The following is a 60,550-nucleotide window of genomic DNA, read 5'->3' as shown; positions in this document are numbered from 1 at the left end:
GATGAAAAAGCCTGGAAGGAGGAGAGAGGACTAGAAACGATTCGGTTGGCTGTTTTATGTGTGGATTAATTGTCGGAGTAGAGGAACTTGTGCTTTTCAGGTAAAATAACAACTCAATGTTTATATCCCAGGACAAATTAGCTAGCAACAGCAAGCTAGCGAAATAGGACAAATTAGCTAGCAAGTGCAAGTTGAATACTTTCTGAAGGCACTGTAGCATACCTTGCAATACAATCTGTGCAATAAGATAACCACTTTGATTTCTAAACCATTAGTTCTCAAATAGCAGCTGACCAAATCCACGTTGGGCATGCATAGTAGAGGTCGACCGATTATGATTTTTCAACACCGATACCGATTATTGGAGGACCCAAAAAAGCCGATACCGATTAATCGGACGATATTTAAAATGTTTATTTATTTGTAATTAGACAATTACAACAATACTGAATGAACACTTATTTTAACTTAATATAATACATCAATAAAATCAATTTAGCCTCAAATAAATAATGAAACATGCTCAATTTGGTTTAAATAATGCAAAAACAAAGTGTTGGAGAAGAAAGTAAAAGTGCAATATGTGCCATGTAAGAAAGCTAACGTTTAAGTTCCTTGCTCAGAACATGAGAACAAATTAAAGCTGGTGGTTCCTTTGAACATGAGTCTTCAATATTCCCAGGTAAGAAGTTTTAGGTTGTAGTTATTATAGGAATTATAGGACTATTTCTCTCTACCATTTGTATTTCATATACCTTTGACTATTGGATGTTCTTATAGGCACTTTAGTATTGCCAGTGTAACAGTATAGCTTCCATCCCTCTCCTCGCCGCTACCTGGGCTCGAACCAGGAACACATCGACAACAGCCACCCTCGAAGCAGCGTTACCCATGCAGAGAAAGGGGAACAAGTACTCCAAGTCTCAGAGCAAGTGACGTTTGAAACGCTATTAGCGCGCACCCCGCTAACTAGCTAGCCATTTCACATCGGTTACACCAGCCTAATCTCCGGAGTTGATAGGCTTGAAGTCATAAACAGCGCAATGCTTGAAGCATTGCGAAGAGCTGCTGGCAAAATGCACGAAAGTGCTGTTTGAATGAATGCTTACGAGCCTGATGTTGCCTATCATCGCTCAGTCAGACTGCTCTATCAAATCATAGACTTAATTATAACATAATAACACAGAAATACGAGCCTTATGTCATTAATATGGTCGAATCCGGAAACTATCATCTCAAACAAAACGTTTATTCTTTCAGTGAAATACGGAACCGTTCCGTATTTTATCTAACGGGTGGCATCCATAAGTCGAACTATTCCTGTTACATTGCACAACCTTCAATGTTATGTCATAATAATGTAAAATTCTGGCAAATTAGTTCGCAATAAGCCAGGCGGCCCAAACTGTTGCATATACCCTGACTTTGCGTGCAATGAACACAAGAGAAGTGACACAAGTTCACCTGGTTAATATTGCCTGCTAACCTGGATTTCTTTTAGCTAAATATGCAGGTTTAAAAATATATACTTCTGTGTATTGATTTTAAGATAGGCATTGATGTTTATGGTTAGGTACACGTTGGAGCAACAACAGTCATTTTTCGCGAATGCTCACTGCATCGATTATATGCAACGCAGGACACGCTAGATAAACTAGTAATATAATCAACCATGTGTAGTTATAACTAGTGATTATGATTGATTGTTTTTTATAAGATAAGTTTAATGCTAGCCAGCAACTTACCTTGGCTTCTTACTGCATTCGCGTAACAGGCGGGGTCCTCGTGAGGCAGGTGGTTAGAGCGTTGGACTAGTTACCCGTAAGGTTGCAAGATTGAATCCCTGAGCTGACAAGGTAAAAATCTGTCGTTCTGCCTATGAACAAGGCAGTTAACCCACCGTTCCTAGGCCGTCATTGAAAATAAGAATGTGTTCTTAACTGACTTGCCTAGTTAAATAAATGTGTAAAAAAAAAAAATGTTATGGAAACTAGATATCGGCCCTAATTAATCGGCCATTCCGATTAATCGGTCGACCTCTAATGCATAGTGTTCGATGCATTGGAATTTAAGGTATGGAGAATGATAAATAACTGGGGTTTCTGGGATAATGGTGTTTTGAGCCATGACCAGCCTGTCAAAGCACTTCATGGCTACAGATGTGAGTGCTACGGGTCGCTAGTCATTTAGGTAGGTTACCTTGGTGGTCTTGGGCACAGGGACTATGGTGGTCTGCTTGAAACATGTAGGTATTACGGACTCGGCCAGGGACAAGTTGAAAATGTCAGTGAAGACACTTGCCAGTTGCTCAGCGCATGCTCGCAGTAAGCGTCCTGGTAATCCGTCTGGCCCTGCGGCCTTGTGAATGTTGACCTGTTTAAAGGTCTTGCTCACATCGGCTACTGGCTTACAGTAACAAGATAACAACGTAGACCTATCTTTTCTAAATATGTTAACTTGAACCCGTTTGCAGTCCACATTGTTCTAAGTAATTGCATGGCTGCAATAGCATTCACACTGATATAGGATCTCGGCCTATTGTAAATTGCATTATGGCTGTGCATGGACATGCCAAACATTGTCAATAAGCAAGATTACATTAATTAATTATTGGTAAGGCCTAAAAAGAGAATGAATAATACAATTCATATTCTAAATAGGCTATGTCACACTTACAGGCACCATCCTTTCTCCCCGTGGGCATATAATGTTAAAAGAACACAAGACTATTTATGGTTTTACACACATCCAAACTTTTCACAGTAGCTGGGCAAAGATCCAATATATGCTGAACAAAAATGTAGCATGCAACAATTTCAAAGATTTTACTGAGTTGCAGTTCATATAAGGAAATAAATTGAAATAAATTCATTAAGCCATAATCTATGGATTCCACATGACTGTGCAAGATCGCAGTCATGTTTGGGCCTGGGAGGGCTTAGGCCCACCCACTTGAGAGCAAGGCCCAGCCAATCAGAATGAGTTTTTCCCCACAAAAGGGCTTTATTACAGACAGAAAACCCCCCCCCCCCTAAATAATCCTGCAGAAGCCAAATGTGGAGGTCCTGGGCTGGCGTGGGCTTCACGTGGTCTGCGGTTGTGAGGCCAGTTGGACGTACTGCCAAATTCTCTAAAACAACGTTGGAGGCGGCTTATGGTAGAGAAATTAACATTCAATTCTCTGGCAACAGCTCTGGTGGACGTTCCTGCAGTCTGGCCATCTACTCCGATTTCAGGGCACTCTCGTCTGATTGCGCCAGAGTGCAGAATAACTGCTGAATTTAGAAATGTGCAACACCCATTGAATATGACCGGTGTCAATAAACATTGTCAAAAAAGCATGTGATACAGTAGGCTGTATCTTTATCAATATGCCGTAATATATCAAACCATGATGCTTCTTTTAACTGCAGTCTGTATCATAAAACCATAACACTTATTTGTATTGCTGTGTGTAATTGTGTAACCTACTCATACGCTGTATGTTGCTAAACTTATTTGAATGTATTACTCTCTCTCTCCCTTCCCACTCTCTCCTCTAGGTAATAACATCATAGAGATTGGTGCTAACTGGATCCATGGTCCGTCGGAGGCTAACCCGGTGTTCTGTCTGTCCAGACAGTACAGCCTGCTGGACCCAGAGAGCCTGACTCCGGAGAACCAGGACCTGGCTATAGGAGGTCACCCACCATGGGTACCAAACTGGTTCTCCAGCTCCGGTAAAAAGTTGGGCTAGGCAGAGACTGATTTTAATGGATGAAAATGTAATATTACGTCACCCAGTCAGTTTTTGTCCGTCAAAAGTTCAAATGAGTTGAGCTAACATGAGTTGCATATGTACAAGCGACAGACCAAACTGTGGATGCGCTCTCCGTTCTTTTTTTTGTTGGTCTGTCAATGTAATGAGCCCCATAGAAAAACCATTGGGTCATACAAAGTCTTACTTAGCTAGTCAGCAGTTCGTTAACATTGAGTTCTGTTTCTACCAGGTCATAAGCTGACTCCAGAGCTGACGGGTCCTGCTGTAGAGCTGTTTGCTGAGGTGTTGGAGGAGGGAGGAGAGTTCAGCGAACAGGGAGGAGAACCGTACAGCAGTGTTGGGGAGTTCATTAAGACAGAGGTACGTCACGCAACATGCGCCCACACACATACACACACCGTATACCTATATCTGTCTGCCTGTTAAATGTGTGTGTGTGTGTGTGTGTGTGTGTGTGTGTGTGTGTGTGTGTAGGTGCGTCAGCGTGCAGCAGAGCGGTGGCAAGGTGACAGTCTGTCCTGTCAGTCTGTCCGTCTGTCTTTGATCAGTACTCTGCTGAAGGCGGAGTGTTGTGTGAATGGAACACACACTCTGGACACGCTGGGCCTGGGAGCCTTTGGACTGTACAAAACCTTGCCTGGATTGGACTGCACCTTCCCCCGGTCAGTTTGTGTGTGTGCCCGCAGGGATGGGGGAAAGTAGGGGTGCGGCTGGGGGTTAAATGGAATAGTAACTGAAATCTGGACAATGACTGTACTCCTATAACCTCTCACATGTAGCCTAATATAATATTAGTAAGCTACAAAATTTACTTTTGGTGTATTATTTTACTGCAAGAAGCGTTTCTTGCTGTAAAATGATACACCAAATTTTAATTTTGTCTCTGGAACAGGAGTGGGGAAATATGATGCATTTATTTCAGCATCTTGAGAGAATGCGAATGGACCGTTAAGCACGGTACAAATCTTTTTCAGAGAAATAAAGCTGCCTGTAGGCTATTTTAACCACATCAAAATATGCATCCAAGACCAACTGAAATATTATCCGAATCTTGTTGGATCGCTTTCACAGCTTTTCATAAAACCGGTCAAACTGATGTCAATTGGAAGTTTTACAGAAAATCTTTGCGGGTTATGGCAGTTTTTTCCCGGGTCTCTAAACGTTAAAAAAGAACTTTACAGATGTCAGCTAGATTATTGATACATTTCTTCTATTTGTGACTTTATTCTGGTGAGCAAGGCGTCATTAAGTATTCTAGGGCAACAAGTAATGACCGACGAGAAGCTGCATGCATCTAATTCTAAACAAGTTGAGTAACAAATCGCCTACCAAATGTCGTAAATTCCAAGCATAAAAATATTGAAATTAGGCTGTCAAAAAATCCTTCTGCTGTCTGCGTGTGTGTGCATTTGTGTGTCTGTGCGTGCACGTGTGTGTATAGGCATCGATTGCACTTCTCTCCGTTTACCGCGGTGCACGTGGCTTGACTAGACTGTTGTTCTGTCTCTTTCAGAGGTTATGAAGGGTTAATCACCAACTTGATGAACGAGCTTCCTACTGGGGTAGTCTCCTACCATCGACCAGTCAGCTGTGTCCACTGGCAGAGGGTGGTGAGGAAAGGAGGGAGAGAGTACCCTGTAGTGGTGGAGTGTGAAGATGGAGAGAGAATCCCAGCGGACCACGTCATCCTCACTGTCCCTCTTGGTAGGTCTCACACACACACACACACACACACACACACACACACACACACACACACACACACACACACACACACACACACACACACACACACACAGATGTCAAGTGACTACTGTTAAAATGTTCTCTTATATTACATTTTATGACATCTCTTCTAAGTTTCTAAACATTAACATTTTATAACCAGTAATAAACATTGTGACCTTACCTTCTCAAACAACTTGAAGTCTGAGTTTTCTGTGCTGCCAGGCTACCTAAAGAGGCACCATGTCATGTCACTCTTCTCATTTACTATTTTTTTAGAACAATAACTACACTGAATAAAAATATAAATGCAGCAATTTCAACGATTTTACTGAATTACAGTTCATATAAGGAAATCAGTGCAGATATGCATCTGTTGGTCACAGATACCTTTAAAAAAAGGTAGGGGCGTGGATCAGAAAACCAGTCAGTATCTGGTGTGACCACCATTTGCCTCATGCAGTACGTCACATCTCCTTCACATAGAGTTGATCAGGCTGTTGATTGTGGGATGTTGTCCCACTCCTCTTCAATGGTTGTGCGAAGTTGCTGGATATTGGCGGGATCACGCTGTCGTACACGTCGATCCAGAACATCCCGAACATGCTCAATGGGTGGCATGTCTGGTGAATATGCAGGCCATGGAAGAACTGGGACATTTTCAGTTTCCAGGAATTGTGTACAGATCCTTGCGACATGGGGCCGTGCATGAACATGCTAAAACATGAGGTGATGGAGGCGGATGAATGGCACGACAATGGGCCTCGGGATCTCGTCATGGTATCTGTGTGTTCAAATTGCCATCGATAAAATGCAATTGTGTTCGTTGTCCATAGCTTATGCCTGCCCATACCATAATCTCACCGCCACCATTGGGCACTCTGTTCACAACGTTGACATCAGCAAGCCGGTACAGTTGAAACCAGGATTAATCCGTGAAGAGCACACCTCTCCAGCGTGCCAGTGTCCATCGAAGGGGAGCAGTTGCCCACTGAATTCAGATACGACGCTGAACTGCAGTGAGGTCAAGACCATGGTGAGGACGACGAGCACGCAGATGAGCTTCCCTGAGACGGTTTCTGACATTTTGTATGGAAATTCTTTGGTTCCGCAAACCCCCAGTTTCATCAGCTGTCTGGGTGGCTGGTCTCAGACGATCCCGTAGGTGAAGAAGCCGGATGTGGAGGTCCTGGGCTAGCATGGTTACACGTGGTCTGTGGTTGTGAGGCCGGTTGGACATACTGGCAAGTTCTCTAAAATTACATTGGAGGCTGCTTATGGTAGAAAAATGAACATTTAAATTCTCTGGGAACAGCTCTGGTGCACATTCCTATAGTCAGCATGCCAATTACACGCTCCCTCAGAACTTGAGACATCTGTGGCATTGTGTTTGACAACTTCACATTTTAGTGGCCTTTTTATTGTCTGCAGCACAAGGTGCACCTGTGTAATAATCATTCTGTTTAATCAGCTTCTTGATTATCTTGGCAAAGGAGAAATGCTCACTAACAGGGATGTAAACAAATTTGTGCACAAAATTTGAGAGAAATTTGCATAATGTGCGATTGGAACATTTCTGGGATATTTTATTTCAGCTCATGAAACATGGGACCAAATACGTTTTACATGAAGTGTTTACATTTTTGTTCAGTGTACCTAATAATATCTACTATTATTTTATCAGGTTATCTGAAGAAGCATCATGGTACCCTACTCTCCCCTCCTCTACCCCTCCACAAGCTGCACTCTGTTCAGAGGATGGGCTTTGGAACCAACAACAAGATCTTTGTGGAGTTTGACCATCCCTGGTGGGACGACGACTGTGAGGTCATATACCTGGTCTGGGAAGACGAGGTATGAAACACATAGCATGTGGGGAAAAGAGTATTGGGCCCAAAACGGATCCTTGAGGAACACAATTATATATCTATCATTGCAAACACACAGACAGTAACAGTAGTTTTACTGTTGCCCTCTAGTCAGACTTGGTGGACCAGGTGTCAGATGTGGAGAGACTCTGGATCAAGAAACTGTTTGGTTTCACTGTCCTCAAACCCACTGAGAGGTAACTGAGACATACACACAAACCAAAAATCTCAAACTCAATGTCTTGAACTCCCCACGCCTCTTGCCTCTCACCCTCTTTCCCCCTCTACCCCTGTCTCTCCAGGTATGGCCATGTGTTGTGTGGCTGGATCGCTGGTCATGAGTCTGAGTTCATGGAGACTCTGCCAGAACAGGACGTCACACACTCCATAACACACCTGATACGCAGGTTCACAGGTAAACCTTCTAACATCTAACCCCTCCATCACATGCCTCATACGCAGGTTAATCCATTGTACTTTCATGTCTGTATTCTACACTTCAGTCAGTAGTGTGTTAATCTTTTGTTCCCTTTTTGTCTTCAGAGGCGAACTAGCTACTACTAGGTATTCCTGCTTCCCCACGGTGGAGTTGCTTGGGTAGCTCTCTTGTTTAGTATAGCGTTAAGTCGCTTGGTTATTCTAAACGGACCGTGCTTTGGTCAAAGAGGCTATTTAGCCTAGCTTAGACTGAAAAGACTCCTGGCTAACGTGAGCTAGCAGGCTTGACTTCCTGTGAATGAAGCTTTCCCCCAGCGTTATGGCAACCCCATTCCTATTTCCAATTCCTGGATTTGGAGGATGTCGAGGAAGCGGGTCTTGCGTGCACTTCCGATGAGGAAGCAGCCCCTTTAAACTTGGCTAGGCTAACCCCCGGTGCGAGGGGCCTTAACACAGGTCTGAGCGACCAATGCACCCCTCCCCCCTGGTGTCTCATTACTGGGATTCACTGATGATTCCTGCCTGTAGCTCACTAGTCCCTATGAGGTGTCTATTGGTACAGGTTATGGGCTCTGTAGGCGATTGGGTGTTGGTAACGGAGTCGAGGGAACAAGCAGGGTTGGATCCCGAAAGGAGCGGTCTTTCTCGAGCTCAACACTTTTCATTCCTGGGAATTCTATTTTATTATGAATCGCCCCTGGGTCAATCCACATCCAAAAAGCACAATAAAAAGGGGTTATGTCACCCACCATCTCAGATTGTTCAGAAATCGTTTATTATGTTAAAAACGGGTAAAATTAGCATTCCTGCAACATTATTACGTTGAAATAGAATTTGATCTCAGAAATTAAGCTAATTGATTGCACCCAAATTGGCAATTTTTTTATTTATAGGATTCATATATTTTAGTGTAGTACCTAACATCCGATTTGGATCAAACTTATTTGGACATGAAGAATCCAAAGAAATTGTGAAAAGCTACCCATGGACACGCCACGCCAATCACACCCCAACAACGAGTATATAGTAGCAGTGCTCAGTGTCTGACAAGTAGTATGGAGCTGCGGCTTGGAGTATTGTTTCTTCATCCTTGGATATGAAGTGTGAAAATGCTAATATAGGTTCCATTGACTTGCATTGGATTTGTGCCACAAACGCTAAAAAAAGTTTGCATTTGAAACATTGGCCAGGTAAACAAAACCAAAACGTGGGTTTCTGTCATACCTTGTCCATAGACTGCTTACAGGGTAAGGAAACTAATATGTAATTTGGGTGAACTATTCCTTTAACATTGAGGGTGGGGGTGATTCTTAAAAAATGTAAATCACCTAAAAGCAGGAACAGAACCATCTAGTCGTCAGGATGTACAGTGCATTCGGAAAGACCCTTTCACTTTTTCCGCATTTCGTTACGTTACTTATTCTAAAATTTATTAAATCATTTATTTTTTCTCATCAATCTACACACAAAATACCCCATAATGACAAAGCAAAAACAGGTTTTTAGAAATGTTTGCAAATGTATTTAAAATTAAAAACATATCTTATTTACATAAGTATTCAGAGCCTTTACTCAGTACTTTGTTGAAGCACTTTTGGCAGCGATTACAGCCTCAAGTCTTCTTGGGTGTGATGCTACAAGCATGGCATACCTGTATTTGGGGAGTTTCTCCCATTCTAATCTGCAGATCCTCTCAAGCTCTGTCAGGTTGGATGGGGACTGTTGCTGCACAGTTATTTTCCGGTCTCTTCAGAGATGTTCGATCGGGTTCAAGTCTGGGCTCTGGCTGGGCAACTCAAGGACATTCAGATATTTGTCATGAAGCCACTCCCGTGTTGTCTTGGCTGTGTGCTTGTCCTGTAGAAGGTGAACCTTTGCCCCAGTCTGCTCTCTGAAGCAGGTTTTCATCAAGGATCTCTCTGTACTTTTCTTCGTTCATCTTTCCCTCGATCCTGACTACTGAAAAACATCCCCACAGCAGGATGCTGCCACCACCATGCTTCACTGTAGAGATGGTGCCAGGTTTCGTCCAGACGTGACACTTGGTGTTCAGGCCAGATAATCTTATTTCTCATGGTCTGAGAGTCCTTTAGGTGGCTTTTGGCAAACCAAGCAGGCTGTCATGTGCATTTTACTGAGGAGTGGCTTCCGTTTGGCCACTCTACCATAAAGGCCTGATTGGCGGAGTCCTGCAGAGATGGTTGTCCTTCTGGAAGTTTCTGCCATCTCCACAGAGGAACTCTGGAGCTCTGTCAGAGTGAACATCGGGTTCTTGGTCACCCCCCTGACCAAGGCCCTTCTCCCCCGATTGCTCAGTTTGGCCTGGCTGCCAGCTCTAGGAAGACTCTTGGTGGGTTAGGGTTCTCTCCCGGAGCTCTAAGGACAATTCCTTCGACCTCATGGCTTGTATTTTTGCTCTGACATGCACTGTCAACTGTGGGACCTTATATAGACAGGTATGTGCCTTTCCAAGTCATGTCCAATCAATTGAATGTACCACAGGTGGACTCCAATCAAGTTGTAGAAACATCTCAAGGAAACAGGATGCACCTGAGCTCAATTTCAAGTCTCATAGCAAAGAGTATGAATACTATTTAATATATATATTTTTAATCTAAAAACCTGTTTTCATTTTGACATTATGTGCTATTGTGTGTAGATTGAGGAACATTTTGTCATTTAATCAATTTTACAATCAGGCTGTAACGTAACAAAATGTGGAAAAGTGAAGGGGTCTGAATACTTTCGTAAGCACTGTAGGATGGGACAAAAACTTTACTTTGTCATGACTCTCCTGATAGGATCCAAAGATCAGGTTACAATGGATCAGTTTCTACTGAGCCCTCTCACCCGCAGAGGGGAGGAGGAATTGGTGTGGGGGTTTTATGACACCTCACATCGATCTTAAATTGTGCAAACTTCAGTCATGGAGCAAAGTTTTCTTTTTCTTTCTTTTTTTTACAGCAGTGGCTTCTTCCATGGTGTCCTCCCATGAACACCATTCTTTAGTGTTTTATGTATCGTAGACTCGTCAACAGAGATGTTAGCATGTTCCAGAGATTTCTGGAAGTCTTTAGCTGACACTCTAGGACTCTTCTTAACCTCATTGAGCGTTCAGCTCTGTGCTCTTGCAGTCGTCTTTGCAGGACGGCCACTCCTAGGGAGAGTAGCAACAGTGCTGAACTTTCTCCATTTATAGACAATTTGTCTTACAGTGGACTGATGAACATCAAGGCTTTTAGAGATACTTTTGTAACCCTTTCCAGTTTTATGCAAGTCAACAGTTCTTAATCTTAGGTCTCCTGAGATCTCTTTTGTTTGAGGCATGGTTCACATCAGGCAATGCTTCTTGTGACTAGCAAACTCACCAAAAAAAAATGTATAGAGCGAGGCAGCTCAGCTCATCTCATTGATTGGACTCCAGGTTAGCTGACTCCTAACTTCTATTAGCTTTTGGAGAAGTCATTAGCGAAGGGGTTCACATACTTTTTCCAACCTACACTGTGAATGTTTAAATTATGTTTTCAATATAGACAAGAAAAATACAATTTGTTATTAGTTTTTAAGCACACTAAGTTTGTCTATTGTTGTGACTTAGATGAAGATCACATCAGATCAAATTTGATGACCAATTTATGCAGAAATCCTGGTAATTCCAAAGGGTTCACATACTTTTTCTTGTCACTGTAGCAGCAAGGGTTACCTAGCGGTGTACGTGCCCACTCTATCCAGGGGTCTGGCAGCGTCTTGGGCTTTACTTAAAGAATTGACTGTTGGATATTTGTGCGGTGGCAAGTTGGGCATCACCACACTTTTGTGAGGTTTGTCGCTTGGATGTCACTGCTCCAAGTGTAGCCCATAGCGTGCTGACAGGAGAGGGTCATTAGGCAGCGTGCAATACCCAGACTACTGCAACTTTCAGGGTGGAGGTCTGGGTGGTCTTCCATGGGCCATTTCACTTGGTATCCATTGGGCTGGTTAGGGGCAGTATTACATTTCCCCATAGTTGTGTTGTACCTAGAGTACCAACTGAAAGTGAATGTAACTATAACTACTTTTCCTTGGAGGAAAATGAGGTACAACGTCTGTTTGGCCCTGCGCCACCCGGTTCTGGGTTCAGTGAGGTGTGGTACTGAATTGAAGAAATATATCCGAGCCTCATAGTTATCACCAGTGGAAGGCAGGGCTTCCAGCGAGGCGTGGATTTCTTTGGCCTTGTCAGGAGTGACTTTAGTTCTTCAATATAAGTTGCGACTGTGTTACTCCACATAGTTGGATTGTACCTCGTCTCCCTCCTTCAGGGAACAGTAGTTATAGTCATAACGTTACGTTTCTGTGTGTTTGTGTCTGTGTGTGTAGGGAACCCAACCATCACCCCGCGGCGTGTCCTGAGGTCTCAGTGGTTCCATGACCCATGGACCTGTGGCTCCTACACCTACACCGCCACTGGAACCTCACTGCAGGATATACAGAACCTGGCTGAACCACTACCACAACAAGGGGAACAGGTATACACAGTTCATGTGGTGTATTCTGTCATCTTATGACCCACTTTCTCTCTCATATATTCTCTCTCTCAGCCTCTCCAGGTGTTGTTTGCTGGAGAAGCCACCCATCCTTCCTTCTTCTCCACTGTCCATGGAGCGCTGCTTACTGGCTGGAGGGAAGCTGGTAGACTCATATCTCACTACTCCGCGCCCAGCACATTCCAGCCAACCAAATCAAAGCTATAAGGACAAGAACTCACTCGTTGTAAAAGTGTTATATACTGAGCAAAAATATAAATGCAACATGCAACAAGATTTTACTGAGTTACAGTTCGTAGAAGGAAGTCAGTCAATTGAAATAGATAAATTAGGCCCTAATCTATTCATTTTACATGACTGGGCAGGGGCACAGCCACCCACTGAGGATCCAGGCCCAGCCAATTAGAATGAGTCCCCCACCTTTATAACGTACACAAATATTCCTCAGTTACCTTTTATTGTCCCCAGCACAAGGTTCACCTGTGTGATCATCTTGTTGTTTAATCAGCTTCTTTATATGCCACACCTGTCAGGTGGATGGATTATCTTGGCAAAGGAGAAATGCTCACTAACAGGGATGTAAACAAATTTGTGCACAAAATTTGAGAGAAATACGCTTTTTGTGTATGGAAGATTTCTGTGAATAGATATATATATAATTTTTTTTACATTTCGGCTCAAGAAACATAGAACCAACACTTTGCATGTTGCGTTTTATATTTTTGTTTAGTATAACTCTAGGTATACGTTACCCTTATGTTTAGTTCTAGGATCTGCTTACCCTTCACAAGTCCTAATATTAACCATTATTGGAGAAGCACAAAACAGAACTTAAAACAGTGTGTAGGGACAACTTGATCTTACACCAAAGGGCTCCATAACTTTGACTTTCCAACGTGGGTTAATGTTCCCAGAAACTATTGCTACTGAACTATTTGTTGAGTATTATGATCTTCACCAAAGATTTGTTTTAGGAGATTATTCACAATTTTGAAATTGTTTTGATTACTTAAATCAATTTGAAGCCATTCAGTCTCGTGGTGTCTGATTTTTCTGTTAACAATTGGTGTTTAAATCTAATGATTTTAGATTTCACAATGTTCGCCATTACTTTCGGTGTCTTAAATTATTTTTTGATGTAATGTTTAATATCACGCCTTAAATCTGTCCTCTTAAATATTCTGTTCATATCAATAAAAAACTGATGTATTGCACAAAAACTTTAATAGGAACTGTTTTGTTCTCTCTCTCTAATATATATATATATACACACAGTTGAAGTTGGAAGTTTACATACACTTAGGTTGGAGTCATTAACTTGTTTTTCAACCACTCCACACATTTCTTGTTAACAAACTAGTTTTCGCAAGTCTGTTGTGTCATGCACAAAGTAGATGTCCTAAGTCATTTTTAAAACAATTGTTTACAGACAGATTTTTCAAACAATTGTTTACAGACAGATTATTTGTCTTATAATTCACTGTATCACAATTCCAGGGGGTCAGAAGTTTATATACACTAAATTGACTGTGCCTTTAAACAGCTTGGAAAATTCCAGAAAATGTCATGGCTTTAGAAGCTTCTGATAGGCTAATTGACATCATTTGAGTCAATTGGAGGTGTACCTGTGGATGTATTTCAAGGCCTACCTTCAAACTCAGTGCCTCTTTGCTTGACATCATGGGAAAATCAAAAGAAATCATCCCCCAAAAATTGTAGACCTCCACAAGTCTGGTTCATCCTTGGGAGCAATTTCCAAACGCCTGAAGGTACCACGTTCATCTGTACAAACAATAGTACGCAAGTATAAACACCATGGGACCACACAGTAATGTGGAAAACTGGTGCGAAAAGTGCAAATCAATCCCAGAACAACAGCAAAGGACCTTGTGAAGATGCTGGAGGAAACGGGTACAAAAGATATCAATATCCACAGTCCTATATCGACATAACCTGAAAGGCCGCTCAGCAAGGAAGAAGCCACTGCTCCAAAACCGCCATTAAAAAGCCAGACTACGTTTTTCAACTGCACATATGGACAAAGATTGTACTTTTTGGAGAAATGTTCTCTGGTCTGATGAAACAAAAATAGAACTGTTTGGCCATAATGACCATCGTTATGTTTGGAGGAAAAAGGGGGACGCTTGTAAGCTGAAGAACACCATCCCGACCGTGAAGCACGGGGGTGGCAGCATCATGTTGAGGGGGTGCTTTGCTGCAGCAGGGACTGGTGCACTTCACAAAATAGATGGCATCATGAGGCAGGAAAATGATATGAATATATTGAAGAAACATCTCAAGACATCAGTCAGGAAGTTAAAGCTTGGTCGCAAATGGGTCTTCCAAATGGACAATGACCCCAAGCATACTTCCAAAGTTGTGGCAAAATGGCCTAAGGACAACACAGTCAAGGTATTGGAGTGGCCATCACAAAGCCCTGACTTCAATCCTATAGAAAATTTGTGGGCAGAACTGAACAAGTGTGTGCGAGCAAGGAGGCCTACAAACCTGACTCAGTTACATCAGCTCTGTCAGCAGGAATGGGCCAAAATTCACCCAACGTATTGTGAGAAGCTTGTGGAAGGCTACCCGAAACGTTTGACCCAAGTTAATCAATTTATAGGCAATGCTACAAAATACTAATTGAGTGTGTGAACTTCTGACCCACTGGGAATGTGATGAAAGAAATAAAAGCTGAAATAAATCATTCTCTCTACTATTATTCTGACATTTCACATTCTTAAAATAAAGTGGTGATCCTAACTGTGCTAAAACAGGGAATTTTTACTAGGATTAAATTTCAGGAATTGTGAAAAACTGAGTTTAAATGTATTTGGCTAAGGTGTATGTAAACTTCCGACTTCAACTGTATATATACAGTCAGTACCAGTCAAAAGTTTGGACACACCTACTCATTCAATGGTTTTACTATTTTCGACATTGTAGAGTAGTGAAAACATAAGCTACGAAATAACACATGTAGCAACCAAACAAGTGTTAAACAAATCAAAATATTTTATATTTGAGATTCTTCAAAGTAGCCACCCTTTGCCTTGATGACAGCTTGGCATTCTCTCAACCAGCTTCACCTGGAATGCTTTTCCAACAGTTCCCACATATGCTGAGCACTTGTTGGCTGTTTTTCCTTCACTCTGCGGTCCAACTTATCCCAAACCATCTCAATTGGGTTGAGGTCGGGTGATTGTGGAGGCCAGGTCCTCTGATGCAGCTCTCAATCACTCTCCTTGGTGAAATAGCCATTACACAGCCTGGAGGTGTGTTGAGTCATTGTCGTGTTGAAAAACAAATGATAGTCCCACTAAGCGCAAACCAGATGGGATGGCGAATCGCTGCAGAATGCTGTGGTAGCCATGCTGGTTAAGTGTGCCTTGAATTCTACATAAATCACAGACAGTGTCACCAGCAAAGCACCATCACACCTCCATGCTTCACGGTGAACCACACATACAGAGATCATCCGTTCACCTACTTTCCGTTCACTTACACGGCGGTTGGATCTAAAAATCTCAAATTTGGACTCATCAGATCAAAGGACAGATTTCCACTGGTCTAATCTCCATTGCTCGTGTTTCTTGGCCCAAGCAAGTATCTTCTTCCTATTGTTGTCCTTTAGTAGTGGTTTCTTAGCAGCAATTCGACCATGAAGACCTAATCCACATATTCTCCTCTGAACAATTGATGTTGAGATGTGTCTGTTACTTGAACTCTGAAGCATGTATTTAGGCTGCAATCTGAGGCTGGTAACTCTAATGAATTTATCCTCTGCAGCAAAGGTAACTCTGGGTCTTCCTTTCCTGTGGCGGTCCTCATGAGAGTCAGTTTCATCATAGAGGTTGATAGTTTTTGCGACTGCACTTGAAGAATGCTTGTTCTAAGTCCCAAGAAACAAAGAGATCTTCTGTTGAATCTGACAATTAATCTTGATGGTTGTACAGTCGTCTCAAATAAAACTGTGAAGGACCTCAGCATTCCTCTGGACCCTGATCTCTCATGACGAACATATCAAGACTGTTTCAAGGACAGCTTTTTTCCATCTACGTAACATTGCAAAAATCAGAAACTTACTGTCCAAACATGATGCAGAAAAAGTCATCCAAGCTTTTGTCACTTCTCGATTAGACTACAGCAATGCTCTACTTTCCAGATACCCGGATAAAGCACTAAATAAACTTCAGTTAGTGCTAAACACGGCTGCTAGAATTTTGACTAAAACCAAATAATTTGATCATATTACTCCAGTGCTAGCCTCTCTAAGCTGGCTTCCTGTTAAGGCAAGGGCTGATTTCAAGGTTTTACTGCTAACCTACAAAGCATTACATGGGCTTGCTCCTACCTATCTTTCAGATTCGGTCCTGCCGTACATACGTACGCTACGGTCACAAGACGCAGGCCTCCAAATTGTCCCTAGAATTTCTAAGCAAACAGCTGGAGGCAGGGCTTTCTCCTATACATCTCCATTTTTATGGAATGGTCTGCCTACCCATGTGAGAGACGCAGACTCGGTCTCAAGCCTTAAGTCTTTATTGTACAAATAAAGATTTATTGTACAAATATGTCGTTCTGCCTCTGAACAGGGCAGTTAACCCACTGTTCCTAGGCCGTCATTGAAAATAAGAATTTGTTCTTAACTGACTTGCCTAGTTAAATATAGGTAAAAAAAATGTTTAAGACTCATCTCTTCAGTAGGTCCTATGATTGAGTGTAGTCTGGCCCAGGAGTGTGAAGGTGAACGGAAAGCCACTGAAGCAACAAACCGCCCTTGCTGTCTCTGCCTGGCCGGTTCCCCTCTCTCCACTGGGATTCTCTGCGTCTAACCCTATTACAGGGGCTGAGTCACTAGCTTACTGGTGCTCTTCCATCCCATCCCTAGGAGGGGTGCGTCACTTGAGTGGGTTGAGTCACTGAAATTATATTCCTGTCCGGGTTGGCGCCCCCCTTGGGTTGTGCCGTGGTGGAGATCTTTGTGGGCTATACTCGGCCTTGTCTCAGGATGGTAAGTTGGTGGTTGAAGTTATCCCTTTAGTGGTGTGGGGGCTGTGCTTTGGCAAAGTGGGTGGGGTTATATCCTGCCTGTTTGGCCCTGTCCGGGGGTGTCATCGGATGGGGCCACAGTGTCTCCCGACCCCTCCTGTCTCAGCCTTCAGTATTTATGCTGCAGTAGTTTATGTGTCGGGGGGCTAGGGTCAGTCTGTTATATCTGGAGTGTTTCTCCTGTCTTATCTGGTGTCCTGTGTGAATTTAAGTATGCTCTCTCTAATTCTCTTTCTCGGAGGACCTGAGCCCTAGGACCATGCCTCAGGACTACCTGTCCTGATGACTCCTTGCTGTCCCCAGTTCACCTGGCCGGGCTGCTGCTCCAGTTTCAACTATTCTGCCTGCAGCTATAGAACCCTGACCTGTTCACCGGATGTGCCACCGGTCCCAGACCTGCTGTTTTCAACTCTCTAGAGACAGCAGAAGCGGTAGAGATACTCTGTATGATCGGCTATGAAAAGCCAACAGACATTTACTCCTGAGGTGCTGACCTGTTGCACCCTCGACAACCACTGTGATTATTATTATTTGACCATGCTGGTCATTTATGAACATTTGAACATCTTGGCCATGTTCTGTTATAATCTCCACCCGGCACAGCCAGAAGAGGACTAGCCACCCCTCATAGCCTGGTTCCTCTCGAGGTTTCTTCCTAGGTTCTGGCCTTTCTAGGGAGTTTTTGCTAGCCACTGTGCTTCTACACCTGCATTGCTTGCTGTTTTGGGTTTTATCCTGGCTTTCTGTACAGCACTTTGAGATATCAGCTGATGTAAGAAGGCCTTTATAAATAAATTGGATTTGATTTAAGAAACTTTCAAAGTACTGAGTAAAGGGTCTGAGTACTTATGTAAATGTAATATTTATTTTTTGTTTCTATTATATCAATTTGCTAAAATTTCAACAAAACTGTTTTTGCTTTGTCTTATGGGGTATTGTGTGCAGCTTGATGGATGCACTGTGTGTGTGTGTGTGTGTGTGTGTGTGTGTGTGTGTGTGTGTGTGTGTGTGTGTGTGTGTGTGTGTGTGTGTGTGTGTGTTTTTCTCATTGAACATTTATTCCAAAATCATGGGCATTAATATGGAGTTGGTCCTCCTTTTGCTGCTATAACAGCCGACTCTTCCAGGAAGGCTTACCACTAGATGTTGGAACATTGCTGCAGCGACTTGCTTCCATTCAGCCAGCCACAAGAGCATTACTGAGGTCGGACACTGATGTTGGGCGATTAGGCCTGGCTTGTAGTCGGCGTTCCAATTCATCCCAAAGTATTCTATGGGGTTGAGGTCAGGGCTCTGTGTAGGCCAGTCAAGTTCATCCACACCGCTCCTGATAAACCATTTCTGTATGGACCTCACTTTGTGCACGGAGGCATTGTCATGCTGAAACAGGAAAGGGACTTTGCCAAACTGTTGCCACAAAGTTTCAAGCAGGGAATAGTCTGGAATGTCATTGTATGCTGTAGCATTAAAATGTCCCTTCACTGGAATTAAGGGGCTTAGCCTGAACCATGAAAAACGGCCCCAGACCATTATTCCTCCTCCAAACTTTACACTTGGCACTATGCATTCAGGCAGATAGTTCTCCTGGCATCTGCCAAACCCAGCTTCGTCTGTCGGACTGCCAGATGGTGCAGCATGATTCATCACTCCAGAGAACACCTTTCCACTGCTCCAGAGTCCAATGGCAGCAAGTTTTACACCACTCCAGCCAAGGCTTGGCATTGCGCATGGTGATCTTAGGCTTCTCGGCCATGAAAACCCAATTCATGAAGCTCCCCGACAAACAGTTCTTGTGCTGATGTTGTTTCCAAAGGCAATTTGCAACTGCAGTAGTGCAAAGCCTTCCCAGAACAGTGGAGGCTGTTATAGCAGCAAAGGGAGGACCAACTCCACATTATTGCCCATAATTTTGGATGTTTGACAAGCAGGTGTCCACATACTTTTGGTCATGTAATGTATAATATGGTGTCCACCAACTCTGCCCAGGGATGAAATTTAACTGTCTAATGTTGTAAAATATACTGAACAAAAATATAAACACAACGTGTAAAGTGTTGGTCCCATGTTTTATAAGCTCAAATTAAAGTATCCCGAAATTTTCCTTACACACAAAAAGCGTATTTCTCTCAAATTTTGTGCACAAATTGGTTTACATCCTTGTTAGTGAGAATTTCTCCTTTGCCAAGATAATCCTTCCACCTGACTGGTGTGACATATCAAGAAGCTAATTAAACAGCATGATCATTACACAGGTGTACCTTGTACCGGGGACAATAAAAGACTACTTTAAAATGTGCAGTTTTGTCACAAAACACAATGCCACAGATGTCTCAAGTTTTAGGGAGTGTGCAATTGGCATGCTTACTGCAGGAATGTCCACCAGAGCTGTTGCCAGAGAAGTTAATGTTAATTTCTATACCATAAGCCATCATTTTAGCAGTACGTCCAAACAGACTCAACCGCAGACCACGTATATGGCGTCATGTGGGCGAGCAGTTTGCTGATGTCAACGTGCCCAACCTTACCAGGTTGAATGGTCCCCATAGCCCTGCCAGTGCGGCGACGTGGAAAAACCCGCACTGGGCTATGCTGGCGAACCGGGATCACCATTTGTAAGGCTGGTGCCTGTTACGTTCCCCAGCTTCTGTGTTCTGTTTTGTATTTGAGTGTGTGTTTCAGGAGATGGCTTCCTGAAGTACTCCCCAACCAGCTGATTGGTCAACCCCAGGCTAATTGGTGATTGGAGCTGACCCCGCCCCCTCGTCAAGAAGCAGCTGACTCTAATCACCATTGCCACCTGAAGATAAAAGCCAGTGTTCTGCCCAAGAGAGTAGAGATTGAGAGGAGAGAGATGAGATAAGGAGTAGAGATTTAGAGAGGAGAGAGATGAGATAAGGAGTAGAGATTTAGAGAGGAGAGAGATGAGATAAGGAGTAGAGATTTAGAGAGGAGAGAGATGAGATAAGGAGTAGAGATTTGGAGATTGAGAGAGAGAAAAATTAGATTGTGATATAGTGTTGGTTGTGTATCAGAAAGTGTGGTATGTACTGTTGTTGTTGGTAGCAGTTTTGCTATGTCCTGTGTTTGTGAGTGTTTGTGAAATCATTAATAATTACTCTGTTTCATTTGTTCCCAGGGGGGAAGGAGAAGGCACTTTGGGAGTGCTTAGGCAAGAGGCCCGCGGGCATACATATACCCGTAGTATATTTACTGTCTAGGCACACTAGGTAAGACCTGGGCGGACCACCCCCTGTATTTTGGTTAGGGCACCAGACGGTGCTAAGTTAGGTAAGTTAAGTGGGTAGGCAGGTTAGATAGGAGAGGGGGAACTTTATTTACTTTCTTTGCTTTGGTTCCGTCCAGCCCCTTTTCCCCATATTACCGTGTAAGAAAATAAATTCTAGTAAATGGTAAATTCTGCTTTTGTGTCATCCTTACTCGCACCTACAATCCATACCTCTTGCACTTCAGAGAGTTGAGTTGTAGCAGGGAGTTGCGTTCCCTCTTCTCAGAGGCGTGCGTAACAGTGCCATGTACGCAGGCCCGAGGAGACGCACTGGAGGCCAGATGCGTTGGGCCAGCTCATGACACCCGGCTTGATGCCCAACCTAGCCCGGCCAGTGCAGCAAGGTGGAATAGCCCGCACCGGACTAAGCACGCGTACTGGGGACACCGTGCGCTTTACCGCATAACACGGTGTCTGACCAGTACAACGCCCTCTCACTCCACGGTAAGCACGGGGAGTTGGCCCAGGTATCCTACCCGGCTTTGCCGCACTCGTGTGTGCCACCCCCCAATAAATTTTTGGGTCTGACTCTCGGGCTCCCAACCGCGTCGCCGCGTTGCCTCCTCATACCAGCGCCTCTCTGCCTTCTCTGCCTCCAACTCCGCCTTGGGACGGCGATATTCCCCTGGCTGAGCCCAGGGTCACTTGCCGTCCAGGATCTCCTCCCAACTCCATGAGTCCTGTGTCTTCGGTCTCTGCTGCTGCTGCTGTCTGTTCCCACTCTGCTTGATCTTTTTTTGGTGGGTGTTTCTGTAACGACTATCGTCATATTCCTCCTCCTCCTCGGACGAGGAGAGGCGAGACGGATCGGACCAATACGCAGAGTGGGTAGTGCTCATGATAATTTATTAAATCGATCTTGAACATTAAACATGAAACAAAATAACAAAATGAAACAACTGACAACAGTCCCGTGTGGCACGAATACAAACACGGAAACAAACACCCACGTGAAACCCAGGGTGCCTAAGTATGATTCTCAATCAGGGACAACGATTGACAGCTGCCTCTGAGAATCATACCCTGCCGAACACAAACACCCCAACATAGAAAATCACACATAGACAAACCCACCCAACTCACGCCCTGACCAACTAAATAAATACAAGACAAAAGAAAACAGGTCAGGAACGTGACAATATGAACTGTAACTCAGTAAAATCTTTTAAGTTGTTGCATGTTGCGTTTTATATTTTTGTTCAGTATACATTTTACCAAAACAAATATGATTCTTCATGTTCTGAATCCTCCAGTGGGCTCTTTCTCTAACATGTCATTAACATTATATCCAAAAAATTATATTTCATAATCTAATGCACATCCCATAATAAGCAGGAAGCTCTGTTGACAGAGCGGTGCTGCTTTCTCGCAGCGACTTTTGAGGATTTTATATGTTGTTGTGGTCGTCTGCAAAGTTGTTTCCATTGGTCGCAAAAAACTAAATTAAAATGACACGAGCTGAATTAAATGTAAAAGGACTTACAAGGCTTGCGGTATGCTCAGTGCTCCGTTGACATTTGACAGATACACTTGTTTTTGTGTGAAATCTTTGAACAGGTTAATGCAAGTTAATACTAAAATATTTTAAATACTACATGTCATGTCTCAAAATTGATAGTTATCATACATCTATATTGTTTTATGTCCATTGGATTTGAGAAGAAAGGTGAATTCAACAGTGAGCCTGTCACTTAATTCTCACAGAGCATCCAGCCATGATCCAATACCCTTTTCCTGATTTTTGACAGATTTTTTTCTCTGGCCTCTGTTGCTTTAGTCATCCTAATTTTGTCCATCCTACAAGGATACATTTGAGTAAACACTCTTATTCAGAGCAACTTACATTTGCAGTTAGGGTTAAGTACCCTGTTTAAGGGCACACGGACAAGATTTTGTTCACCTTTGGGATTCTAGGCTACCTGCTAACAATTATTTCGGATTCCCCCCACCTCCACCTGTTCTCTATCCCTATGGGGAACTCCAATCACTTTTGAATGGATTATGATAGAGACATAAGGTTTGGACCATTTGTTTTCTTAGAGGAGTATATATTCTACACAATTAAGTTATTAATTTACCCATTGGTCAAAAAATGCGTTTTGATTGGACACCCTAATATACTGTATATAAGTTGTATTATTAGCTATGAGTATTATTTTTATGATTATTGGTATTGTTCTGATGATTATTATACAGTATAATTCTGACATTTAGTGCCTAAAGAATAATTGTAATGGCGGAACTCAATCGCTGTGACAATAGGGAAAGTCGGGATGTAAACAGTGTAACACCAATGTGAACATGGCTTCAGTAAAATGCTATCAATGACAGAGGACTTCAGACCAACGATTTACATATACACATCATTGCTTCAGACACGTGAAAGAAACTAATATTTCGTTTTTTTAAACAAAAAATATGAGGCTTCATCAGATACTCCGCAATGCAGCAAACTTCAGGACGGTCTTTAACTTCGGCGACAGAGAGGTTGCCCACTGGTTCCCCAGACATATGGCAAAAGGTTGGTGAGCACTCTCAGCTAAGCGTGAGCGGTCTGGTCAGCGTGTTAGCTAGCTAGCTAGGTATCTTTATGTCAGTTGTTGGCTATCTCTAGCTAAACGCTTGTAATTAACTTACTATGTGACATGACTTAGAGGTCACAAAATGAATACAGAATCCAAGAAAGCAAAAAGTCAACTAACTAACATAGTTAGCTAGCCCAGATTTCTAACAGAAACCTAGTAGCCTGGGAAGTCCTCCCTTCGCGTGAACGCGCACGCACTCAATTCTTCAATGTTGCGACTTGCTTGCTTGTTAAGATTTCTGCTCGCAACTCCATTGACAGTTTAGCCTACGTTTCACTGATCGTAGTAGCAGAAAGCATTTTTTTTTTAACTTGTGTTCATTGATCGCGGGGGAGGCACCAGTAATGTCTGCAGTTTTCGGTTTGGCTATTTGTTTCAAGTGTATTAGTCTAAATAAGTCTCTCTGACAAAATTCGTCTTCTCCCCATTTCTTATTCGACTAGAAGTTTTTCTGAAATGTTTATTGCTTGCCTACATTTTACTCCCTCCTATGTTTAATATAACACATATATTAATGATTAATTTCGGTTGCCTATCCTGACTTGAAGTTTGTTCTATAGAAAGTATTTGACTTTGATGTGTGCCACAGAAAGAATTTGACTCCAGTGCCAAAATGAAGGAAATTAGAAGGGGGGGTGGGGGTGATTTCGGCAAGGCCATTTTCTTGCCTGCCGAAATTCTCCCTGCCCTTCTATCTTGGGACTGCAAGGCCTGGCACACTTCAGAATCATTTTGATAGCTCATGTTGACCAGTAGTGTGTGCCACAAAGTATTTGACTCTAGGCACAAAATTAAGGGAATTAGAAGGGCAGGCAAGAAAATGGCCTTGCCGACCCCGCTTTCTAATTTCCCTAATGGGAGGGCGCTTCCATTGCGATAACCAGACCAGGCCGTGGACTCTTCTAATGGATGCAGAGTCCTTGGGGCTAGACCACTATCCAGAGATGGATGACATGGTGGCTGCCATGATCCTCCTAGACAAGAAGATCCTTGGCAAGGTGCCTCACCTCAAACCAGGACCTGAAAAAGTAAGCAATGAACAGCTGCAAAGCACTTTTGGGAATCTCTCCATCACGACGCCCCTCAAACGTGGCTATGATGCTGCAATCCTACCTCGCCCTGCTGATCCCTCCCAGGGGGTGGTGACTAGCTTCTTAAGGCCACAGAGGTGTCCAGGCTGTTCACTATGCTCCAGACAGACATGGCACGTGCCAACAGCAAGGCTTTGACATCAGTCAAATCAAATTGTATTGGTCACATACACATGGTTAGCAGATGTTATTGCGAGAGTAGTGAAATGCTTGTGCTTCTAGTTCCGACAGTGCAGCAATATCTAACATGTAATCTAACAATTCCACAACTACCTAATACACACATCTAAGTAATGGAATAAGAATATATACATATAAATATATGGATGAGCAATGACAGGGCGGCATAGGGGAGTTGCAATAGATGGTATAAAATACTGTATATAATTATGAGATGAGTAATGCATGATATGTAAACATTGGTGGCAATATTAAAGTGACTAGTGATCCATTTATTAAAGTAGCCAATGATTTCAAGTCTGTCTGTAGGCAGCAGCCTCTCTGTATTAGTGATGGCTGTTTAACAGTCTGATGGCCTTGAGTGGTGACTTCATAACGCCATCTTTGGCTGGCACATTCTAAACTGCCACCGCCAGTTCAGAAAACATTCTTGGAGCTCCCCTTCACACCAGGTTCCACCTTTGGGCCAGGGGTCAACAATACAGCAAGACTACAAAACTGCACAAAGACAGTGAGACTTTGCAGGAGTTCTTGGCGACTGCGCGCCCTACCGCTGCCCCTCGGAGGAGCTGGAAGACAGGGCAGTGTGTCTCGAGGGCGGCGCAGCAACGTCTTGGCCCCCCTCCTCCACCGCCGAGACTGCAGGGAAATGGGAACCGGCTTTTTACCCCCCGACAGCAGGACAGGCGTCGTGACCACCCTTACAAGCTGCGGCACGCGGCTAAGGGTGGGTGGGCGGGCCCCGGCAGTCCTTCTGAGGTGCTGGCGGTTAAGGGTGGGTGGGCGGGCCCCGGCAGTCCTTCTGAGGTGCTGGCGGTTAAGGGTGGGTGGGCGGGCCCCGGCAGTCCTTCTGAGGTGCTGGCGGTCGGCGTCGGCTGTCTCTCCCAGGCCCAAAGGGCAAACTGTCCTGGGCACAGTCCTGAGTAGGGATGGGAACCGAAATCCGGTATTAAACGGGCCCCGGGGCTAAATTATGAATTACCGTAGTATCGATAAGCTCCGATGCTTTCGGTACTGGAGAAATTAAGAAAATACATTTCCTATTTATTATTGCTATATAAACGTTGTCGTGCACATTTTATCTCACCAACCGTTTCCAATTTGCAATAAGAATAAGACATTCGTCTATGATGCATTTTCGCTGTTCCCAAACGCTACAGCACACACAGCACCCTGCTCTTAGTGACCATGGCGGAGAGAGCTAAACATTAAAAAGTGTGGTTACACTTCGCCAGAGTCGATGCTGACTGCTCGTTGCCACTAGTGCAACAACACTTTTGCTCGTGTCCAAACATCTATCGAAAGTGCATCATGTACAGGCAGAGAAATGCACAGTTTTCGACTGCCTAGCTCGTAGTTCATCTCTCGTTGCCCGGGTCTACGTTAGGTATGTAAGCTAGCAGTCAAGAGCCCACACACTGGAGTTAACTCAATTATGCGAACATGGGTTCATGATCAAAAGCAACCATTAGCAAGCTGATTGTTTAGCTATGGGCTAATATTTATGACAGGAGCAACAAAAAATATTTAAAAAATGTACAAAACAAGGAGTGCCTTGGAGGAGCTGTTCTCAGAGGAGGACAGGGAGTTGAGGTTGACAATCCAACAGGACACACCGTCCCTCTCCCTCAGCGAGCGTGTTGACCTAGAGGTCGAGCTCTACAAAGGCCCATGGCTGAAGATCCTGTGATGTGGTGGTGGGAGAAGAGAGATACTCGGCCCCTCCTCACAAACATTGCAACAAGGTACCTCTGTGCTCAACCCTCCTCCACTAGCGAGACGGTATTTTCGACTGCAGGAGAGGTCCCCACTTCTGCCAGAGAAAGCAAATATGTTGATCTTTCTCCAGAAGAACTGCGAAGAACTGTTTCCTTTTGCATCCTACCTGCATGCCCCACCCGTGTTGCTCTATACCACTGTATTTTCTTTTGCAAGAAAATATTGTTTATTTCATTTGTTTTACATTTCCGTCATCACAACATTAGTCTATAATAGTGATTTGTTAAAAACATTGCTGTTTCTTTTGCTGTAAATAATTGTTTATAATGTTTAATTTTACATTTCAGAAAATAAATCAATGTTAATTCTGTTCTTAATTTGTTTTGTTTTTTTCCCATAAGAAAATAACAAAAAGAACCGATAAGAATACCGTTAAAGTACCGGATCGATAAGCGGTATCGGAAAGAGTAGTAAATCCGTTAAAATCTTAACGATACCTGTCCTGAGGGATACAAACTCCAGTTCCGATGCCGACCACCGTCGGTGGACCACCGTCTGGTCCACCGACCAGAGACATCTGGGTCACCTCAGTGCTCCGGTTGGAGATACCCTTGCTCCTGAGCAAGGACGCAATCAGGAAAGTAGAGCCGCTAGAACGGCTAAGTTGGTTATACTCCACGTATTCCATAATTCCGAAGAAGGACGGCAGCTTTCGGCCGATTCTGGACCTGCGAGGCCTCAACAAATGTTTAAAAGAGCTCAAGTTCAAGATGCTCTCGCCAGCGTGGGTGTTGCAGGCAATCTTGAGCGGCCAGTGGTTGACCACGCTCGACCTGACGAATGCATACTTCCATGTTCCTGTTCATCGAGATCACTAGAAGTACCTCCGGTTTGCCTTCGAAGGAGTGGCTTACGAAAGTCCTCCCGTTCTGCCTCTCATTGGTGCCGCGTACATTCACAAAGTGCATGGACGCAGACCTAGTGCCTATCATGTTCCAGGGCATTCTAGTGCTGAACTACCTGGATGGCTGGCTGGTGTGTGCTCATTCAAGAGAGCAAGCTACAGCAGACAAGGATAATCTTGAAGCACATTCAAGACCTGGATCTCACTATAAACAGGGAGAAGAGCAACCTGACTTCCTCACAGACGGTGGTCTTCCTGGGGATTTTGATAGACTCAACTCTTATGAGAACATGTCTCCCTCAGGTGAGATTGGAGAAGATACAGGCCTACCTAGACCGTCTCTGGCTTGGACGAGCCGTGTCCGTATTAGAGTGCCCGGAAGTTACTCGGCCTACTCACGTCGGCTTCTCTGATTCCGCTGGGCCTTCACCTCAGGCCACTCCAGCCGGCTTCTCTCACCATCTACACAAGAGACGACACAGACATCATCAGCTATCGGTGACAAATGCATGTGTGAGGACTATGTTGAAATGGCACTCTCACTCCTTCCTGTTGGAGTGATACAGAACAGTCCACCGCAGGGAGCTAGCATCGATACCTCGCTAGTGGGTTGGGGGACGGAATGTATCTTGCCGAGCGAAAGGATACCATATTGTAGTGCTCCAATAGCTCACATAACCGTATTACTCACGTAACCTTCGTTAACCTTGATACCTGTGTAACTCTCTTTTCATAGTAAGTGAAGGTTTCAGTAACCCATCCTCTTCTCCTCTGGTCTCTCTTCAGGTCTGAAACAGATGCAGGCCAGTGTGAAGACTGTTGACTGCATCCTAGAAATCCACGATGCCAGAATATCCTTTAAAGGGCGATTGCTCTTCCTGATTTGGTGTTTTTCATCAGTGCTCATTAAGAAATGCTAGCGGCCTTGACTGAAGGCAAAATAGAGTTGTCTTGAGGGTGGGGTTTGATGTGGGTGTGTCTTTGCCATTCAGTCACAACAAACAGGGCCAGTAGTGAGTACAGCGAGATAAGCTAGCTTTGCTATGGAGAGAACAAAGTTTTGAAGTAGAGGACTTCTCCCTTCTCATAATTGTCAGCAAATTCAGAAATGTGAAGGCTAAAGTCTGAGCTGACCTTGTCTTTAGCCAAGCTGAAAGCAGCTTGTGGGGTATTCATTGTGAACATCCCACACATCTTCCTCTGAAATGCTACATCACATAACACGTTAGCTTGATGTATTTAGCTAGCTACAGAATCGTTCCCCTTTAATCTGTGGTATCATAGATAGCCTGGCTTGCTAGCATTATCAAATTAGGTTGTATAACCAAAAGTAGCTACTAGCTAGCTAGTACCAGCTATCTACTTAGATAACATACTCACCAACACCAGTAGTTTGACAGTTGCTGTCAAACCTTCCATTCCTGGACATCTGGCAATATTGTTGAAATGCATTGGAAGTTTGAACAAAATTTATGGAAGTCCATTTTCATTCCTATTTGCCAAGCTAAATGCTCGTGCTTTGCACCCATATGCAGACTTGACAACACATGTCCACGTGGCAGCTTGGGACAGACCTTAACGTGTTGTCTCTGGGCAATTGGACATCATTGGCAAAAGTGGGCATGTAAGTTATCCATACCCATCCCCCCAGTAAGTCATGACGAACTCACGTAAGACTGACTTTATGACCAAAATGATCCTATTTACACTTTGTAGTCAATTTTGACACTATAATAAATGTTTATGGCTCATATTGATGCCACATAAGCAGTTTAAAACCAGAGGAGTTGGTTCTAAGGGGCAGGTGTGGCATACATCGCTTGCCGTACCTTGCCCCATCACCCTCTGATGGCCTCATATCACCAACCACGGTTGCGGGATGAGTCGCCTTGTCTGAGACCTGAAGAATTGCGTTAGCTCCCAAACGAATGACTTTAGCTCAGTGGGTTAACACAGACTTGCACAAGTTTCTTTAACAGTAGAACATCCCGTTCTCAGGTAGAAACCCTCTTTTCCAGGATAGTCTGGACGTCAGACCTCATCTCCTGGTGCTGAACAAGATGGACCTGGCTGACCTGTCTGCTAAGCATGTAGGCTACTGTAGCAGATCATTATTTTGTTTCTGTAACCTGGAAGCTTGTCTGTTTCTGTTGATGTATGACAATGTCTGGCATCCAGACTGGTTGTTTTGTGTTTTTCCAGACAAACCTGTGTGAGTGTATATGGCCAATCGTGCAGTAGATTAATTGGAATGGCCTCTATATAATGAATTGAGACCGAGCGTCCAGTGCAGAGCTGTTTGTAGTCCTAATGCAGACTTGTGTGAGTCCTGATCCAGATCTCAATGTTTTGCTCTCCAGATGATTTTGAAACAGCTTGAAAGACATGGAGTGAAGAAGGTCCTGTTCACAGACTGCCTCAGACAGAGAGATGACAACGTCAAAAAGGTAAGAGAGACCGAGAACAACATCAAAAAGGAGAGGGAGAGCCTGTGAGATCCTTAAAGGAAATATCCACCTAAAACCACAAAATCTTATAATTTACAGTGTTAAATATAACACTAATGTGTGAAAACAATATTTTTTGGTGAATAAATGTTTCATTTTGTTGTTATAATAAGATCGGTAGCAACGTGAAAATCTTTTGCAGCTCAAGTCGACTACAAATCTCACAGTGCTCTCTGTGGGCTGGCTAGCAAGGTAGCTAGCTAGCAAATGTAACTACACACAATTAATACCAAAGTCAATATCAGTGACTTAGCTGTAAAATCGCCTAAACAAACTGCACTATAAACTTAGGAGTCATTTTCAGTTCGATGTGCCGGAGTGCGACATTCGCAACGGCCACACAATGCACCCTGGGCCGCAGAGGCAGACACATAGAGGGTCCACCACATTTGTTCTATCAAAGGACACATTTCTCGAGGTAGGAATATCGTAAAAAATATGATCCAATGGTTCATTGCAGAGAAGATAAACTCTTGCGTTAGGACATCGGCCAGAATTGAAATCTGACGTGTATAATAGACATTTTTGCGATCTAAAAGTTGTGTTCCTATTAACTTATCGCAATGCTTTATCGCAATGCTACGTCATACCAGACGAGTTTCGGTCTGCTTTAACGGCACTAGCTCAGATACACATGAAATGACCCCGGGAATCGATAGATCACTCAGAGATGCACAAAAACAATATAACATTCAAAATGGGTGAAAGGGTGACTGCAGTTTGGTTATAACAGTTCCACAGAAGACCGAGTTAGTTAGTAACATTGTGACAGTGCTCTCCTACTCTGTTAATCTTCCTTTCTGTTGTTGCAGCTGGTTCCCATGGTCACAGAATTAATCGAGAGCCAGCCACGCTTCCACCGAGAGGAGGTGAGGTCACGGCCTTTAACTGATTGAGGAATGATTGATTGGTTTAGATTTTGTGTTAGAAAAAAACGAATGTGTAGTATAGGGCTACGTTCAGTCCTAGACGATAACAAATGAGAGGTTTACGACCCTAAATTCCAGTTCATTTAGTTGTCAATTTGAAGGTATGTTAATGTGTCCAGTCTCCTTTCCATCCTCCTGGAATTCTTACGGGACCAGCCCTGAGCTCGTTTTTCAATTGTGTTGTCCCACGAGGATCCGTTCTAGGACACATCCTGTTCGTTCTGTTTACCCTCGGTCGTGTCATCAGCCGTAATGAAATCTCATTCCACTGCTATGCTGATGACACAGCTGTATCTGAAAACTTCCCCAAGTCCCTCTGCTCATCTTAACACCTGTCTTGAGGAGATAAGGGCTTGGATGAAGCAAAACTTCCTTCAACTCAACAGCAGCTAAATCACTCACCTATAACCCACCTCACAGGCAAGAACATCCCCCTCTCATCCAATGTTTACAGACTGGGCATTAAGCTTGACTCCTCTCTAACCTTCGACAATCACATCAAACATCTGTGCAAAGCATCACTCTTATCACCAAGAACATTGCCAAACTCCGTCCCACCCTTACTCAGTCTGATGCAGAGAGGCTCTTCCATGCCTTTGTCACCTCAAGGCTGGACAACTGCAATGCACACTTCACGGACACTGTGGTGAAGAAGGCACGACAGTGACTCTTTAACCTCAGGAGGTTGAAAAAGTGTGGCCTTATCCCAGAGTGCCCTCAGTGTAATAAAGGAGCGCCATAGAGAGCATACGGTTGGGCTGCATCACAGCTTGGTCCGGCATCTCCACTGTCGCTGACCGCAAGGCACTACAGAGGGTCAGCTGAACGCACCATTGGGTGCACACTGCCTGCCGTCCAGGACACCTACAATACCACAGCCTGTTCTCCCAGCTTCTATCACTCAGACATGGGCAGTACAGGTGCATTATGGCGAAAACGAAGACTGGCCAATAGCTTCTACCCCTAGACCATCGGGCTGCTGAATAGCTACACTACCGGTCGAATGTTTTAGACCACCTACTCATTCAAGGGTTTTTTCTTGGTTTTTACTATTTTCTACAATGTAGAATAATAGCGAAGACATCAAAACGATGCAATAACACATGGAATCATGTAAAGATGGCGCCGAAGAACATGGCTGGCGTTTTACATTCTCCCAACCAATTGTGCTATTTTGTTATTTTTTTTGTTTGTTATTATTTTGTCGGATATCCTGCATTCACAGGACAGGCCCAGATCCACACCTTTTGCGTGAAGAAAAGACGCCGGAAGAGGGGACGCAGATCGAGGATCCTTCTGAGAATCCGGAGGAGAGCGAGTAAACTCCCAATGCCTTACATTCTACTTGCTAACGTCAATCATTGGAAAATAAAATTGATGACCTACTATTGAGATGATCCTACCAACGGGACATTAACAACTGTGACATCTTTTATTTCACCGAGACGTGGCTGAATAAAGAAACGGACAATATAGAGCTGGCGGGATTTTCCGTGCACCCACAGAACAGAGACGCTACCTCTGGTATGACGAGGGGTGGGGGTGTGTCTTTGTCAATAACAGCTGGTGCTCGATCTCTAATATTAAAGAAGTCTCGAGGTATTTCTCGCCTGAGGTAGAGTACCTTATGATAAGCTGCAGACCACACTATCTACCAAGAGAGTTATCATCTGTATTATTCGTAGCCGTCTATTTACCACCACAAAACAAAGCTGGCACTAAGACCGCTCTCAACCAACTCTATAAGGCCAGAAGCAAAGAAGAAAATGCTTTGCATCTGTGCTGGTAATTTTACTTGTCCTCATAACTGAAAAGCTTTCAATCTCTCCAACTCTTGTCCAGTCCACTTAGTTGTCAGAGTTTAGTCACATAGATAATTCCGTCTCTTTTTAGTGAAGTGAAATGGAAAAATATTTTTTGTTTAGTGTTAGTTTTCTCTGGGTCTATTTAGTCAGTTATAGTCTCGTCAATTTGCCACTGAAAAATAGTGTTTGACGAATATTTTTGTCCCCATTTTTGTTGACGAAATTATCACTGGCTCGACCGCCCCCCACCTCTGGAATGCACTCACGGCACTACAGACTCTGGACTCCTTTAAAACGGTCATAAAAACCACTTTCTTTAGAAAACCCTTCTCTTAGTTATAGCTGTGTTCCTTGGTGTCTTTGTCCTTGTAGCGTCAGCTGTGTTCTTTGTCAGTTGCCCTGTCTAATTGTGTCCTTATTTTGTCTGTCTTGTTTTTATATAATTTTTATGCATTTCCCTGTAGCACTTTGAGATTGTTTTTCAACGAAAAGCGCATTAAATTCAATTTATAATAATGATTTACAAATTCACTTCAATCAGTAATTGGAAGTTTTGGCCGTTCCAGCAACCTGTGTGTCATGGCTGAGGATGATGTAATCACTACGTTACAGTTCTGACCTGCGTCTGACCAGGAAGTTTGTTGTGTTCCACGTCATTTAGTTGTCCTTTTGATCTTGTTGTGACTCATTTTATTGTTGGTGTTTTTAGTTGCCGTCGTCGAGGATTGTATGGTGAATAGAGGGGGGGTAAAACAACGCTCTTTTATGTGGTCTGAATGCGGTTACGGTCATATTATGTGGTCATGTTTATTCAATGTTCAGAACACCAACTTCTGTCTGATGGTGATTGGGGTGCCCAACGTTGGGAAGTCATCGCTCATCAATGCTCTGAGGAGAACCAACCTCAAGAAAGGTACAACTTAACGTTACAATGAGATGTTGGGATTAGGAGAATTCCTTGTGGTCTGGATAGCATTTCATTGAACCCTTGTTGAAGTAATGATGATCCATTTTTTTCTACCTTGAGGTCGGGGGTCAAAAGTAGGAGGGGAACCAGGCATTACCAAAGCAGTGTTGACTAGAATACAGGTGAGTGATGGTTTCACCTGTCTGCGCTCCTGTCACTTGTCTGTTTTTGTGTATATTCTGTACTTACTCAATGTGTTTGTGTGTTCCTCTTGTGAGGTGTGTGAGAGACCCATCATCCATCTTCTAGATACGCCTGGTGTCCTTCCTCCGAAGATACAGAGTCTGGAGACAGGCATGAAGCTAGCCCTATGTGGTGAGTACAGACTAGGTCTGGCCAATGATGTATAGCCTCTTTCCATGTCATAGACTGACCAGGTGAAAGCATGATCCCTTGTTGATGTCAGTTGTTAAATACACTTCAATAAGTGTAGATGAAAGGGAAGAGGCGGGTTAAAGAATGATTTTTAAACCTTGAGACAATTGAGACCTAAATTGTGTATGTGTGACATTCAGAAGGTGAATGGGCAAGACTGCCAAGCATGTAGAAGATTTAAGTGCCTTTGAACGGGGTATGGTAGTAGTTGCCAGGTGCACCAATTTGTGTGTGTCAAGAACTGCAATGCTGCTGGGGTTTTCATGCCCAACAGTTTCCTGTGTGTATCAAGAATGGTCCACCACCCAAAGAACATCTAGCCAACTTGACACAACTGTGGGAGGCATTGGAGTCGACTTGGGCCAGCATCCCTGTGGAACGCTTTTGACACCTTGTAGAGTCCATGTCCCAACAAATTGAGGCTGTTCTGAGGGCAAAAGGGGGTGCAACTCAATATTAGGAAGGTGTTCTATTACATATATGGTTCTGGACGCACCTGGTCTCTGTATTCCATAGTGCTACAGTGCCACCTAGTGGAATCTAATATATTGTTTATTTTATTTATTTATTTTCTCCCCAATTTCGTGGTATCCAATTGTCTCATCGCTGCAACTCCCATACGGACTCGGGAGAGGCGAAGGTTGAGAGCCATGCGTCCTCCGAAACACAACCCAGCCAAGCCGCACTGCTTCTTGATACAATGCCCACTTAACCCGGAAGCCAGCTGCACCAATGTGTCGGAGGAAACACCGTACACCTGGCGAAAGTGTCAGCGTGCACTGCGCCTGGCCCGCCACAGGAGTCGCTAGTGCGCGATGGGACAAGGACATCCCTGCCGGCCAAACCCTCCCCTAACCCGGACGACGCTGGGCCAACTGTGCGCCGCCCCATGCGGCTCCTGGTTGCGGCCGGCTGTGACAGAGCCTGGCCTCAAACCCAGAATCTCTAGCGGCACAGCTAGCGATGCAGTGCCTTAGACCACTGCGCCACTCGGGAGGCCATTGGAATCTAATATAACAACAGCCAAGCTCTGATGGGCCTCTCACACTGTATGGATAAATATGAACTTTCCAATGCTCTCAATCATATAACAATCGACGCATGTGTGAATTATATGGCAGCCCTTTGACACAGTAACCACATCAAGCCATGTGATTATCAGCAGGACATGCAGTATGGCCGTTGTAATGATGACTCCCTCCTCTGCTGTTACTGTCAGGAACCATCCTGGACCATCTAGTAGGAGAAGACATCATGGCAGACTACCTACTGTTCTCTCTCAATAGACTGGAGAAGTACAGGTACAGGCAGCTTTCCTGCCTCTGTAACATAGCATGGCCATTTTTATAATTTGACACTATTGTTTGCACAAAGCATTGATTCCAATATTGTATATTGCAGCGACATTGAATCCATTGAGTTACTCAAAAGTGATTTGACTGTCGCTCTGTTTGGTAACCTTGGGAGTTGAGTGTTTCTCTGTGTCTAGTTACATGAAGTGTGTGTGTGTGTGTGTCTGTGTGTAGTTACGTGGAGAGGTATGATCTCAGGGAGCCTAGTGATGACATCCAGCAGGTGTTGAAACGTATCGCTGTCAAACTGGGAAAGACTCAACGTGTTAAAGCCATCACTGGAGTGGGTAAGAGTAAATCATATCATACTAAATGTATAGTAAAACTGTATTTACATATAACAATTTACATAGTAATTGCAGAGTAATAGTACAGTTCTTACAACTATTAAAGGGTCGAGTTTTAGCATCGAGACAAATCTTATACTTGTCGTATTAAAGGCTTTTGTTAGCTAATGGTGTATGTACCTAATCTCTGTGTTCCCTAGGTAACATCACCCTCACAGTGCCTAACTACACAGCAGCAGCCTATGATTTCATCAGAGCGTTCAGGAAGGGAGAGCTGGGACTGGTCATGCTGGACTGACCACTACCACACCACAGACTGACTAGGACACAGACTGATCACTACCACAGCACAGATGATTGGTCTGGCAGACACACACCGTACTCACAGACTCAGGAGTCTGGTCTCTCACCATAGACCTCTACCTGACAGAGACCTTGTTGGAAACTGAAGAGTGCATCCATTCTACAGTAGACTGGTTTATAGTCTCTGCTTTCTAGTCTCTGCTCTCTAGTCTCACCCAACACAGAGCAGCTGATCAGTAAGAATGCCGACACTGTTGTTTGTACATAATATGTTTATGTATCTGTTAGTATAAATGCACACAATCATAATAAAATGTATTTTATGTACAGTATCTTGATTGCACAAGAGTTTTAAATGGGATTGTACAGTAACGGGCGAGGGGAAAGTGCTTTGGGGAAGGGAGTAGTGGGTTAGGGATAGGGGGGTTGATTGGGTGTGGCAGTTTGTAGTGTTTCGATTCATGGATGGGGTCGATTAAATTTCAATTCAGTTGACTCATTGCTTTTGTCATGAACATTTTAGAAAGATTTGTGTAGCTAGCAGTTGTCACTCATTCATAGGAACAGTACAACTATTGCTGACACAGTCATGGAAAGTCAGTGTCTAAGAACTTAGACGTTAATTATACTGCAGGGGCATTGTCATAAATGTTTACCAATAAAAGCCACATATTTAAGTGTATACAGTTCACAATTTATGCTAGCGATCCAATTGATATATAACTGTCTGCAGATGAAAATATAGCTTCTTAGGTGTATGAGAGTGGTGTATGACAGAGATTCGTAGTTAGTGAAAGTAACTGTTCAATGAAAATCCCATTTTTACACTCTAAATAATGATGTTGACTCACCAAAAACCCCACTTCAAACTTGTATCTGAAACAGACGGTTTCAAAAAATGCTTGCTATTTCCTGATATTATGTGACCTCACATACTTTGGCAAGACGTCTGTTTGGCTTATTGGCTGAGCTGGAAAATCAGATGTTTACTTGTAATTAATATTTATAATAACCAGTATACACCTGCACCATTCTGTTTGTGAACAGGACAAGCAAGGGGTACACAGAAAAGCTGCTTTTTAACATACTTTAATACCTATTTCACTCGTATTGTAATTCATTATCTGGTAATATTTCATTAAAATCTGGAACACTGGACAGCTAATGAGACTAAGTGAGAGATTTTTCTCACAAATCATGTGATGCTGACTTGTCAATGCTCCTTTTTACCAATACATTTTAGTTCCCACCAATGTCTGGCCATCCTGAATTCTGTCCCCGGCGCTAAAATAGCTTTGCCTCCCCAGGGCAGGATAGCAGACCTGTAGAACGAGCCACAAGGCCCCTCTTGTCACATCTACTCCAGCTCCTCCCCTCCCCCCAGCTCCTCCCCTCACCTCGACGGTATACTAACCACCGGTCCTGGGATCCATCATTACGCACACCTGGCATCAATCATTCCGCGCACCTGCACGTCGTCATGAGGCACACCTGGACTCCATTTTACCTCACTTATTACCTCCCCATTATCTGGCACTCCCTTAGGTTCCCCAGTCAGTATTGTTTCTGTGTTTATGCTAAGACGCTACTGTTCTGTTTTTACAGCGTGTTCGTTAAGGAATACTGATTCAAACAATGTAACAAAATATCTCCCTGGCGGTCGTCGAGCAGGAATACCTTCTACGTGAACACCATGACCAGCTGGCACAACTGGGGACGGCTATGGGAGAGGTTCTTCGCAGTGGGCAACGTTTCAAACATACCCGGGTAGCGTTGCCGTCAACTAGCGGAGGATACTCTACAACCAGTCGACCCAGCGAGCCAGCACAGCAGCCCATACAGCAACACGCTCAGGTCAGCAATGCCGTTTGTCCCTCCTGGATAATGCCGTGGCTTCCTACTTCAGTGCTCCCTGTATACGCACTAGAGGGGAGCTCCCACCACCGAGAGGTCCAAGGTTGCCATGGTTATTTCTCTGCTGACTGGGCGGGTGTTGGAGTGGGCCACGGCCAGCTAGGAGAGAGAAGAGGAGGAACTAGATTCATGAGGGGTTCATGGCTCTGTTTAAATGTTTCTTCGCTCATCCCCCAGATGGCAGAGAGGTGGGTGAGCGTTTACTCCAATTACGGCAGCGGGTCCACAAGCCGGCACTTCGTACGCTATTCAGAAGAGGTCTGTGCGAGGAGGTCCAGATGGAACTGGCCTGTCGAGACGACAAGCTCTCCTTCCACGCACTCATTGCAATAGCCATCTGTCAGGATAACCTACTTCGGGAGCGTTGGTACTCTCATCTCTTTCCTTAAGGGTGGTCCCTGTAGGTTGGTGTGGAGCCCAGCAGCCGACGAGGCCTTCTGTCTACTCAAGGGACGTTTCACCTCCGCCCCATTGCTCAAACACCCAGATCCCACGATATACTTTGTGGTGGAGGTGGACGCTTCAGAGTTGGGCGTTCTGGGGACAGTTCTGTCTCAACGACAGAGTAATTCTCCGACCGTGGCCCCCAATTCACATCACGGGTATGGAGAGCCTTTATGGAGAATCTTGGGATCACTGTCAGCCTCACTTCCGGGTACTGGCCTCAGTCCAACGGCAGATGGAGAGGATGAACCAGGAGCTGGGGAGGTTCCTAAGAGTCACTGTCAGGACCGGCAAGGAGAGTGGGCTCGATTCATTCCATGGGCAGAGTATGCCCAGAACGTGCTACGTCACGCCTCCACTGGGTTGACTCCCTACCAGTGTGTTCTGGGTTTTTAGCCGGCCCTGGCTCCGTGGATCCCGGGTTAGACCGAATCTCCTGCGGTTGATGAGACTCCAGCTCGCCGTCCACCATCAAAAGGAGCAGACAGACTGATACCGCAGTACGACCCCTGTTTTCCACCCCGGGGATTGTGTCTGGCTTTCTACCAGGAACATCCCACTCTGCCTGCCCTAGAAGAAACTGACCCCCGGGTTTGTGAGGCCGTTCAAGGTCCTCCGGAGGGTCAACGAGGTGACGTATAGATTACAGCTTCCCAGTGACTACCATATCTCACCTTCTTTTCATGTCTCCCTTCTCAGGCCGGTGGTTCCTGGTCCCCTAGCTGATGCTCTCCCCCACGACACCCCTCCACCCCCCCTGGACATCAAGGGGAGTCCGGCCTATGCCATCAGATCCCGACTGGACTCCCGACGTCGTGGGGGTCGGCTTCAGTACCTGGTGGACTGGGAGGTGTATTGCCCAGAGGACCTGTGTTGGGTTCCGGTGGAGGACATTATGGATCCCAACATCATCCGTGATTTCCACCTTCACAGCCTGGACCGGCCTGCTCCTCGTCCTCGGGGTCGTCCCTCTGGTTGGCGTTGTCCTGCGGCTGGAGCCGTGCATCAGAGGGGTGGTACTGTCACGTCTACTCCCGCTCCTCCCTTCCGGCGTACGATGTCGCCGGTATACTAACCACTGGTCCTAGGATCCATCATTACGCACACCTGCACGTCATCATGAGGCACACCTGGACACCATTACCTACCCTATATCTGGCACTCCCTTAGGTTCCTTCCCCAGTCAGTATTGATCCTGTGTTTATGCATAGACCCTACTTTTATGTTGTCTCATTCCATGTTGTTTTATTAGACGTTTCACCTGCTTCTCGACTCACGGCGTCTTCATTACACCTCTACATGTATGCTGATTATTTAGCCTTATTAATCCATAAATAGTATAACTAATTTACTCATCTACAATATATTGTCTAAGACGTAAACGTATCTGAGGAATATCGTGTCGAAGATGATGACCGAGTAAATGTTGGTTCTGATTGGATCCAATCAAAGTTTATTTGTCACGTGCGCCGAATACAACAGGTGTAGACCTTACAGTGAAATGCTTACTTACAGGCTCTAACCAATAGTGCAAAAAAGGTATTAGGTGAACAATCGGTAGGTAAATAAAACAGTAAAAAGACAGGCTATGTACAGTAGCAAGGCTATAAAAGTAGCGAGGCTACATACAGACACCAGTTAGTCTGGCTGATTGAGGTAGTATATACACATGTAGATATGGTTAAAGTGACTGTGTATATATGATGAACAGAGTAGCAGTAGTGTAAAAGAGGGGGTTGGGGGGTGGGACACAATGCAGATAGCCCGGTTAGCCAATGTGCGGGAGCACTGGTTGGTCGGCCCAATTAAGGTAGTATGTACATGAATGTATAGTTAAAGTGACTATGCATATATGATAAACAGAGAGTAGCAGCAGTGTAAAAAGAGGGGTTGGGGGGGGCACACAATGCAAATAGTCTGGGTAGCCATTTGATTACCTGTTCAGGAGTCTTATGGCTTGGGGGTGAAAACTGTTGAGAAGCCTTTTTGTCTTAGACTTGGCACTCCGGTACCGCTTGCCATGCGGTAGTAGAGAGAACAGTCTATGACTGGGGTGGCTGGGGTCTTTGACAATTTTTGGTGTAGAGGTCCTGGATGGCAGGCAGCTTAGCCCCAGTGGTGTACTGGGCCATACGCACTACCCTCTGTAGTGCCTTGCGGTCAGAGGCCGAGCAATTGCCGTACCAGGCAGTGTTGCAACCGGTCAGGATGCTCTCGATGTTGCAGCTGTAGATCCTTTTAAGGATGTCAGGACCCATGACAAATCTTTTTAGTTTGCTGAGGGGGAATAGGCTTTGTCGTGCCCTCTTCACGACTGTCTTGGTGTGTTTGGAACATTCTAGTTTGTTGTTGATGTGGACACCAAGGAACTTGAAGCTGTCAACCTGCTCCACTACAGCCCCGTCGATGAGAATGGGGGCATGCTCGGTCCTCCTTTTCCTGTAGTCCACAATCATCTCCTTAGTCTTGGTTACGTTGAGGGATAGGTTGTTATTCTGGCACCACACGGCCAGGTCTCTGACCTCCCTATTGGCTGTCTCGTCGTTGTCGGTGATCAGGCCTACCACTGTTGTCGTCTGCAAACTTAATGATGGTGTTGGAGTTGTGCCTGGCCATGCAGTCGTGGGTGAACAGGGAGTACAGGAGGGGACTGAGCACGCACCCCTGGGGAGCTCCAGTGTTGAGGATCAGCGTGGCAGATGTGTTGCTACCTACCCTCACCACCTGGGGGTGGCCCGTCAGGAAGTCCAGGATCCAGTTGCAGAGGGAGGTGTTTAGTCCCAGGATCCTTAGCTTAGTGATGAGCTCTGAGGGTACTATGGTGTTGAACGCTGAGCCGTAGTCAATGAATAGCATTCTCACATAAGTGTTTCTTTTGTCCAGGTGGGAAAGGGCGGTGTGGAGTGCAATAGAGATTGCATCATCTGTGGATCTGTTTGGGCGGTATGCAAATTGGAGTGGGTCTAGTGTTTCTGGGATAATGGTGTTAATGTGAGCCATTACCAGCCTTTCAAAGAGCTTCATGGGTACGGATGTGAGATCTACGGGTCTGTAGTCATTTAGGCAGGTTGCCTTTGTGTTCTTGGGCACAGGGACTATGGTGGTCTGCTTGAAACATGTTGGTATTACAGACTCAATCAGGGACATGTTGAAAATGTCAGTGAATACACCTACCAGTTGGTCAGCACATGCCCGGAGCACACGTCCTGGTAATCCGTCTGGCCCCGCAGCCTTGTGTATGTTGACCTGTTTAAAGGTCTTACTCACGTCGGCTACGGAGAGCGTGATCACACAGTCGTCCGGAGCAGCTGATGCTCTCATGCATGCCTCAGTGTTGCTTGCCTCGAAGCGAGCGTAGAAGTGATTTAGCTCGTCTGGTAGGCTCGTGTTACTGGGCAGCTCGCGGCTGTGCTTCCCTTTGTAGTCTGTAATAGTTTGCAAGCCCTGCCAGATAAGACGAGCATCGGAGACGGTTTAGTATGATTCAAACTTAGCCCTGTATTGACGCTTTGCCTGTTTGATGGTTCATCGCAGGGCATAGCAGGATTTCTTGTAAGCTTCCGGGTTAGAGTCCCGCACCTTGAAAGCGGCAGCTCTACCCTTTAGCTCAGTGTGAATGTTGCCTGTAATCCATGGCTTCTGGTTGGGGTATGTACGTACAGTCACTGTGGGGACGGCGTCCTCGATGCACTTATTGATAAATCCAGTGACTGATGTGGTGTACTCCTCAATGCCATCGGAAGAATCCCGGAACATGTTCCAGTCCGTGATAGCAAAACAGTCCTGTAGTTTAGCATCTGCTTCATCTGACCAATTTTTTATAGACCGAATCACTGGTTCTTCCTGCTTTCATTTTTGCTTGTAAGCAGGAATGAGGAGGATAGAGTTGTGGTCGGATTTACCAAATGGAGGGCGAGGGAGAGCTTTGTATGCGCCTCTGTGTGTGGAGTACAGGTGATCTAGAATTTTTTTTCCTCTGGTTGCACATTTTACATGTTGATGGAAATTTGGTAGAACTGATTTATGTTTCCATGCATTAAAGTCTCCGGCCACTAGGAGCGCCGCCTTTGGGTGAGTGGTTTCCTGTTTGCTTATTTCCTTATACAGCTGACTGAGTGCGGTCTTAGTGCCAGCATCTGTCTGTGGTGGTAAATAAACAGCCACGAAAAGTATAGCTGAAAACTCTCTAGGCAAGTAGTGTGGCCTGCAATTTATCACAATATACTCTACTTCAGGCGAGCAAAATCTTAGAGACTTTCTTAGATTTCGTGCACCAGCTGTTGTTTACAAATATGCACAGACCGCCCCCCCTCGTCTTACCGGAGTGTGCTGTTCTACCCTGCCGGTGCAGCGTGTATCCCGCTAGCTGAATATCCATGTCGTCATTCAGCCACGATTCGGTGAACAAAGGATATTACAGTTTTTGATGTCCCGTTGGTAGGATATTCGTGATCGTACCTCATCTAGTTTATTGTCCAATGATTGCACGTTGGCGAGTAGTATTGATGGTACCCGACCAGGCATCTGGCTCTTTGTCCTCTGTACCTGCGTCGCTTCCTCTTGCAAATAACGGGGATGTTGGCCCTGTAGGGTGTTTGGATAATGTCTTGTGCGTCTTGCTTGTTGAAGAAATAATCTTTGTCTAATCCGAGGTGAGTGATCACTGTCCTGATATCCAGAAGCTCTTTTTTGCCCTAAGATACGGTTGCAGAAACATTATGTACAAAATAAGTTACAAATAACGCGAAAAAAACACATAATAGCACAATTGGTTGGATGCCCGTAAAACTGCTGCCATTTCTTCCGGCGCCATTTTACTGACACTGGTCATGTAGCAATCGGTCCTCTTGTTATCCTTATCCTTGTTATCCTCCCCATTGCAATCCGAGTTGACATGACTGCACCGGCAGGCCGAGCGGAATAATCTATCAGCCGTTAATGCAATCGCCGCACCAGCTGCCGCCGCACTCGCCACATGGTCTTGAACCAAATTTTTGTTGAATGGGTCCTGGTTCGGAAACGGCTGCTGCTACGAGACGAGACCCTTCCCTCCACTTCTCCAGCTCAAACGTCTACAAAGACTTCATCCCCATTCATCCATCTCAATACAATACTGTGACTTCCTCTCCACTCATCCATCTCAATACAATACTGTGACTTCCTCTCCATCTCAGTAGTCTACAATGACAACCTCTCCAGTCTCCAATAAATTCCTTTCCACCCCTCCATCTCAATAGTCTACAGTGGCTTCCTTTCCTCTAAATAATCTACAGTGGCCTTTGCTTCCACCTGTCCTGTTATTTTACAAAGGAACAGTTGTAGGAATGACATTTGTTGTTTTGGCTCTGTACTCCAGCACTTTGGATTTGAAATGATACAATGACTTTGAGGTTAAAGTGCAGACTTTCAGCTTTAATTTGAGGGTATTTTCATTACTGCACTTTTTGTACATAGTCCAAAAGTATTGGGATAAATTCACTTGTCTTAAAGTAGTCCCATATTCCCGGCACGCAATGATTACATCAAGCTTGTTGAATGCATTTGCCGTTTGTTTCCTTGAGCTGAAATACAAGATCCCAGAAATGTTCCATACGCACAAAAATTATATTTCTCTAAAAGGTTGTGCACAAATTTGTTTACATCCCTGTCTTGGTTAGAAGGCATGATGTGTAATGATTTTTTATGGAGAACTTTTCAGGAGACGTCCTGACAACTGATACACAGATATGTTCCTGCAACGTTCCCATACAACGTGTCTAGAACATTAATATGTTATATTCTGAGAACATGGCAAAGGGCTTGTAAGTAAGCATTTCACTGTAACGTCTAAACGTGTTGTATGGCTGTGGCGATTTTAGCATGTAAATCTTGGTGGGGGCAAACTCAACCATTTTTTTTAGGTGCATGGCAGAAAAGCCACAACAAAACACTAAACCATACATTCATTGCACTATAACGGTGACAAACAGTGCCCACAAGCTGTTAGTGCCTACATAAAGCTCTCTTGACAGCGGAGCTGAACTGTTAGGGCCTACATACTGTAAAGCTGTCCAGACATCGGAGCTTTCCTTTCAGCACCATGGAGTGAATCCTTACCACTGCTACACCTGGCTATCAGCAGAGCCTCATCTGGCGGTGAAACAGTTCATTCAGCCTCATTTACTGCATTTTAAAAATCCATAGCTGGTATGGCTGACTTGTTTAAATAAATATGGTTTCTTCTGATAAGAACTCGATAAGAACTGCATTCTCCTTCAATAATAAGATGTACACACTATGAGCTGTACACACTATGTACATTTGAGCTCTACACTATGGCATAAGGAAACAATAAGAGGAAAGCCATAATTTCGATTAAGATGTTAATTAGCGAGCTAAAACAGACGTAGTCAATATGCCTATTTGTTCAGGACTTTTTAAATGGCCAGCGACAGAATTCACAACATGAGCCATTCTTACAGTATTCTCCCTGTATACCAAGTCAGAACCGTATGAAAAATAACGGGGGCATATAAGCAGACAATGAAAGCTCTTACAATATTCAATGATGACATTTCTCTAAAACAGGCTATAGGCTACATGTGCACCACCAAGTCAGAACAGTAGGCTAAGTTCTGAGGGGGAGAGGGACCAAATTCTTAGAGTGAGACACATGGGCTACTAACAGCTTACTACACAACATAGACTTAGTATTACATTCGATACGTTTTATCTATAATTTGTCTTCATATGACAAGAATTGAAAAAGATTTTCCAGTAGATTGTCGACATGATTCATGATGATGACTGCTTGTCTAGCTAGCTTGCTTGCTAAGATTTAGAAAGTATGTCCAATCAAAGCTACGGTAGATATAACGTGATTTGACGTAACTTTATCTGTGGCCAATGACCTTAAGCCTACTTGGATGGGCACTTCTAATATTAATCTATGGCAGAACCGAAGGGGGCTTTAACTGCAAAGCTCTCCCTGTAGATTCTGTGGTGACGTAATGACCCCATGAGTGACGGATCACTTAGCCAATCACGGCGCAACTAGAGAAGATTACCAACGCCTACACTCTGTGCTTTCGCTGGCTACCCCTCCACCACAGACAGTACTGAGCTAGGCTAAAACACCTGCATTTTGGAGCTGCCTTACTCAAGAAAGAAACAATGTTTGTATGCGGCTTTATTAACTCAAGGATTATTATTTTTTACACTGTTTGCAAACTGATATCTAACACGAAATAATGCCAAAATAACATGCAAAACAGGTCAATTTTATTATTATTATATAATTTGGTTTGTATTCTTTTTTAGCTAAACAGGTGGGTCTCAAAACATGAATGGAGGGTCGTCACTGCCTGTGACAAATACAATTTGATTTGATTTGTATGCGTGTCCATATGCGTCCTCAGAGCATAGTGTTATTGCATGAGACACTATTGTGACCCTATGAAGATCATTCCACTTTTCTATCTTCTCTTCCTCTAGTCAGCCGTGACTACAACCCATGGATCACTTCAAAGCACACGGTTGTCCTGAACCTCCATATCTCCAACTACAGAAAGCATATATGCATATCTGGGCCCAAAATCCACCTTTCCAGAAACAAGTCTCTCACCATTGCCGCTTGTTATAGACCCCCTTCAGCCCCCAGCTGTGCCCTGGACACCATATGTGAATTGATTTCCCCCATCTTCAGAGTTTGTACTGTTAGGTGACCTAAACTGGGACATGCTTAACACATGCAAAATCCGTAACCATGAGCACCCTCATAGATTTCATCCTGACCAACTTGCCCTCTAAATACACCTCTGCTGTCTTCAACCAGGATCTCAGCGAACACTGCTTCATTGTTTGTGTGCATAATGGGTCCCTGATCAAACGACCGCCCCTCATCACTGTCAAACGCTCCCTAAAACAATTCAGCGAGCAGGCCTTTCTAATCGACCTGGCCCGGGTATCCTGAAAGGATATTGACCTCATCCCATCAGTAGAGGATGCCTGGTTGCTCTTTAAAAGTGCCTACATTTAAAAATGTAGAACTAAGAACAGATATAGCCCTTGGTCTGCCCTTGACCAGCATAAAAACATCCAGTGGCGTTCAGCATTAGCATCGAATAGCCTCCGCGATATGCAACTTTTCAGGGAAGTCAGGAACCAATATACTCAGTCAGTTAGGAAAGCTAAGATTATCTTTTTCAAACAGAAATTGGCACCCTGTAGCACTAATTCCAAAAAGTTTTGGGACACTGTAAAGTCCATGGAGAATAAGAGCACCTCGTCCCAGCTGCCCACTGCACTGAGGCTAGGTAACACTGTCACCACCGATAAATCTACGATGATCGATCATTTCAAGAAGCATTTTTCTACAGCTGGCCATGCTTCCCACCTGGCTACTCCTACCCTGGCCAACAGCTCAGCACCCCCTGCAGCAACTTGCCCAAGCTCCCCCACCCAAATCCAGACAGCTGATGTTCTGAAAGAGCTGCAAAATCTGGATCCCTACAAATCAGCTGGGCTAGACAATCTGGACCCTCTCTTTCTAAATTTATCCGCCGAAATTGTTGCAACCTCTATTACTAGTCTGTTCAACCTCTCATTCGTATCGTCTGAGATTCCTAAAGATTGGAAAGCGTCCTCTTCAAAGAGGGAGACACTCTAGTCCCAAACTGTTATAGACCTATATCCATCCTGCCCTGCCTTTCTAAAATCTTCAAAAGCCAAGTGAACAAACAGATCACCCACCATTTCAAATCCCACCGTACCTTCTCCACTATGTAATCTGGTTTCTTAGCTGGTCATGGGTGCACCTCAGCCATGCTCAAGGTCCTAAACGATATCATAACCACCATCGATAAAAGACAGTACTGCGCAGCCGTCTTCATCGACCTGGCCAAGGCTTTCGACTCTGTCAATTACTGCATTCTTATCGGCAGACTCAATGGCCTTGGTGAACCAGGCGAGGCAGTCATTTGAGAAGCCAACTACTTCTCAGATAAAGTTCAGTGTGTCAAATCGGAGGGCCTGTTGTCCGGACCTCTGGCAGTCTCTATGGGGGTGCCACAGGGTTCAATTTTCAGGCCGAATCTTTTCTCTGTATATATCAATGATGTCGCTCTTGCTGCTGGTGATTCTCTGATCCACCTCTACGCAGACGACACCATTCTGTATACATCTGGCCCTTCTTTGGACACTGTGTTAAAACCTCCAAACAAGCTTCAACGCCATACAACACTCCTTCCGTGGCCTACAACTGCTTTTAAATGCTAGTAAAACTAAATGCATGTCCTTCAACCGTTTGCTGCCCGCACCCGCCTGCCCAACTAGCATCACTACTCTGGACAGTTATAATTTAGAATATGTGGACAATTACAAATACCTAGGTGTCTGGTTAGACTGTAAACTCTCCTTATAGACTCACATTAAGCATCTCCAATCCAAAATTAAATCTAGAATCGGCTTCCTATTTTGCAACAAAGCCTCCTTCACTCATGCTGCCAAACTTACCCTCGTAAAACTGACTATCCTACCGATCCTTGACTTCGGCGATGTCATTTACAAAATAGCATCCAACACTCTACTCAGAAAACTGGATGTAGTCTATCACAGTGCCATCTGTTTTGTCACCAAGCCCCATATACTACCCACCACTGCGACCTGTATGCTCTCGCTGGCTGGCACTCACTACATATTTGTTGCCAAACCCACTAGCTCCAGGTCATCTATAAGTCTTTGCTAGGTAAAGCCCCGCCTTATCTCAGCTCACTGGTCACCATAGGAACACCCACCCATAGCACGCGCTCCAGCAGTTATATTTTACTGGTCATCCCCAAAGCCAACACTTCCTTTGGCCATCTTTCCTTCCAGTTCTCTACTGCCAATGACTGGAACAAATTGCAAAAATCACTGAAGCTGGAGTCATATCTACCTCTCTAACTTTAAGCATCAGCTGTCAGAGCAGCTTACCGATCACTGTACCTGTACACAGCAATCTGTAAATAGCACACCCTACTACCTCATCCCCATATTGTTATTTATCCTCTTGCTCTTTTGCACCCCAGTATCTCTACTTGCACATCATCATCTGCACATCTATCACTCCAGTGTTAATGCTAAATATTTCGCCTCCATGGCCTATTTATTGCCTTACCTCCCTACTCTTCTACATTTGCACACACTGTGCATAGATGATTCTATTGTGTTATTGACTGTAAGTTTGTTTATGTGTAACTCTGTGTTGTTGTTTTTGTCGCACTACTTTGCTTTATCTTGGCCAGGTCGCAGTTGTAAATGAGAACTTGTTCTCAACTGGCCTATCTTGTTAAATGAATCTGGGAGAAAATAATAATAATAATTCTCCAGCAGGTGCCATTTTTTCTGCTCACCAAGCGAAAAGTTTTTGTATGGAGGTCAATGAGAGAGTGTCGAATTTGGTTATCAAAAAATAGAATAGCTTATTTGCTACGTGTAGCTTATTTGATCGAATATACGTTTGGTAATGATTAGGCTGTTACATGTACTGATATTAGTAGGACACGTGACATGCAGGAAACTTTTATTAAAAACACTATAGCGGAGTTGTGCCTGGTCGTCTATAGTTACCACAGCCACAAAGTTAAACCCCGCCCATTTCTACTATTTCTCTTCTTAATATGTTATTTTAAATCTAACCTTAACCACACTGCTAACTTTGTGCCTACCCCTAACCTTAAATTAAGTCCAAAAAGCTCATTTTAATTGTCATGCATTTTTATAGGCAATTTAGAATTTGTGGTTGCGGTAACTAGTGAAAACTGTTGTGCCTGTTTACACACGTATCTGCCCGCATTGGCTAGAATGGTCCCACCTGATGTTGCCGCCTCCAGAATGCCTTCCATTTTTTAAGACATTTATTTTCATTTTTAGAGCCGCTATTAATGGCAAATCTGTGTTGACACTCCTCGACCACTTATCAGTTTCCGGGTCACGCGTGAGGTGCCTTGCAGTGAGAGCTCGTGTTGTGACTTTCAGCGCCAGCAACTTCGTGTTTGAAATGGCCCTGTTCTGCAGAACCGCAGCACTGCTATTGAAGCCAAGAGCTCTCTCCTCCACTCTCTCTTTCGCTCGTCAGTACAGTGCAGGTAAGAGGTTACTGTTAATTTCATTTTAGAAAAGCAGTGCTTTTTTTTGTCATGGATGTCATGGACAATGTCATGGAGCTGGTTAACGTTACGTCATTACATGTGCGACGCTTGATGTTTTGCAGATGGATCCTAGAGACGTCCCTGGTTGAGGTTAAAGGGATATTTCAGGATATACTTCCCCGAGTCATATGAACTCGTGGATACATGGTTTGTGCCTCTGCGTGCAATTTGAAGGATGTTGCTATTTAGTGCAAGCACTAATGCTAAATACCGTTAGCGCAATGACTACGCAAATGGTAGTTAGCATTGGCTTGCAAAACGACCTCTAACTTCCTTCATACTGGACACAGAGACATACAAATGGCATCCACGGGTTCTTCTGCCTTTGGGGAAGTAGATAAAGGGCATCCTTGCCAAAATCCCGATGTATACCTTTTTAAGGTTACGGTTTAGGGTAGGGACATCCCTTTGCATATTGACAGAGGAAGAGGCGAAACCAGAGGATTTACCTAGCCCTAAAATCTGTCAGCGTGAGAAATCCTTTTATGTATAACGTAAACAAGTACATCGCCTTGGTCCGTATGTAACGGATGTGAAATGGCTAGTGATGTGTGCAGAGGGTCCCTGGTTCGCGCCCGTGTCGGGGCAAGGGGACGACGTAAAGTTATACTGTTTCATTGATGCTGTTGACCCGGATCACTGGTTGCTGCGGAAAAGGAGGAGGTTGAAAGGGGGGTGAGTGTAACGGATGTGAAATGGCTAGCTTGTTAGCGGGTACGCCCTACTAGCGTTTCAATCAGTTACGTCACTTGCTCTGAAACCTACAAGTAGTGTTGCTCCTTGCTCTGCAAGGGCCGTGGCTTTTGTGGAGCGATGGGTAACGATGCTTAGTGGGTGACTGTTGTTGATGTGTGCAGAGGGTCCCTGGTTCGCGCCCGTGTCGGGGCGAGGGGACGTACTAAAGTTATACTGTTACACGTACAATTGCCCATATTTTACCGCCCCAAAAACGTAATACTTCCAGATCAACTGTAATGCCAATACCATTGTAAAGCACAATTTCTCCCCTTTCCAACAGAATCAATTACACGACCTAAACGCTGCCCGTTTCTGCATAATTCAAGAAGGCAATGAGCCCCGTCGGGTCTTTTTAAAAATGGCTGGTGGGGAAGCGAAACTAATGCGTGATAATGAGAAGGAGAGATGTGTGGGAAAATTGCTTTTTTTCCACTCGATCTGTCCAACTTGTCACCTCATCGACTATAAAATCTAAATAAAACACTATAAAGAGTTATATAATGTCATTACATACCTATTTGAAGGTTTGTGTCGAATTTGAATCGGGTTTTTAGGGCGGTGCTAAAGTAATCTTAGATGTAAACAGCGGCTTTGAGAATGATGATCGCATGCAATGATGACAAAAAAAATGGCTAGGTATCCCCCCCTTACCCCCGTCCATTTCTTGTTTTTAAACGATGAGAGAAGTGCTACACCTGGTGGAGAGAGGTTGTAAGACAGAAAGAGATGCTTTATGCGTGCTGTACATTACGACATGACACGTCACAATGTAACGGAGGGTCTGTTTTTTTGAACTTTTCTCTAATACTATAGAGCCATTACCATGTCAATCAACGCTTGAATAGAAACCTAGTTCACAACCCCGATTTTGAAGTCAACACAGTCGCTACAGTCCCATTAGTTTTCTAATGAGCCCACTCCCTTAACTGAGAAGCAACCCCACACATGAATGGTCTCAGGATGCTTTACTGTTGGCATGACACAGGACTGATGTTAGCGCTCACCTTGTCTTCTCCCGACAAGCTTTTTTCCGAATGCCCCAAACAATCGGAAAGGGGATTCATCAGAGAAAATGACTTTACCCCAGTCCTCAGCAGTCCAATCCCTGTACCTTTTGCAGAATATCAGTCTCCCTGATGTTTTTCCTGGAGAGAAGAGGATTCTTTGCTGCCCTTCTTGACACCAGGCCATCCTCCAAAAGTCTATACCTCACTGTGTGTGCAGATGCACTCACACCTGCCTGCTGCCATTCCTGAGCAAGCTCTGTACTGGTGGTGCCCCGATCCTGCAGCTGAATCAACTTTAGGAGACGGTCCTGGTGCTTGCTGGACTTTCTTGGGCGCCCTGAAGCCTTCTTCACAACAACTGAACCGCTCTCCTTGAAGTTCTTGATGATCCGATAAATGGTTGATTTAGGTGCAATCTTACTGGCAGCAATATCCTTGCCTGTGAAGCCCTTTTTGTGCAAAGCAATGATGACGGCACGTGTTTCCTTGCAGGTAACCATGGTCGACAGAGGAAGAACAATGATTCCAAGCACCACCCTCCTTTTGAAGCTTTCAGTCTGTTATTCGAACTCAATCCGCATGACAGAGTGATCTCCAGCCTTGTCCTCGTCAACACTCACACCTGTGTTAACGAGAGAATCACTGACATGTCAGCTGGTCCTTTTGTAGCAGCGCTGAAATGCAGTGGAAATGTTTTTTGGGGAGCAGACTTTGAAAGTTAATATTTTTGTAATTCTCAAAACTTTTGGCCACAACTGTAGGCATACCTTCGGCCTGTCTGCTCAAGCGCCTGAGTGACTGCACCTCTACTTATACTAATTTGGGGTAATGAGGGACAGGTGGGACCAATTCCAGGTGCCAATTAGTTGCAGCACCTGGACTGGGTAGTATTAATGTTCAATCACCAGCCCCAGTTGGTGCCTGTAGAAGCTGTCCATGGTGCTGACTCACCTTGGCGCCTCTAGCCCTCTGGTGCTGACCATGGTCCTGCTCCTTTCTTTGTAGCTATCTGCTGTCCCCCCGGTTGCCACAGTTTATATGCAATATTTTTTTTATCTGAATTTATTCCCACAATTGACGAGTAATATGCGTAATATTATAAGCACTTCTACGCAGGATTGTTACCCATAACAGCCGGTAGTAGGAATGTTACGTTTTTGTCAACCGACGTGAGATGCATACACTCACTTAACCCACCACTCCCAAACAAACACCTCTGCAACTCTCTCCCCTTCTTCCCATAGATTAACACACACACACACACACACACACACACACACACACACACACACACACACACACACACAAGCTCAAATGTTCAACAGTTGTTCCATCCCCGAGCTCAACTCTAGAGAAGACTTGATGTGTGAATGCGTATTGTTTGGCAGTTTAAGGAGGCATGCCAGATTGCCATATTGAGCAGAAATGGGAACATTTTCACCACATAAGATTTTGTTGAATTAAACATATTTTTGTTTGTAAAAAAAAAAAAAAAAAAAAAAAAGTTTAGTCATCACAAATAAATCGATGCTTTAAACAGGTTAATATATTTGGTTGGGTCCCGTTGATATTTTTTTAAGTGCCTGTCCATTGCAGGACCTAGAACGGCATTATACCTTTTAAGCTCAAATGGCACAGAATTTGTGGCACTTTCTGTATAAAAGTCGAAGGCCAAAAGCAAATACACGGATTTGACAGTCAAGCTATCACTAAAATAAAAGTCAACCCCTTTCACTATGTAGAACTACCTGAGAAGTGATGATTCGTTGACGTTAAATAACAAAGCAACTGATTTGTTTCTGCCCTGTTTCGGCAGTCTCCCGGAATCCCTGTCTGACATTCTCGAATTTAGATGACTGTCTTCAACAAATTCTCTTCTATAACCAGTGATGTAAAAAGGATCAGATTATGTGTAGACTTTGAATGGGGTTAGTTTAGACAGCGTATACATCCCAAACATTTGCCTCCCGTTCTATTGATTTCAACGTTATATCGAAGGAAATCATTTTTTTAAACGCTTACCATGTTGGCGACCTATTTGAATCAAAATGCAACACTTCAAAATGTAGCTCGGTGTCTTCTGCAAGTTGTCCTCTAACCAGTGGTGTACAGATTATTCTCAGATTCCTGTGGTTTTTGAGCTGTGTTAGTTTGAACAGGAAGCTTTTATCCTAATCTCCCCCATCTCGCGCTTTTGATTTCAACATGATAATCGATAGGAGTGATTGACAAGTGTTGTGTTTCTCTCTCTGTTTTGGTGACCTCCGTATCAAAATGCAGCGGACTGTTTTTCTGCAGGTTGTCCTCTAACCAGTGACGTTAAAATCTCTAGTTTGAATGTGGTTTTTGAGTTGTGGTAGTTTCAACAGCGCATATAACCTGAATGATTTATTGCCACTTGTCTAAACAACTGGGTTTTTGGTGCGTGTGCAGTTTATAAGGTGCTTGTAAAAAAAAAAAAATTAAAAATACAAGTAATAACGATACTATTGTTGCACATGTATATGGTAAATGTCAAGTTTAGGTTTTCAATATATAAAATACTTTCTGCATGTTGGTTATTGATTTGGCCTATTTATTAAAATGTCTATTAATAGCAACCTGTGTTGGTTAGTCCACTCACTCTCAAGAATATCAGTCCACATCCTTGTTATTAGGTTTGTACTAACCTGGCTTGCTGAGCCATCCCACTTGCATTAGTTGGAGCGAAAACTTTTGCTGCGTTACAGGCCGACTACATTGCAGTAGCCTGCCGGTTCTCACAATGGCTGCATAGTTGTTTAACATATCAGCTAATCACATTTTATGACAGGAATCATAACCTATTCAATCTGGTGCCCGGCTGCACCATCGATGACACGCCATGCAACAATTGCTCGTTGGTGCACACAGCAAGGCTGCAATGTAGTCAGCCTGGAACGCCACCTTGGTCACGTTGAACGAATAATCCTCTCATTTATTGTGCAAGTCTATGTGTGTTTGTTTAGGTGGTCAGTATGAGTACATCCTGGTGGAGAAGCGTGGAGAGAATCAGGATGTGGGCTACATCCAGTTGAACCGCCCCAAGGCTCTGAACGCTCTGTGTGACGGGCTGATGCTGGAGTTGGGAAAAGCGCTGGATGCTTTCGAGGCCGACGGAACAGTGGGCGCCATCGTCCTTACTGGCAGCGACAGGGCCTTCGCAGGTGAGGGGGGTGTGTGTGTGTGTGTGTGAACGAGAGAGAGAAATGAGTGTGTGCACACGCATCTTGTGTCTTACACCTGAAAACTGTATGTGTCTCAGCTGGGGCTGACATTAAGGAGATGCAGAATCGTACCTTCCAGGAGTGTTATGCCGGGAACTTCCTAGCTCACTGGAACAGAGTCTCTACCATTAGGAAACCAGTCATCGCTGCTGTCAACGGGTTCGCTGTGAGTACACACACCTCAGTCAACAGTTAGTCTGTTATAACAGTATACACTAGAGGTCTTCACGGGTCCAGAAATTTGGAATGGACCGGTGGCCTTGCCACCCGGACCCAATATGCATAAATACATTATTTTGAAGTTGAGTCCCGTTCAGAATGGACTAGAGGGCATTCATACCTATTGCAAAAAGTCTGTGTAAAAACGGACCCAAACAGGCCATTGTTTAAGGAAAATATTAAAAGCCAATTTATTATATTGTGGCGAACACATTACAGTTGGAACTTAAAGGGGAATTTCACCCTGGGGGAATCTGGCCTTGTTTTCATCATGTCCAAGGCATTTCTAAGACTGTGAGATGTTACACACATAATTGCCCAGGAGGAAGGCAGGTCTGGGCTTCGTGCGCTGAATGATACACCCTATGACTGCTTCCAGTGTATTGATGGGGGTGAGATCTAAATATACATGTAATCCTGCTTTGTGGCATTTCTCGAAGGCTCCATGTTATACTGATCGCGCTATACGTTTTTGTGCATGTAGATATGGTTCTCCTTGTTTGATAGAGCCATTGGACGTCTTTCAGCAGTGTTCCTATTGGTAGATTCATTGTTAAATAAATAAAAATTCCAGCGCAATGCCAAGCATCGGCTGGAGTGGTGTAAAGCTCGCCGCCATTGGACTGGACCTGTGGAAACGTTTTCTCTGGAGTGATGAATCACATTTCACCAACTGGCAGTCCGACGGACGAAGCTGGGTTTGGCGGATGCCGGGAGAATGCTCCCTGCCCCAATGCATAGTGCCAACTGTAAAGTTTGGTGGAGGAGGAATAATGGTCTGGGGCTGTTTTTCATAGTTTAAGCTAGGCCACTTAGATCCAGCGAAGGGAAATCTTAACGCTACGGCATAAAATGACATTATAGACGATTCTGTGCTTCCAACTTTGTGGCAACTGTTTGGGGAAGGCCCTTTCCTGTTTCAGCATGACAATGCCCCTGTGCACAAAGCGAGATCCATACAGAAATGGTTTGTCGAGATCAGTGTGGAAGAACTTGACTGGCCTGCACAGAGCCCTGACCTTAACCCCATCGAACACCTTTGGGATGAATTGGAAAGCCTACTGCGAACCTGGCCTAATCACTCAGTTCCTGTCCTCACTAATGCTATTGTGGCTGAATGGAAGCAAGTCTCTGCAGCAATGTTCCAAATTTGTAGTTGAAAGCCTTCCCAAAAGAGTGGAGGCTGTTATGCCAGCAAAGGGGGACCAACTTCATATTAATGCCCATGATTTTGGAATGAGATATTCGACGAGCATACTTTTGTCATGTAGTGTAATTGATGAGGGTTGACATTGGTTATGATTAGCAATGACCGTGGATGCATTTCAATCTCACAAAATTATAGGCATGACGCAAGATTGGAATCCTAACAGATGTTGTTAACAAGCATTTTATATCCAGCAAGCTATCTAAGATGACAAGCAAACAGTGAGGAGAAACAATAATACAACAATTTACTATTGTAAATCTCTACAACTGAAGCTGGTTTTACAAAAAAAATAAAAATGATTTCCCAGTGCATGCCTGACAGACATGGCTGTAGGTAAATACATTTCTACTGTCTGGTCACTGTGCAAAGGTTGAGAGTTATGCCATATTTCTTTCTATTATGGTAGAAAATGTTGATGTTATGCTGGCACAGTTCAACTGTCGTTCAAACTGTACAATAGAGTATTATGTATTTATTTTAGTCTAACAGGCAATACCATGTGGTGCCTGGCCTTCTTCCTAAAGTGGATTCTAGATACTGAAACAGAATCCCTTTTACCTGCATGTGTCATTATAGCAGAATAAAGCTTGATTTGATCCAGTGTGTTTGTGTGAGAAACAGCAGCAGCAGAGATCACAACCACGGGAGCGTTCTAAAGAAATTATGGAGCTTTTATCAGAGTTTCTTAACTCAGAGGCGCATCCTCGCAAGACTTCCGGGAACGCTAGCGAAACAGACCCAACAGACCACGCTGGGGTTTGAGAAGTCAATGCAAGAAGGGAAAAACACTTCCTTAATTGTAAATTTTCTCTAAATCTAAAGGCACAACCTTACACTACATGGCCAAAGGTATGTGGGCACCTGCTCGTCGAACATTTAATTCCAAAGTCATTGGCATTAATATGGAGTTGGTCCCCCCTTTGCTGTTTTAACAGCCTCCACTCTTCTGGGAAGGATTTTCACGAGATGTTGGAACATTGTTACGGGGACTTAGCCACGAGCATTAGTGAGGTCGGGCACTGATGTTGGGCGATTAGGCTTGGCTCGCAGTCGGCGTTCCAATTCATCCCAAAAGTGTTTGATGGGGTGGAGGTCAGGGCTCTGTGTCGGCCAGTCAAGTTCTTCCACACCGATCTCAACAAACTATTTCTGTATAGGCTTTGCGTTGTGCACGGGGGGGCATTCCCCAAACAGACCATTATTCCTCCTCCACCAAACTTAACAGTTGGCACTATGCATTGAGGCAGCTAGCGTTCTATTAACATCTGCCAAATCCAGATTTGTCCGTCGAACTGCCAGATGGTGAAGCATAATTCATCACTCCAGAGAACGCATTCCACTGCTCAAGAGTCAAATGGCGAGCTATAAACCACTCCAGCCGACGCTTGGCATTGCACATGGTGATCTTAGGCCGCTCGGCCATGAAAACCCATTTCATGAAGCTCCCGACTAACAGTTATTGTGCTGATGTTGCTTCCAGAGGCAGTTTGGAACTCGGTAGTGAGTGTTGCAAACGAGTACATACATTTTTATGCGCTTCAGCACTCGACGGTTCCGTTCTGTGTGCTAGTGTGGCCCTACCACTTTGCGGCTGAGACGTTGTTGAAATTTGACAAACTGATGTGTTGGAAAGGTGGCATCCTATGACGGTGCCATGATGAAAGTCATTGAGCTCTTCAGTAAGGCCATTCTACTGCCAATGTTTGTCTGGATATTGCCTGGCTGTGTGTTGGATTTGATACACCTGTCAACAAAGGTGTGAGACAAGCATGAGCTTTGCTAGCTAATGTTGCGATGACATCACCTACAAGTGTAATCAGGGATTTCTATTGGAGAAGCAGTTTTAGCCTGTTTTATTTTATTATATATTTTTAGGGAGCATATCAGCGTTAATATTGCAGATACATTGTGGCTTCTATCAATGTAATTGTCTGCATCATTTCCCCCAAAAATGTGTGTTAAAAAAAAAAATCAAACATATTTTCCTTCTTTATAATTTCCCCTAACCCTACCATCCCTCCCCTAATTGGAGTAAACTAATTAAATATATTTTTCTTATTTTTTTTATTAACACCCCCCCTAATTGGAGTAAATTAATGGACAACAAACAATACTTCAATTTCCAGCTTTCACATACTACATACATTTCACGGACAGTATATTTTACATGAATTATCTTTTGTTTGTTTTTTGTCCTCGACTTCAGCTACCCTGTCTTTGTTGTGGTACTGACAGTAAAAGCAGTCTCAGAAATCCCAGACCTAGGGCAACACCACTGTCGGAATTTCTTGGCCACTTCTAATAGGGATATTTTTTGGAGGGGGGGTGGTTGCTCTTCAGACAGAGAACTCCGAAACAATCACGATTTTGGGTAGGGGGGGGGTTAAAAATAATCCCCTCGGAAACATGACGGAGGTAGACACGAGCGTAAGCTTGCAACGCAAACGTCAATGGTGCAAACAAACGACTTTCTTTGCGAAAAACACTAATTGAAAATATCCCCTGCGAGCTCCATCTAGCTACAGTAGCTACAGGAAATATTTACGACAGGACGTCAATGGACAGACCTCTGGACGGGTTTTCGGCGCACGTCCCAACTCCGCCCTTTCCTCTTTGCTCAACATACCTTGTACAGACAGACGTGTATGCTGAAACATTGGCACGTTGTGGGAGGTAGTCTGTATAGCGAGACTAGTACCACAAGAACAGCTTGGTTTTGTGTGTGTGTTAACAGTGTGAGGGTTAACATTAATTCTGTGTGTGCCTCTCTCTCGCTCTATGTATTTTTCTCTAGTTGGGGGGAGGCTGTGAGCTTGCTATGATGTGTGACATCATCTTTGCTGGAGAGAAGGCTCAGTTTGGACAGCCTGAGATCCTTTTGGGAACAATCCCAGGTACCACTAATCCCTGATCTATGTGGATCGAAAATAGTTCTGTCTGTCTGTTGGTCTGTAGGTTAACTGTACTCTGTGCGTAGGTTCTGGTGGTACTCAGAGACTGACAAGGGCAGTGGGGAAATCTCTCGCCATGGAGATGGTACTGACTGGAGACAGGATCACAGCACAGGAGGCTAAGCAGTCAGGTATCACACACACAAACCTCACATTATACATGCAAAGGAGGGTAAACAGTCAGGTAACTCGCAGACACATACACAGAAGGTTAAACAGTCAGGTAACTTGCACATAAGCACACACACACAGACACGCACACACACAGGAGGCTAAACAGTCAGATAACACGCACAAACCTCACATTATACACACACTTACCATGCTCTCTCTCTCTCTTAGGTCTGGTGAGTAAGATCTGTCCAGTAGACCAATTGGTGTCAGAAGCTATTAAATGTGGGGAGAAGATCGCTGCCAACTCCAAGATCGTGTCTGCCATGGCTAAAGAGGCCGTCAACGCAGGTTAGAGAGCTGATCTGATTTTTACATATTTAATAAACCCTTCTCTGACCCTACAATGATATGTGAGATGTTTAGATATTTAATGTTTTGTGAACTTGATTTAATTCAAACATTTATTTTTATCTCAGTCCCTAGTCTTTTATTGCTTTAGTTGTATTGATTAATGCAAGATCTAACGTGTGTGTTGGTGTGTAGCCTACGAGCTGACGCTGGCTGAAGGGAATCATCTGGAAAAGAGATTATTTCACTCCACCTTCGCCACGGTCAGTCAATCTACTGATGTTCTCTTATTCAGATCAACCGTTTTCTTAGGAAGCTCCTTTTGGCATAACCTGGTCGTACATGCCACCGTTTCTCAGGTGTGTTCTGTGTGTGTACTCACTGACATTGTGTTTCCGACAACAGGAGGATCGTAAGGAGGGCATGACCGCGTTTGTGGAAAAGAGAAAGGCCAATTTCAAGGACCAGTAGAGGAGCGAACACAAAACCCAACAGACCAGGATGTGAATCTCCGATCCAAGGGTTCCTGAAGGCTGTATCCTGACTTGATATCTTGACTCATGACTCTGATGTTGGCTTAGATAAGATTGAAATAATCTTAACTGAAGATTATTGTGAAGAGCAGACTTTTACATGTAGACCTTAAGTTAGGAATTTAGCCCTGAATGACACCCGGACAGACAATTTAACAGACTAATCCTGAGCGATTTACTTGCCTTATCACGGTTTCATACCCTGTATGCAGACTGCGTTGTATGCTGTATGTGTGCAGTACAGTATAGTGTGTTTGTATGAAAGATGTTTTAGGTCATCGTCCATCATAGAAAAACAAATATCTTGTTGGGAGTAAATGGTAGAGGCCAAGCGATATCAGTCACAACCGCTAACACACACTAACACAGCCTCTTCACTGTCCAACTGAATCTCACATTTTCTAGAAAATTAATTGTTCCTCTGTACATTGTGCAAATAAAGTCGTAAAAAGGTATGCATCTGTCCATTTGATTTATTCAGTCGGTCATATTGTAGGCATTAAGAAGAATAAAGCCAAAATTCCTGTGTAAGATGCTTTTTCAGTGGAGATCCATTTTAGCATGCTTTTTAGTCCAGCTGTAGGTTTAATCTAGGTCCAGGAAACCAGCTCACAATGATCAGGTTTAATGTAACAATACCTTAATCTGTGTTTGGTGATAGACAGCTGTTAGTTTGATGAAATGTCTATTGGGAAATGACCACTAAATTTAATAGATGGAAGCGATGATATGATCTGTTTTGTTTCGTTGAGTTTCTTTCTCGTGTACTAACTGGAGGCAGCACAGCCTATGCCCATCATATAAAATCATTAACATGTACTATTGAATTACATTTACATTTTAGTCATTTAGCAGACGCTCTTATCCAGAGCGACTTACAGTCGAGTGCATTCATTTTATTACATTTTACATACTGAGACAAGGATATCCCTACCGGCCAAACCCTCCCTAACGACGCTATGCCAATTGTGCGTCGCCCCACGGACCTCCCGGTTGCGGC

The 60,550-nt window shown here is 44.1% G+C and overlaps 3 protein-coding genes across 3 annotated transcripts in view; all 3 read left to right on the top strand.

Moving 5' to 3' along the window:
- paox (polyamine oxidase) overlaps window positions 1-13,543 on the top strand; it is a 14,925-nt gene extending 1,382 nt beyond the window's left edge. The window contains exons 2-10 of the mRNA XM_055901804.1: window positions 3,543-3,719; window positions 3,990-4,120; window positions 4,235-4,422; window positions 5,274-5,464; window positions 7,170-7,339; window positions 7,465-7,550; window positions 7,656-7,768; window positions 12,151-12,299; window positions 12,372-13,543. Coding sequence (XP_055757779.1) covers window positions 3,543-3,719; window positions 3,990-4,120; window positions 4,235-4,422; window positions 5,274-5,464; window positions 7,170-7,339; window positions 7,465-7,550; window positions 7,656-7,768; window positions 12,151-12,299; window positions 12,372-12,524 — 1,358 coding nt within the window. The 3' untranslated portion in view covers window positions 12,525-13,543. The remainder of the gene's footprint in view (window positions 1-3,542; window positions 3,720-3,989; window positions 4,121-4,234; window positions 4,423-5,273; window positions 5,465-7,169; window positions 7,340-7,464; window positions 7,551-7,655; window positions 7,769-12,150; window positions 12,300-12,371) is intronic.
- A 9,379-nt stretch (window positions 13,544-22,922) lies between these two features.
- On the top strand, window positions 22,923-36,341 carry mtg1 (mitochondrial ribosome-associated GTPase 1). The gene is made up of 11 exons (XM_055901803.1): window positions 22,923-23,176; window positions 27,921-27,987; window positions 29,122-29,224; window positions 29,495-29,581; window positions 30,454-30,510; window positions 33,198-33,288; window positions 33,403-33,464; window positions 33,561-33,657; window positions 34,937-35,018; window positions 35,244-35,356; window positions 35,557-36,341. The coding sequence occupies exons 1-11, from the start codon at window positions 23,074-23,076 to the stop codon at window positions 35,652-35,654; spliced, it is 960 nt and encodes a 319-aa protein (XP_055757778.1). The 5' UTR covers window positions 22,923-23,073; the 3' UTR covers window positions 35,655-36,341.
- A 12,501-nt stretch (window positions 36,342-48,842) lies between these two features.
- On the top strand, window positions 48,843-60,005 carry echs1 (enoyl CoA hydratase, short chain, 1, mitochondrial). The gene is made up of 8 exons (XM_055901801.1): window positions 48,843-49,122; window positions 53,918-54,115; window positions 54,214-54,341; window positions 58,399-58,498; window positions 58,582-58,686; window positions 58,898-59,017; window positions 59,213-59,280; window positions 59,423-60,005. The coding sequence occupies exons 1-8, from the start codon at window positions 48,852-48,854 to the stop codon at window positions 59,486-59,488; spliced, it is 1,056 nt and encodes a 351-aa protein (XP_055757776.1). The 5' UTR covers window positions 48,843-48,851; the 3' UTR covers window positions 59,489-60,005.
- Window positions 60,006-60,550: the final 545 nt, after the last annotated feature.

Source organism: Salvelinus fontinalis, chromosome 37 (assembly GCF_029448725.1).
Source record: "Salvelinus fontinalis isolate EN_2023a chromosome 37, ASM2944872v1, whole genome shotgun sequence".
Lineage (NCBI taxonomy): Eukaryota > Metazoa > Chordata > Actinopteri > Salmoniformes > Salmonidae > Salvelinus > Salvelinus fontinalis.
This window is presented reverse-complemented; position numbering and strand designations above follow the sequence as displayed.

Coding starts and splice junctions, on each gene's coding strand:
- mtg1 (XM_055901803.1), top strand. CDS start 23,074: ATGAGGCTTCATCAGATACTCCGCAATGCAGCAAACTTCAGGACGGTC. Junction 29,582..30,453: donor GAGATGACAACGTCAAAAAG/GTAAGAGAGACC, acceptor CTGTTGTTGCAG/CTGGTTCCCATGGTCACAGA. Junction 35,019..35,243: donor AATAGACTGGAGAAGTACAG/GTACAGGCAGCT, acceptor GTCTGTGTGTAG/TTACGTGGAGAGGTATGATC.
- echs1 (XM_055901801.1), top strand. CDS start 48,852: ATGTTGCCGCCTCCAGAATGCCTTCCATTTTTTAAGACATTTATTTTC. Junction 54,342..58,398: donor CTGCTGTCAACGGGTTCGCT/GTGAGTACACAC, acceptor ATTTTTCTCTAG/TTGGGGGGAGGCTGTGAGCT. Junction 58,687..58,897: donor ACAGGAGGCTAAGCAGTCAG/GTATCACACACA, acceptor TCTCTCTCTTAG/GTCTGGTGAGTAAGATCTGT.